This window comes from Mobula hypostoma (genome assembly GCF_963921235.1).
Source record: "Mobula hypostoma chromosome 5 unlocalized genomic scaffold, sMobHyp1.1 SUPER_5_unloc_2, whole genome shotgun sequence".
NCBI lineage: Eukaryota > Metazoa > Chordata > Chondrichthyes > Myliobatiformes > Myliobatidae > Mobula > Mobula hypostoma.
Genome location: NW_026948114.1, coordinates 3,532 through 75,620, shown reverse-complemented (window position 1 = coordinate 75,620; position 72,089 = coordinate 3,532). Strand labels below are relative to the sequence as shown.

The window sequence follows — 72,089 nt, the reverse complement described above, 5'->3', positions numbered from 1 at the left end:
CGTACTGAGGGAGACTATGGGGTGTGGGAGTACGTACTGAGGGACAGTGTGGGGTACGGGAGTACGTACTGAGGGACAGTGCGGGGTACAGGGGTACGTACTGAGGGACAGTGTGGGGTGCGGGAGGACGTACTGAGGGATAGTGTGGGGTGTGGGAGTTCGTACTGAGGGACAATGTGGGGTGTGGGAGTACGTACTGAGGGAGTGTGTGGTGTGGGAGTACGTAATGAGGGAGACTATGGGGTGTGGGAATACGTACTGAGGGACAGTGTGGGGTGTGGGAGTACGTAATGAGGGAGACTATGGTGTGTGGGAGTACGTACTGAGGGACACTGGGTACGGGAGTACTTACTGCGGTACAGTGTGGTGTGTGGGAATACGTACTGAGGGAGACTATGGGGTGTGGGAATACGTACTGAGGGACACGGTGGGTACGGGAGTACCTACTGAGGGAGACTATGGGGTGCAGGAGTACATACTGAGGGACACTGTGGGGTGCGGGAGAACGTGCTGAGGGACAGTGTCGGGTGTGGGAGTACGTACCGAGGGAGAATATGGGGTGCGGGAGTTCATACTGCGGGACAGTGTGAGGTGCGGGAGTACGTACTGAGGGACAGTGTGGGGTGCAGGATTACGTACTGAGGGACAGTGTGGGGTGCGGTCGTACGAACTGAGGGACAGTGTGGGGTGTGGGAGTACGTACTGAGGGAGACTATGGAGAGTGGGAGTACGTACTGAAGGACACTATGGGGTGTGGGAGTACGTACTGAGGGAGACTATGGGGTGTGGGAGTACGTACTGAGGGACAGTGTGGGGTACCGGAGTACGTACTGAGGGACAGTGTGGGGTACGGGGGTACATACTGAGGGACACTGTGGGGTGCGGGAGTACGTACTGTGGGACACTGTGGGATACGGGAGTACGTACTGAGGGACAGTGTGGGATGTGGGAGTACGTACTGAGGGACAGTGTGAGGTGCAGGAGTACGTACTGAGGGACACTATGGGTACTGGAGTACGTACTGAGGGATAGTGTGGGGTACGGGGTTACGTACTGAGGGAGACTGTGGGGTGCTGGAGTACGTACTGAAGGACACTGTGGGTACGAGAGTACGTACTGAGGGACAGTCTGGGGTACTGGGGTAAGGAGTACGTACTGAGGGACAGTGTGGGGTACGACGGTACGTAATGAGGGAGACTATGGGGTGTGGGAGTACGTACTGAGGGACAGTGTGAGGTACAGGAGTACGTACTGAGGGACAGTGTGGGGTGTGGGAGTACGTACTGAGGGACAGTGTGGGGTGCGGGAGTACGTACTGAGGGACAGTGTGGGGTGCAGGAGTACGTACTGAGGGACAGTGTGGGGTACGGGAGTACGTACTGAGGGACAGTGTGGGGTGCGGGAGTACGTACTGAGGGACAGTGTGGGGTACGGGAGTACGTACTGTGGGACAATGTGGGGTGTGGGAGTACGTACTGAGGGAGACTCTGGGGTGTGGGAGTACATACTCAGGGAGACTATGGGGTGTGGCAGTACGTACTGAGGAACAGTGTGGAGTACTGGGGTACGTACTGAGGGAGACTATGGGGAGTGGGAGTACATACTAAGGGACACTGTGGGGTGTGGGAGTACATACTAAGGGACACTGTGGGATGTGGGAGTACATACTGAGGGACACTGTGGGTTCGGGGGTACGAACTGAGGGACACTGTGGGATGCGGGATTACGTACTGAGGGACAGTTTGGGGTACGGGTATATGTACTGAGGGACAGTGTGGGGTGTGGGAGTACGTACTGAGGGATAGTGTGGGGTGTGGGATGTGGGTGTACGTACTGAGGGGCACAGTGGGGTGTGGGAGTACATACTGAGGGACACTATGGGTACGGGAGTACGTACTGAGGGACACTGTGGGTACGGGAGTACGGACTGACGGACAGTGTGGGATGTGGGAGTACGTACTGAGGGACAGTGTCGTGTGCGAGAGTACGTACTGAGGGGCAGTGTGGGGAGGGGGAGTACGTACTGAGGGAGTCTATGGGGTGTGGGAGTACGTACTGAGGGACAGTGTGGTGTGTGGGAGTACGTACTGAGGGAGACTGCGGGGTGTGGGAGTACGTACTGAGGGATAGTGTGGGGTGCGGGAGTACGTACTGAGGGAGACTATGGGGTGTGGGAGTACGTACTGAGGGAGACTATGGGGTGTGGGAGTACGTATTGAGGGACAGTGTAGGGTGCAGGAGTACGTACTGAGGGAAACTGTGGGGTGCGGGAGTACGCACTGTGGGACACTGTGGGTACGAGAGTACGTACTGAGGGACAGTGTGGGGTGTGGGAGTACGTACTGAGGGACACTGTGCGTACGGGAGTACCTACTGACGGAGACCATGGGGTGCGGGAGTACATACTGAGGGGCAGTGTGGGGTGTGGGAGTACGTACTGAGGGACACTGTGGTGTGTGGGAGTACGCACTGAGGGATACTATGGGGTGTGGGAGTACGTACTGAGGGATGTGTGGGATGTTGGAGTACGTACTGAGGGAGACTATGGGGTGTGGGAGTACATACTGAGGGAAACTGTGGGTACGGGAGTACGTACTGAGGGACAGTGTGGAGTGCGGGAGTACGTACTGAGGGACACTGTGGGTGCGGGAGTACGCACTGTGGGACACTGTGGTTACGAGAGTACGTACTGAGGGACAGTGTGGGGTGTGGGAGTACGTACTGAGAGACACTGTGGGTGCGGGAGTACCTACTGACGGAGACCATAGGGTGCGGGAGTACATACTGAGGGACAGTGTGGGGTTCGGGAGTACATACAGAGGGACAGTGTGGGGTGTTGGAGTACGTACTGAGGGAGACTATGGGGGTGGGAGTACATACTGAGGGAAACTGTGGGTACGGGAGTACGTACTGAGGGACAGTGTGGGGTGCGGGAGTACATACTGAGGGACAGTGTGGGGTGTGGGAGTACGTACTGAAGGAGACTATGGGGTGTGGGAGTACGTACTGAAGGAGACTATGGGGTGTGAGAGTACGTACTGAGGGACAGTGTGGGGTGCGGGAGTACGTACTGAGGGACACTATGGGGTGTGGGAGTTCGTACTGAGGGACAGTATGGGGTGTGGGAGTACGTACTGAGGGACAGTGTGGGGTACGGGAGTACGTACTGAGGGACAGTGCGGGGTACGGGGGTACGTACTGAGGGACAGTGTGGGGTGCGGGAGTACGTACTGAGGGATAGTGTGGGGTGCGGGAGTACGTACTGAGGGACAATGTGGGGTGTGGGAGTACGTACTGAAGGAGACTATGGGGTGTGGGAGTACGTACTGAAGGAGACTATGGGGTGTGAGAGTACGTATTGACGGACAGTGTTGGGTGCAGGAGTACGTACTGAGGGACACTGTGGGGTGCGGGAGTACGCACTGTGGGACAGTGTGGGTACGAGAGTACGTACAGAGGGACAGTGTGGGGTGTGGGAGTACCTACTGACGGAGACCATGGGGTGTGGGAGTACATACTGAGGGACAGTGTGGTGTGTGGGAGTACGTACTGAGGGACACTGTGGGGTGCGGGAGTACGTACTGAGGGACAGTGTGGGGTGCGGGAGTTCGTACTGAGGGAGAGTGTGGGGTACTGGGGTACGGGGGTACGTACTGAGGGACAGTGTGGGGTACAGGAGTACCTACTGAGGGACACTGTGGTGTGTGGGAGTACGCACTGAGGGATACTATGGGGTGTGGGAGTACGTACTGAGGGATGTGTGGGGTGTTGGAGTACGTACTGAGGGAGACTATGGGGTGTGGGAGTACATACTGAGGGAAACTGTGGGTACGGGAGTACGTACTGAGGGACAGTGTGGGGTGCGGGAGTACGTACTGAGGGACACTGTGGGGTGCGGGAGTACGCACTGTGGGACACTGTGGGTACGAGAGTACATACTGAGGGACAGTGTGGGGTGTGGGAGTACGTACTGAGAGACACTGTGGGTGCGGGAGTACCTACTGACGGAGACCATAGGGTGCGGGAGTACATACTGAGGGACAGTGTGGGGTTCGTGAGTACATACTGAGGGACAGTGTGGGGTGTTGGAGTACGTACTGAGGGAGACTATGGGGGTGGGAGTACATACTGAGGGAAACTGCGGGTACGGGAGTACGTACTGAGGGACAGTGTGGGGTGCGGGAGTACATACTGAGGGACAGTGTGGGGTGTGGGAGTACGTACTGAAGGAGACTATGGGGTGTGGGAGTACGTACTGAAGGAGACTATGGGGTGTGAGAGTACGTATTGAGGGACAGTGTGGGGTGCAGGAGTACGTACTGAGGGACACTGTGGGGTGCGGGAGTACGCACTGTGGGACAGTGTGGGTACGAGAGTACGTACAGAGGGACAGTGTGGGGTGTGGGAGTACCTACTGACGGAGACCATGGGGTGTGGGAGTACATACTGAGGGACAGTGTGGGGTGTGGGAGTACGTACTGAAGGAGACTATGGGGTGTGGGAGTACGTACTGAAGGAGACTATGGGGTGTGAGAGTACGTACTGAGGGACAGTGTGGGGTGCGGGAGTACGTACTGAGGGACACTATGGGGTGTGGGAATTCGTACTGAGGGAGACTATGGGGTGTGGGAGTACGTACTGAGGGACAGTGTGGGGTACGGGGGTACGTACTGAGGGACAGTGTGGGGTGCGGGAGTACATACTGAGGGATAGTGTGGGGTGCGGGAGTACCTACTGACGGAGACCATGGGGTGCGGGAGTACATACTGAGGGGCAGTGTGGGGTGTGGGAGTACGTACTGAGGGACACTGTGGTGTGCGGGAGTACGCACTGAGGGATACTATGGGGTGTGGGAGTTCGTACTGAGGGACAGTGTGGGGTACTGGGGTACGGGGGTACGTACTGAGGGACAGTGTGGGGTACAGGAGTACCTACTGAGGGACAGTGTCGGGGGTAGGAGTACGTACTGAGGGAACAGTGTGGTGTGTGGGAGTACGTACTGAGGGAGACTGTGGGGTGTGGGAGTACGTACTGAGGGAGACTATGGGGTGTGGGAGTACGTATTGAGGGACAGTGTGGGGTGCAGGAGTACGTACTGAGGGACACTGTGGGGTGCGGGAGTACGCACTGTGGGACAGTGTGGGTACGAGAGTACGTACTGAGGGACAGTGTGGGGTGTGGGAGTACCTACTAACGGAGACCATGGGGTGTGGGAGTACATACTGAGGGACAGTGTGGTGTGTGGGAGTACGTACTGAGAGAGACTGTGGGGTGCGGGAGTACGTACTGAGGGACAGTGTGGGGTGCGGGAGTACGTACTGAGGGACAGTGTGGGATGTGGGAGTACGTTCTGAGGGAGACTATGGGGTGTGGGAGTACATACTAAGGGACACTGTGGGGTGTGGGAGTACATACTAAGGGACACTGTGGGATGTGGGAGTACGTACTGAGGGACAGTGTGGGTTCGGGGGTACGTACTGAGGGACACTGTGGGATGCGGGATTACGTACTGAGGGACGGTGTGGGGTACGGGATTACATACTGAGGGACACTGTGGGTACGGGAGTACGGACTTACGGACAGTGTGGGATGTGGGAGCACGTACTGAGGCACAGTGTGGGGTGCGAGAGTACGTACTGAGGGGTAGTGTGGGGAGGGGGAGTACGTACTGAGGGAGACTATGGGATGTGGGAGTATGTACTGAGGGACACTGTGGTGTGTGGGAGTACGCACTGAGGGATACTATGGGGTGTGGGAGTACGTACTGAGGGACATTGTGGGTACGGGAGTACGTACTGAGGGACAGTGTGGGGTGTGGGAGTACGTACTGAGGGATAGTGTGGGGTGTGGGATGTGGGTGTACGTACTGAGGGGCACAGTGGGGTGTCGGAGTACATACTGAGGGACACTGTGGGTACGGGAGTACGTACTGAGGGACACTGTGGGTACGGGAGTACGGACTGACGGACAGTGTGGGATGTGGGAGTACGTACTGAGGGACACTGTCGGGTGCGAGAGTACGTAGTGAGGGGCAGTGTGGGGAGCGGGAGTACGTACTGAGGGACAGTGTGGGGTGCAGGAGTACGTACTGTGGGACAGTGTGGGGTACGGGAGTACGTACTGAGGGACAGTGTGGGGTGCGGGAGTACGTACTGAGGGACAGTGTGGGGTACGGGAGTACGTACTGTGGGACAATGTGGGGTGTGGGAGTACGTACTGAGGGAGACTCTGGGGTGTGGGAGTACATACTCAGGGAGACTATGGGGTGTGGCAGTACGTACTGAGGAACAGTGTGGAGTACTGGGGTACGTACTGAGGGAGACTATGGGGAGTGGGAGTACATACTAAGGGACACTGTGGGGTGTGGGAGTACATACTAAGGGACACTGTGGGATGTGGGAGTACATACTGAGGGACACTGTGGGTTCGGGGGTACGAACTGAGGGACACTGTGGGATGCGGGATTACGTACTGAGGGACAGTTTGGGGTACGGGTATATGTACTGAGGGACAGTGTGGGGTGTGGGAGTACGTACTGAGGGATAGTGTGGGGTGTGGGATGTGGGTGTACGTACTGAGGGGCACAGTGGGGTGTGGGAGTACATACTGAGGGACACTATGGGTACGGGAGTACGTACTGAGGGACACTGTGGGTACGGGAGTACGGACTGACGGACAGTGTGGGATGTGGGAGTACATACTGAGGGACACTGTCGGGTGCGAGAGTACGTAGTGAGGGGCAGTGTGGGGAGCGGGAGTACGTACTGAGGGAGACTATGGGGTGTGGGAGTACGTACTGAGGGAGACTATGGGGTGTGGGAGTATGTACTGAGGGACACTGTGGTGTGTGGGAGTACGCACTGAGGGATACTATGGGGTGTGGGAGTATGTACTGAGGGACAGTGTGGGGTGTTGGAGTACGTACTGAGGGAGACTATGGGGTGTGGGAGTACATACTGAGGGAAACTGTGGGTACGGGAGTACGTACTGAGGGACAGTGTGGGGTACGGGAGTATGTACTATGGGACAGTGTGGGGTACGGGGGTACATACTGAGGGAAAGTGTGGGGTGCGGGAGTACGTACTGAGAGACACTTTGGGGTGTGGGAGTTCGTACTGAGGGAGACTATAGGGTGTGGGAGTACTTACTGAGGGACAGTTTGGGGTACGGGAGTACGTACTGAGGGAAAGCGTGGGGTGCGGGAGTACGTGCTGAGGGACAGTGTGGGGTTCGGGGGTATGTACTGAGGGACACTGTGGGGTGTGGGAGTACATGCTGAGGGACAGTGTGGGGTGTGGGAGTACGTACTGAGGGAAAGCGTGGGGTGCGGGAGTACGTGCTGAGGGACAGTGTGGGGTTCGGGGGTATGTACTGAGGGACACTGTGGGGTGTGGGAGTACATGCTGAGGGACAGTGTGGGGTGTGGGAGTACGTACTGAGGGACACAGTGGGGTGTGGGAGTACGTACTGTGAGAGACTATGGTGTGTGGGAGTACGTACTGAGGGACACTGCGGGTACGGGAGTACGTAGTGAGGGACAGTTTGGTGTGTGGGAGTACGTACTGAGGGACAGTGTGGGGTACGGGAGTACGTACTGAGGGAGACTATGGGGTGTGGGAGTACATACTGAGGGACACTGTGGGTACGGGAGTACGTAGTGAGGGACAGTGTGGGGTGCAGTAGTACATACTGAGGGACACTGTGGGTACGGGAGTACGTACTGAGGGACAGTGTCGGGTGTGGGAGTACGTACTGAGGGACACTGTGGGTACGGGAGTACGTACTGAGGGACACTGTGGGGTGTAGGAGTAGCTACTGAGGGACAGTGTGGGGTGTGGGAGTACGTACTGAGGGACAGTGTGGGGTGTGGGAGTGTGTAGTGAGGGACAGTGTGGTGTGTGGGAGTACGTACTGAGGGAGACTATGGGGTGCAGGAGTACGTACTGAGGGACACTATGGGTACTGGAGTACGTACTGAGGGATAGTGTGGGGTACGGGGTTACGTACTGAGGGAGACTGTGGGGTGCTGGAGTACGTACTGAAGGACACTGTGGGTACGAGAGTACGTACTGAGGGACAGTCTGGGGTACTGGGGTAAGGAGTACGTACTGAGGGACAGTGTGGGGTACGACGGTACGTAATGAGGGAGACTATGGGGTGTGGGAGTACGTACTGAGGGACAGTGTGAGGTACAGGAGTACGTACTGAGGGACAGTGTGGGGTGTGGGAGTAGGTACTGAGGGACAGTGTGGGGTGCGGGAGTACGTACTGAGGGACAGTGTGGGGTGCAGGAGTACGTACTGTGGGACAGTGTGGGGTACGGGAGAACGTACTGAGGGACAGTGTGGGGTGCGGGAGTACGTACTGAGGGACAGTGTGGGGTACGGGAGTACGTACTGTGGGACAATGTGGGGTGTGGGAGTACGTACTGAGGGAGACTCTGGGGTGTGGGAGTACATACTCAGGGAGACTATGGGGTGTGGCAGTACGTACTGAGGAACAGTGTGGAGTACTGGGGTACGTACTGAGGGAGACTATGGGGAGTGGGAGTACATACTAAGGGACACTGTGGGGTGTGGGAGTACATACTAAGGGACACTGTGGGATGTGGGAGTACATACTGAGGGACACTGTGGGTTCGGGGGTACGAACTGAGGGACACTGTGGGATGCGGGATTACGTACTGAGGGACAGTTTGGGGTACGGGTATATGTACTGAGGGACAGTGTGGGGTGTGGGAGTACGTACTGAGGGATAGTGTGGGGTGTGGGATGTGGGTGTACGTACTGAGGGGCACAGTGGGGTGTGGGAGTACATACTGAGGGACACTATGGGTACGGGAGTACGTACTGAGGGACACTGTGGGTACGGGAGTACGGACTGACGGACAGTGTGGGATGTGGGAGTACGTACTGAGGGACAGTGTCGTGTGCGAGAGTACGTACTGAGGGGCAGTGTGGGGAGGGGGAGTACGTACTGAGGGAGTCTATGGGGTGTGGGAGTACGTACTGAGGGACAGTGTGGTGTGTGGGAGTACGTACTGAGGGAGACTGCGGGGTGTGGGAGTACGTACTGAGGGATAGTGTGGGGTGCGGGAGTACGTACTGAGGGAGACTATGGGGTGTGGGAGTACGTACTGAGGGAGACTATGGGGTGTGGGAGTACGTATTGAGGGACAGTGTAGGGTGCAGGAGTACGTACTGAGGGAAACTGTGGGGTGCAGGAGTACGCACTGTGGGACACTGTGGGTACGAGAGTACGTACTGAGGGACAGTGTGGGGTGTGGGAGTACGTACTGAGGGACACTGTGCGTACGGGAGTACCTACTGACGGAGACCATGGGGTGCGGGAGTACATACTGAGGGGCAGTGTGGGGTGTGGGAGTACGTACTGAGGGACACTGTGCTGTGTGGGAGTACGCACTGAGGGATACTATGGGGTGTGGGAGTACGTACTGAGGGATGTGTGGGATGTTGGAGTACGTACTGAGGGAGACTATGGGGTGTGGGAGTACATACTGAGGGAAACTGTGGGTACGGGAGTACGTACTGAGGGACAGTGTGGGGTGCGGGAGTACGTACTGAGGGACACTGTGGGTGCGGGAGTACATACTGAGGGACAATGTGGTTACGAGAGTACGTACTGAGGGACAGTGTGGGGTGTGGGAGTACGTACTGAGAGACACTGTGGGTGCGGGAGTACCTACTGACGGAGACCATAGGGTGCGGGAGTACATACTGAGGGACAGTGTGGGGTTCGGGAGTACATACAGAGGGACAGTGTGGGGTGTTGGAGTACGTACTGAGGGAGACTATGGGGTGGGAGTACATACTGAGGGAAACTGTGGGTACGGGAGTACGTACTGAGGGACAGTGTGGGGTGCGGGAGTACATACTGAGGGACAGTGTGGGGTGTGGGAGTACGTACTGAAGGAGACTATGGGGTGTGGGAGTACGTACTGAAGGAGACTATGGGGTGTGAGAGTACGTACTGAGGGACAGTGTGGGGTGCGGGAGTACGTACTGAGGGACACTATGGGGTGTGGGAATTCGTACTGAGGGAGACTATGGGGTGTGGGAGTACGTACTGAGGGACAGTGTGGGGTACGGGAGTACGTACTGAGGGACAGTGCGGGGTACAGGGGTACGTACTGAGGGACAGTGTGGGGTGCGGGAGGACGTACTGAGGGATAGTGTGGGGTGCGGGAGTACGTACTGAGGGACAATGTGGGGTGTGGGAGTACGTACTGAGGGAGTGTGTGGTGTGGGAGTACGTAATGAGGGAGACTATGGGGTGTGGGAATACGTACTGAGGGACAGTGTGGGGTGTGGGAGTACGTAATGAGGGAGACTATGGTGTGTGGGAGTACGTACTGAGGGACACTGGGTACGGGAGTACTTACTGCGGTACAGTGTGGTGTGTGGGAATACGTACTGAGGGAGACTATGGGGTGTGGGAATACGTACTGAGGGACACGGTGGGTACGGGAGTACCTACTGAGGGAGACTATGGGGTGCAGGAGTACATACTGAGGGACACTGTGGGGTGCGGGAGAACGTGCTGAGGCACAGTGTCGGGTGTGGGAGTACGTACCGAGGGAGAATATGGGGTGCGGGAGTTCATACTGCGGGACAGTGTGAGGTGCGGGAGTACGTACTGAGGGACAGTGTGGGGTGCAGGATTACGTACTGAGGGACAGTGTGGGATGCGGTAGTACGAACTGAGGGACAGTGTGGGGTGTGGGAGTACGTACTGAGGGAGACTATGGAGAGTGGGAGTACGTACTGAAGGACACTATGGGGTGTGGGAGTTCGTACTGAGGGAGACTATGGGGTGTGGGAGTACGTACTAAGGGACAGTGTGGGGTACCGGAGTATGTACTGAGGGACAGTGTGGGGTACGGGGGTACATACTGAGGGACACTGTGGGGTGCGGGAGTACGTACTGTGGGACACTGTGGGATACGGGAGTACGTACTGAGGGACAATGTGGGATGTGGGATTACGTACTGAGGGACAGTGTGAGGTGCAGGAGTACGTACTGAGGGACACTATGGGTACTGGAGTACGTACTGAGGGATAGTGTGGGGTACGGGGTTACGTACTGAGGGAGACTGTGGGGTGCTGGAGTACGTACTGAAGGACACTGTGGGTACGAGAGTACGTACTGAGGGACAGTCTGGGGTACTGGGGTAAGGAGTACGTACTGAGGGACAGTGTGGGGTACGACGGTACGTAATGAGGGAGACTATGGGGTGTGGGAGTACGTACTGAGGGACAGTGTGAGGTACAGGAGTACGTACTGAGGGACAGTGTGGGGTGTGGGAGTAGGTACTGAGGGACAGTGTGGGGTGCGGGAGTACGTACTGAGGGACAGTGTGGGGTGCGGGAGTACGTACTGTGGGACAGTGTGGGGTACGGGAGTACGTACTGAGGGACAGTGTGGGGTGCGGGAGTACGTACTGAGGGACAGTGTGGGGTACGGGAGTACGTACTGTGGGACAATGTGGGGTGTGGGAGTACGTACTGAGGGAGACTCTGGGGTGTGGGAGTACATACTCAGGGAGACTATGGGGTGTGGCAGTACGTACTGAGGAACAGTGTGGAGTACTGGGGTACGTACTGAGGGAGACTATGGGGAGTGGGAGTACATACTAAGGGACACTGTGGGGTGTGGGAGTACATACTAAGGGACACTGTGGGATGTGGGAGTACATACTGAGGGACACTGTGGGTTCGGGGGTACGAACTGAGGGACACTGTGGGATGCGGGATTACGTACTGAGGGACAGTTTGGGGTACGGGTATATGTACTGAGGGACAGTGTGGGGTGTGGGAGTACGTACTGAGGGATAGTGTGGGGTGTGGGATGTGGGTGTACGTACTGAGGGGCACAGTGGGGTGTGGGAGTACATACTGAGGGACACTATGGGTACGGGAGTACGTACTGAGGGACACTGTGGGTACGGGAGTACGGACTGACGGACAGTGTGGGATGTGGGAGTACGTACTGAGGGACAGTGTCGTGTGCGAGAGTACGTACTGAGGGGCAGTGTGGGGAGGGGGAGTACGTACTGAGGGAGTCTATGGGGTGTGGGAGTACGTACTGAGGGACAGTGTGGTGTGTGGGAGTACGTACTGAGGGAGACTGCGGGGTGTGGGAGTACGTACTGAGGGATAGTGTGGGGTGCGGGAGTACGTACTGAGGGAGACTATGGGGTGTGGGAGTACGTACTGAGGGAGACTATGGGGTGTGGGAGTACGTATTGAGGGACAGTGTAGGGTGCAGGAGTACGTACTGAGGGAAACTGTGGGGTGCGGGAGTACGCACTGTGGGACACTGTGGGTACGAGAGTACGTACTGAGGGACAGTGTGGGGTGTGGGAGTACGTACTGAGGGACACTGTGCGTACGGGAGTACCTACTGACGGAGACCATGGGGTGCGGGAGTACATACTGAGGGGCAGTGTGGGGTGTGGGAGTACGTACTGAGGGACACTGTGGTGTGTGGGAGTACGCACTGAGGGATACTATGGGGTGTGGGAGTACGTACTGAGGGATGTGTGGGATGTTGGAGTACGTACTGAGGGAGACTATGGGGTGTGGGAGTACATACTGAGGGAAACTGTGGGTACGGGAGTACGTACTGAGGGACAGTGTGGAGTGCGGGAGTACGTACTGAGGGACACTGTGGGTGCGGGAGTACGCACTGTGGGACACTGTGGTTACGAGAGTACGTACTGAGGGACAGTGTGGGGTGTGGGAGTACGTACTGAGAGACACTGTGGGTGCGGGAGTACCTACTGACGGAGACCATAGGGTGCGGGAGTACATACTGAGGGACAGTGTGGGGTTCGGGAGTACATACAGAGGGACAGTGTGGGGTGTTGGAGTACGTACTGAGGGAGACTATGGGGGTGGGAGTACATACTGAGGGAAACTGTGGGTACGGGAGTACGTACTGAGGGACAGTGTGGGGTGCGGGAGTACATACTGAGGGACAGTGTGGGGTGTGGGAGTACGTACTGAAGGAGACTATGGGGTGTGGGAGTACGTACTGAAGGAGACTATGGGGTGTGAGAGTACGTACTGAGGGACAGTGTGGGGTGCGGGAGTACGTACTGAGGGACACTATGGGGTGTGGGAATTCGTACTGAGGGAGACTATGGGGTGTGGGAGTACGTACTGAGGGACAGTGTGGGGTACGGGAGTACGTACTGAGGGACAGTGCGGGGTACGGGGGTACGTACTGAGGGACAGTGTGGGGTGCGGGAGTACGTACTGAGGGATAGTGTGGGGTGCGGGAGTACGTACTGAGGGACAATGTGGGGTGTGGGAGTACGTACTGAAGGAGACTATGGGGTGTGGGAGTACGTACTGAAGGAGACTATGGGGTGTGAGAGTACGTATTGACGGACAGTGTTGGGTGCAGGAGTACGTACTGAGGGACACTGTGGGGTGCGGGAGTACGCACTGTGGGACAGTGTGGGTACGAGAGTACGTACAGAGGGACAGTGTGGGGTGTGGGAGTACCTACTGACGGAGACCATGGGGTGTGGGAGTACATACTGAGGGACAGTGTGGTGTGTGGGAGTACGTACTGAGAGAGACTGTGGGGTGCGGGAGTACGTACTGAGGGACAGTGTGGGGTGCGGGAGTTCGTACTGAGGGAGAGTGTGGGGTACTGGGGTACGGGGGTACGTACTGAGGGACAGTGTGGGGTACAGGAGTACCTACTGAGGGACACTGTGGTGTGTGGGAGTACGCACTGAGGGATACTATGGGGTGTGGGAGTACGTACTGAGGGATGTGTGGGGTGTTGGAGTACGTACTGAGGGAGACTATGGGGTGTGGGAGTACATACTGAGGGAAACTGTGGGTACGGGAGTACGTACTGAGGGACAGTGTGGGGTGCGGGAGTACGTACTGAGGGACACTGTGGGTGCGGGAGTACGCACTGTGGGACACTGTGGGTACGAGAGTACATACTGAGGGACAGTGTGGGGTGTGGGAGTACGTACTGAGAGACACTGTGGGTGCGGGAGTACCTACTGACGGAGACCATAGGGTGCGGGAGTACATACTGAGGGACAGTGTGGGGTTCGTGAGTACATACTGAGGGACAGTGTGGGGTGTTGGAGTACGTACTGAGGGAGACTATGGGGGTGGGAGTACATACTGAGGGAAACTGCGGGTACGGGAGTACGTACTGAGGGACAGTGTGGGGTGCGGGAGTACATACTGAGGGACAGTGTGGGGTGTGGGAGTACGTACTGAAGGAGACTATGGGGTGTGGGAGTACGTACTGAAGGAGACTATGGGGTGTGAGAGTACGTATTGAGGGACAGTGTGGGGTGCAGGAGTACGTACTGAGGGACACTGTGGGGTGCGGGAGTACGCACTGTGGGACAGTGTGGGTACGAGAGTACGTACAGAGGGACAGTGTGGGGTGTGGGAGTACCTACTGACGGAGACCATGGGGTGTGGGAGTACATACTGAGGGACAGTGTGGGGTGTGGGAGTACGTACTGAAGGAGACTATGGGGTGTGGGAGTACGTACTGAAGGAGACTATGGGGTGTGAGAGTACGTACTGAGGGACAGTGTGGGGTGCGGGAGTACGTACTGAGGGACACTATGGGGTGTGGGAATTCGTACTGAGGGAGACTATGGGGTGTGGGAGTACGTACTGAGGGACAGTGTGGGGTACGGGGGTACGTACTGAGGGACAGTGTGGGGTGCGGGAGTACATACTGAGGGATAGTGTGGGGTGCGGGAGTACCTACTGACGGAGACCATGGGGTGCGGGAGTACATACTGAGGGGCAGTGTGGGGTGTGGGAGTACGTACTGAGGGACACTGTGGTGTGCGGGAGTACGCACTGAGGGATACTATGGGGTGTGGGAGTTCGTACTGAGGGACAGTGTGGGGTACTGGGGTACGGGGGTACGTACTGAGGGACAGTGTGGGGTACAGGAGTACCTACTGAGGGACAGTGTCGGGGGTAGGAGTACGTACTGAGGGAACAGTGTGGTGTGTGGGAGTACGTACTGAGGGAGACTGTGGGGTGTGGGAGTACGTACTGAGGGAGACTATGGGGTGTGGGAGTACGTATTGAGGGACAGTGTGGGGTGCAGGAGTACGTACTGAGGGACACTGTGGGGTGCGGGAGTACGCACTGTGGGACAGTGTGGGTACGAGAGTACGTACTGAGGGACAGTGTGGGGTGTGGGAGTACCTACTAACGGAGACCATGGGGTGTGGGAGTACATACTGAGGGACAGTGTGGTGTGTGGGAGTACGTACTGAGAGAGACTGTGGGGTGCGGGAGTACGTACTGAGGGACAGTGTGGGGTGCGGGAGTACGTACTGAGGGACAGTGTGGGATGTGGGAGTACGTTCTGAGGGAGACTATGGGGTGTGGGAGTACATACTAAGGGACACTGTGGGGTGTGGGAGTACATACTAAGGGACACTGTGGGATGTGGGAGTACGTACTGAGGGACAGTGTGGGTTCGGGGGTACGTACTGAGGGACACTGTGGGATGCGGGATTACGTACTGAGGGACGGTGTGGGGTACGGGATTACATACTGAGGGACACTGTGGGTACGGGAGTACGGACTTACGGACAGTGTGGGATGTGGGAGCACGTACTGAGGCACAGTGTGGGGTGCGAGAGTACGTACTGAGGGGTAGTGTGGGGAGGGGGAGTACGTACTGAGGGAGACTATGGGATGTGGGAGTATGTACTGAGGGACACTGTGGTGTGTGGGAGTACGCACTGAGGGATACTATGGGGTGTGGGAGTACGTACTGAGGGACATTGTGGGTACGGGAGTACGTACTGAGGGACAGTGTGGGGTGTGGGAGTACGTACTGAGGGATAGTGTGGGGTGTGGGATGTGGGTGTACGTACTGAGGGGCACAGTGGGGTGTCGGAGTACATACTGAGGGACACTGTGGGTACGGGAGTACGTACTGAGGGACACTGTGGGTACGGGAGTACGGACTGACGGACAGTGTGGGATGTGGGAGTACGTACTGAGGGACACTGTCGGGTGCGAGAGTACGTAGTGAGGGGCAGTGTGGGGAGCGGGAGTACGTACTGAGGGACAGTGTGGGGTGCAGGAGTACGTACTGTGGGACAGTGTGGGGTACGGGAGTACGTACTGAGGGACAGTGTGGGGTGCGGGAGTACGTACTGAGGGACAGTGTGGGGTACGGGAGTACGTACTGTGGGACAATGTGGGGTGTGGGAGTACGTACTGAGGGAGACTCTGGGGTGTGGGAGTACATACTCAGGGAGACTATGGGGTGTGGCAGTACGTACTGAGGAACAGTGTGGAGTACTGGGGTACGTACTGAGGGAGACTATGGGGAGTGGGAGTACATACTAAGGGACACTGTGGGGTGTGGGAGTACATACTAAGGGACACTGTGGGATGTGGGAGTACATACTGAGGGACACTGTGGGTTCGGGGGTACGAACTGAGGGACACTGTGGGATGCGGGATTACGTACTGAGGGACAGTTTGGGGTACGGGTATATGTACTGAGGGACAGTGTGGGGTGTGGGAGTACGTACTGAGGGATAGTGTGGGGTGTGGGATGTGGGTGTACGTACTGAGGGGCACAGTGGGGTGTGGGAGTACATACTGAGGGACACTATGGGTACGGGAGTACGTACTGAGGGACACTGTGGGTACGGGAGTACGGACTGACGGACAGTGTGGGATGTGGGAGTACATACTGAGGGACACTGTCGGGTGCGAGAGTACGTAGTGAGGGGCAGTGTGGGGAGCGGGAGTACGTACTGAGGGAGACTATGGGGTGTGGGAGTACGTACTGAGGGAGACTATGGGGTGTGGGAGTATGTACTGAGGGACACTGTGGTGTGTGGGAGTACGCACTGAGGGATACTATGGGGTGTGGGAGTATGTACTGAGGGACAGTGTGGGGTGTTGGAGTACGTACTGAGGGAGACTATGGGGTGTGGGAGTACATACTGAGGGAAACTGTGGGTACGGGAGTACGTACTGAGGGACAGTGTGGGGTACGGGAGTATGTACTATGGGACAGTGTGGGGTACGGGGGTACATACTGAGGGAAAGTGTGGGGTGCGGGAGTACGTACTGAGAGACACTTTGGGGTGTGGGAGTTCGTACTGAGGGAGACTATAGGGTGTGGGAGTACTTACTGAGGGACAGTTTGGGGTACGGGAGTACGTACTGAGGGAAAGAGTGGGGTGCGGGAGTACGTGCTGAGGGACAGTGTGGGGTTCGGGGGTATGTACTGAGGGACACTGTGGGGTGTGGGAGTACATGCTGAGGGACAGTGTGGGGTGTGGGAGTACGTACTGAGGGAAAGCGTGGGGTGCGGGAGTACGTGCTGAGGGACAGTGTGGGGTTCGGGGGTATGTACTGAGGGACACTGTGGGGTGTGGGAGTACATGCTGAGGGACAGTGTGGGGTGTGGGAGTACGTACTGAGGGACACAGTGGGGTGTGGGAGTACGTACTGTGAGAGACTATGGTGTGTGGGAGTACGTACTGAGGGACACTGCGGGTACGGGAGTACGTAGTGAGGGACAGTTTGGTGTGTGGGAGTACGTACTGAGGGACAGTGTGGGGTACGGGACTACGTACTGAGGGAGACTATGGGGTGTGGGAGTACATACTGAGGGACACTGTGGGTACGGGAGTACGTAGTGAGGGACAGTGTGGGGTGCAGTAGTACATACTGAGGGACACTGTGGGTACGGGAGTACGTACTGAGGGACAGTGTCGGGTGTGGGAGTACGTACTGAGGGACACTGTGGGTACGGGAGTACGTACTGAGGGACACTGTGGGGTGTAGGAGTAGCTACTGAGGGACAGTGTGGGGTGTGGGAGTACGTACTGAGGGACAGTGTGGGGTGTGGGAGTGTGTAGTGAGGGACAGTGTGGTGTGTGGGAGTACGTACTGAGGGAGACTATGGGGTGCAGGAGTACGTACTGAGGGACAGTGCGGGGTGTGGGTGTACGTACTCAGGGACAGTGTGATCATGGGACCATCACAGGAGGAGGAGCGAGAGGCTCGGGAAAGCACTGAGTGCTGGGAAGCAGCTAAGGAGCTGAGATGAGTGTGCTTTGAAAGCAGCGCGGAGCGGGGATCGGGCAGTGTGATCGCGGGACCGTCACAGGAAGTGGAGCAAGGGGCTCGGGAGAGCACTGAGTGTTGGGAAGCAGCTGAGGAGCTGAGGTGAGTGTGCTTTAAAAGAAGCGTGGAGGGCAACCGAAGGGTTAAACTGAGAGTTGATTAGTTGATTAGTGGGAATGAGTACTTGAGATAATTGACAGGGACAAATAAAAGGAGGGGTAACTGAAGGTTGGTGTGTGAATGGCTTCGGGTAGGAGTGGAGCTTTGAGGCTTTGGTGAGCAGAGGCTGAGGACGAGCTTGCTGTCAGTGAGGTGAGGCCCGGTAAGTTCCTTTAATTAATTTAATTAACTTAGGAGTAGGTAATAGAGGAAGCAGTTAGAGCAGTCAAGTGCTCCGTATGCAGTATGTGGGAAGTCAGAGACAGCACAATTGTCCCTGATGACTACACCTGTAAAAGGTGCATCCAGCTGCAGCTCCTGACAAACCGAGTTGGGGAACTGGAGCTGGATAAACTTCAGATCATTCATGAGGCAGAGGCAGAAATAGACAGGAGTTTCAGGGAGATGGTCACCCCTAACAGTCAGGAGGCAGGTAGCTGGGTGACTGTCAGGATAGGGAAGGGCAACAGACAAAGAGCAGAGCACCTCTGTGGCTGTTCCCATCAACAATAAGTATACTGTTTTGGATATTGTTGGTGGGGACGACCTACCAGGGACAAGTTGTAGTGGTTGCTTCTTTGGCACCGAGACTGGACCCCCAACTCAGAAAGGAAGGACAGAAAAGAGGAGAGAAGTAGTGATAGGGGATTCGATAGTTAGGGGGACAGAAAAGAGGTTCTGTGGGAGAGATCGAGAATCCCGGATGGTCTGTTGCCTCCCTGGTGCCAGGGTCTGCAATATCTCAGATCGAATTCTCGGTATTCTCAGGAGGGAGGGTAAGCAGCCAGATGTCGTGGTTCATGTAGGGACCAATGATGTGGATAGGAAGGAGGAGGAGGTCCTGCAAAGAGAGTTTACGGAGTTAGGTGCAAAGTTGAAGGACAGGACCTCCAAGGTTGCAACCGCAGGATTGCTACCTGTGCCACGTGCTAGTGAGGCTAGAAATGGGAAGATAATACAGCTAAATATGTGGCTAAGGAGATGGTGCAGGAGGGAGGGCTTCATGTTTCTGGACGATTGGGCTTTGTTCTGGGGAAGGTGGGACCTGTTCCGATGAGACAGTTTGCAGCTGAACTGGAGGGGGACTAACATCCTTGCGGGTAGATTTCCTAGTGCTGCTCCGGGGGTTTAAACTAGATTTGCAGGGGGAGGGGAACCAGAGTGTTAGAGCAGATAGTGAGGTGGAGGAGAATAAAGGTCATGCGAGGACTGCATGTATAGACAGAAATCAAAGGTTTTGTACATGATAGAAATATTCTCAGGTGCATCTATTTCAATGCAAGGAGGATTGTAGGTAAGGCAAACAAGAGGAATTCTGCAGATGCTGGAAATTCAAGCAACACACATCAAAGTTGCTGGTGAACGCAGCAGGCCAGGCAGCATCTCTAGGAAGAGGTACAGTCGACGTTTCAGGCAGAGACCCTTCGTCAAGACTAACTGAAGGAAGAGTTAGTAAGAGATTTGAAAGTGGGAGGGGGAGGTGGAGATCCAAAATGATAGGAGAAGACAGGAGGGGAAGGGATGGAGCCAAGAGCTGGACAGGTGATTGGCAAAGGGGATATGAGAGGATCATGGGACAGGAGGCCCAGGGAGAAGGAAGTGGGGGGGAACCTAGAGGATGGGCAAGGGGTATAGTCAGAGGGACAGAGGGAGAAAAAGGAAAGTGAGAGAAATAAAGTGTGTATAAAAATAATAACGGATGGGGTACGAGGGGGAGGTGGGGCATTAGAGGAAGTTAGAGAAGTCAGTGTTCACACCATCAGGTTGGAGGCTACCCAGACGGAACATAAGGTGTTGTTCCTCCAACCTGAGTGTGGCTTCATCTTTACAGTAGTGGAGGCTGTGGATAAGACATATCAGAATGGGAATGGGATGTGGAATTAAAATGTGTGGCCACTGGGAGATCCTGCTTTCTCTGGCGGACAGAGCGTAGGTGTTCAGCAAAACGATCTCCCAGTCTGCGTCGGGTCTCGCCAATATATAGAAGGCCACATCGGGAGCACCGGACGCAGTATATCACCCCAGCCGACTCACAGGTGAAGTGTCGCCTCGCCTGGTAGGACTGTCTGGGGCCCTGAATGGTGGTAAGGGAGGAAGTGTAAGGGCATGTGTAGCACTTGTTCTGCTTATAAGGATAAGTGCCAGGAGGGAGATCAGTGGGGAGGGATGGGGGGGGACTGGAGGCCTCCCTGACTTCCCACATCCTGCAAGAGAAGCGTTCCAACATCCTGCCTGCCATTCTCTCTACTCTAAACAAACAAAACAAAACTTACTGAAACCTACCCTCGCTTCTACCTGTTCATGCTGAAGCCTGTTGAGCCAAAGCCATCCCACTCTGCTCCCCCTCACTCCGCTGCCCACTGTATATGGTGTTTTTTTTTAACCTTTGGTGCTCTACGTCATGCGCCTGCGTTGTCTAGCCTATTTTCCCTGGGCAGTGTTTAAAAAAAAAAAAAAAAAAAGACTTCTCTCCGAGATTCCTTTACTCCTTCACTCTCAGCCTCTTGCTCCGATTTTTAAAAAAGGCAACAAAGAACAAATGAGGTACTTGAAGAGTATAGAAAATGTAAGAAAATACTGAAGGAGGAAATCAGGAAGGGAAAAAGAAGACATGAGGTTGCTCTGGCAGATAATGTGAAAATAAACCCGAAGGGTTTCTACAAGTATATTAAGAGTAAAAGGTTCTATGATTAATTACATCATGAGTTTGGACTTCTATTATACCTGTGTTGTCAGAAATCTTTTCTGTATATGTTTATTAACAATAAGATTATTCCAATCTCTTTGTATCAACGTTGTTATTTTGTTTATAACTTTGGAAAAATTAATAAAAAGATTTAAAAAGAAAGAAAAGAGTAAAAGGATAGTAAGGGACAAAATTGGTCCCCTAGAAGTTCAGAGTGGTTGTCTATATGTGGAGCCTCATGAGATGGGGGAGATCTTAAACAGTTTTTTTTGCATCAGTATTTACTCAGGAAACTGGCATAGTGTATATGGAAGGAAGGGAAACAAGCAGCAGTGTCATGGAACATATAGAGATTAAAAAGGAGGAGGTGCTTGCTGCCTTACAGCGAATAAAGGTAGATAAATCCCCCGGGACTGACATGCTATTTCCTCAGATCTTGAGAGAGACTAGCGTAGAAATTGCAGGGGCCCTGGCAGAAACATTTAAAATGTCCTTAGCCACAGGTGTGGTGCCGGAGGATTGGAGGGTCGCTCATCTTGTTCCATTGTTTAAAAAAGGTTCCAAAAGTAAACCAGGTAATTACAGGCCGGTGAGCCTGACATCAGTAGTAGGTAAATTATTGGAAGGTGTTCTGAGAGATCGGATATACATGTATTTGGACAGCCGAGGGCTGATTAAAGATAGTCAGCATGGCTTTGTGTACGGTAGATCCTGCTTAACAAATCTTGTAGAGTTTTTCGAGGAGGTTACCAAGAAACTAGATGAAGGAAAGGCTGTGGATGTTGTCTGGATGGACCTCAGTAAGGCCTTTGACAAGATCCCACATGGGAGGTTAGTTCAGAAAGTTCAGACACTAGGTATCCATGAAGAGGTTGTAAACTGCATTTGAAATTGGCTGTGTGGGAGAAGGCAGAGTGGTGGTGGATGATTGCTTCTCAGACTGGAGGCCTGTGACTAGTGGTGTGCCTCAGGGATCTGTGCTGGGACCATTGTTGTTTGTTGTCTATATCACTGATCTAGATGATAATGCGGAAAATTGGATCAGCAAGTTTGCTGATGACACTAAGATTGGAGGCGTTGTGGACAGCGTGGAAGGCTTTCCAAGCTTGCAGAAGGATCTGGACCAACTGGAAAAATGGGCCAGAAAATGGCAGATGGAACTTAATGCAGACAAGTGTGAGATGTTGCATTTTGGATGGACAAATCAAGGTAGGACATACACAGTAAATAGTAGGGTGCTGAGGAGTGCGAGGAACAAAGGGATCTGGGAGTTCAGATACATAATTCCCTGAAAGTGGCGTCACAGGTGGACAGGGTTGTAAGGAAGGCTTCTGGCATCCTGGCATTCATAAATCAAAGTATTGAGTATAGGAGTTGGAATGTTATGGTGAGGTTGTATAAGACATTGGTGAGGCCAAATTTGGAGTATGGTGTGTGGTTCTGGTCACCTAACTATAGGAGGGATATCAGTAAGATTGAAAGAGTGCAGAGAAGATTTACTAGGATGTTGCCGGGTCTTCAGGAGTTCAGTTACAGGGGAAGATTGAACAGGTTAGAATTTAATTCCTTGGAGGGTAGAAGAATGAGGGGGTATTTGACAGAGGTTTACAAAATTATGAGGGAAATAGACAGAGTAAATGCGAGTAGGCTCTTTCCACTTAGATTAGGAGAGATAAATGCAAGAGGACATGGCTTTAGGGTGAAGGGGAAAAGGTTTAGGGAGAACTTCTTCACTCAGAGTCGTGAGAGTGTGGAACGAGCTGCCATCTGACGTGGTAAATGCGGGCTCATTCTTCGGTTTTAAGAATAAATTGGATAGATACATGGATGGGAGAGGTCTGGAGGGTTATGGACTGGGTGCAGGTCAATGGGACTCGCGGGATAAAGTTTCGGCACAGACTAGAAGGGCCGAATGGCCTGTTTTCTGTGCTGTAGTGCTCTATGATTCTACGTACTGAGGGACACCACGGGGTGCAGGAGTACGTACTGAGGGACACCGTGGGAGTACGTACTGAGGGACACCACGGGGTGCAGGAGTACGTACTGAGGGACACCACGGGGTGCAGGAGTACGTACTGAGGGACACCGTGGGAGTACGTACTGAGGGACACCGCGGGAGTACGGGAGTACGTACTGAGGAACACCGCGGGGTGCAGGAGTACGTACTGAGGGACACCGCGGGAGTACGTACTAGGGACACCACGGGGTGCAGGAGTACGTACTGAGGGACACCACGGGGTGCGGGAGTACGTACTGAGGGACACCACGGGGTGCGGGAGTACGTACTGAGGGGGAGTGCGGGAGTACGTACTGAGGGACACCGCGGGAGTGCGGGAGTACGTACTGAGGGACACCGCGGGAGTGCGGGAGTACGTACTGAGGGACACCGCGGGAGTGCGGGAGTACGTACTGAGGGACACCGCGGGAGTGCGGGAGTACGTACTGAGGGACACCGCGGGAGTGCGGGAGTACGTACTGAGGGACACCGCGGGAGTGCGGGAGTACGTACTGAGGGACACCGCGGGAGTACGTACTGAGGGACACCGCGGGAGTGCGGGAGTACGTACTGAGGGACACCGCGGGAGTGCGGGAGTACGTACTGAGGGACACCGCGGGAGTACGTACTGAGGGACACCGCGGGAGTACGTACTGAGGGACACCGCGGGAGTGCGGGAGTACGTACTGAGGGACACCGCGGGAGTGCGGGAGTACGTACTGAGGGACACCGCGGGAGTGCGGGAGTACGTACTGAGGGACACCGCGGGGTGCGGGAGTACGTACTGAGGGACACTGTGGGTACGGGAGTACGTACTGAGGGACACCGCGGGAGTACGTACTGAGGGATACCGCGGGAGTGCGGGAGTACGTACTGAGGGACACCGCGGGAGTACGTACTGAGGGACACCGCGGGAGTGCGGGAGTACGTACTGAGGGACACCACGGGAGTGCGGGAGTACGTACTGAGGGACACCGCGGGAGTACGTACTGAGGGACACCGCGGGAGTGCGGGAGTACGTACTGAGGGACACCGCGGGAGTACGTACTGAGGGACACCGCGGGAGTGCGGGAGTACGTACTGAGGGACACCGCGGGAGTGCGGGAGTACGTACTGAGGGACACCGCGGGAGTACGTACTGAGGGACACCGCGGGAGTGCGGGAGTACGTACTGAGGGACACCGCGGGAGTGCGGGAGTACGTACTGAGGGACACCGCGGGAGTGCGGGAGTACGTACTGAGGGACACCGCGGGAGTGCGGGAGTACGTACTGAGGGACACCGCGGGATAACGTACTGAGGGATACCGCGGGAGTGCGGGAGTACGTACTGAGGGACACCGCGGGAGTACGTACTGAGGGACACCGCGGGAGTGCGGGAGTACGTACCGAGGGACACCGCGGGAGTGCGGGAGTACGTACCGAGGGACACTGTGGGTGCGGGAGTGCGGGAGTACGTACCGAGGGACACTGTGGGTGCGGGAGTGCGGGAGTACGTACCGAGGGACACCGCGGGAGTGCGGGAGTACGTACCGAGGGACACCGCGGGAGTGCGGGAGTACGTACCGAGGGACAGTGCGGGAGTACGTACCGAGGGACACCGCGGGAGTGCGGGAGTGCGGGAGTACGTACCGAGGGACACCGCGGGAGTGCGGGAGTACGTACCGAGGGACACCGCGGGAGTGCGGGAGTACGTACCGAGGGACACCGCGGGTACGGGAGTACGTACCGAGGGACACCGCGGGTACGGGAGTACGTACCGAGGGACACCATGGGAGTACGTAATGAGGGACACCATGGGAATACGTACTGAGGGACACCGCAGGGTGCGGGAGTACGTACTGAGGGACACCGCAGGAGTACGTACTGAGGGACACCACGGGGTGCGGGAGTACGTACTGAGGGACACGACGGGGTGCGGGAGTACGTACTGAGGGACACCACGGGGTGCGGGAGTACGTACTGAGGGACACGGCAGGAGTACGTACTGAGGGACACGACAGGGTGCGGGAGTACGTACTGAGGGACACCACGGCGTGCGGGAGTACGTACTGAGGGACACCACGGCGTGCGGGAGTACGTACTGAGGGACACCACGGGGTGCGGGAGTACGTACTGAGGGACACGACGGTGTGGGAGTACGTACTGAGGGACACCGCGGGAGTACGTACTGAGGGACACCACGGGGTGTGGGAGTACGTACTGAGGGACACCACGGGAGTACGTACTGAGGGACACCGCAGGGTGCGGGAGTACGTACTGAGGGACACCGCGGGAATATGTACTGAGGGACACGACAGGCTGTGGGAGTGTGGGAAAATGTACTGCTGCAGGTCAGTATTGGGTGCAGGAGTACGTGCAGATGGAAACTGCAGGTTGTCTTTTCTGTTCTGATTTTAGGTGACTGGACTTCAAGCATCCAATTCACATCCCAGTAGAGTGTCTAACATCTCTCCATGCATCATTCATCCCACATCGTTGAACAATTTCTGATAATTCACAGACTGTTCCCATTCCAGCAAATTTCTACAGATAGCATTCACTTTTTACCCTGCAAGTTACCGAAAGTTTGCATTGGTTTTCCAGGGCTGTGTGTGATGCACTTTGTGATTGGCTAGTTACTCTGATCACACAACAAGACCAGCCAGGACAATCGATTTACACCCAGGTTTATTTTCCTCTGGAATGATGGCCACAGATGGCAGTCAATGCGATAACAGATCAAGTGGTTAAAGCAGCCCATTGCTGCTCAGGAACATTGCCAGGAAAATGCAGAACCTTAGGACAGTAACAACTTAAAAGGCATAAACTCTCAGCTGCCCGAGGATCATCACAGACTGTCACCCAGCGCACATCACCAACGGCATTGGACAGTGGAGGGGAGGACGAGGTGGGGTGTGGAAGGGTGACAAGTAGTGGCGTGGAGAAGAGAGGACGTGAGGATGAGGTACGGAGTGGAGGGGACAAGGTGAGGACAAGACGGGGAGTGGCGGGGACAAGATGGACCATGAAACAGTTGAAGCCTGCGGGAACACGAGCCAAGCCTGGCAGTGGAGGCTCGGGTTAGGTATGTGGGTCAGGACAGAGGTGCTGAATGGAAGCTAAGGTTTGTCTCAAAACCCCTGACCACCTCCCCTATGTCACACCCAGTTCATCTCCACCCCCCACACACACTGACGCCAACAGGCTGGGGATGGGTCATCTGGAAACACGCACTTGTTAGCAAGAAGACCATAAACCACACACCCAACCAACACTGGTCAAAGAAATTGAATTCTAACAATAAGAATATCGAAGCAGACGGGGGTTGTGGGAGTGGGGGGGAGGTTTTCAGACACCCAGCATGAGGTCGGAGAGGGGCATCAACCATCCTGGCCACAGGATGAGGTGTGAGTGATAATCACCCATTCTACAGGGACATACTGGGTGCTGTGCAGTCAGCTTGTCCCAACCTCTGCTTGCCCTGAGGTAGGCAGACCTAGGGAGAGTGTGGCCATCCCCAGGCTTACAGAAACACTCTTCCTGTCCCTCAGTGGCCCAGCATTCTGCCTTCCACTACGCTGCCCATCAGACAGCAGAGACCCTTCCATCCCACTGCAATATGCAGAGGGACAGTGGCCACAGAGACGATGGGTCCGTTCCAGAGATTTGATCCCACACTGCCCAGTATGTCAGAAGGAGAACACACAGTCTGAGAGACTCACTCAGTCACCTCCAGCCCCACAGCCCCAGCAATAAATAGTCAATAAAAATGCACACTCAATAACAATTATCCATGGTGTCACGACCCGCCGGTCACTCACTCCTCGGCCAGGTGTCCCACTCCCCACAGGACACATCCACCCCGGGTCGGATCTGTCCCGGATTCCCTGAGACCAAGCTTCTCCCCAGCTGATTTCTCTGGGTCGCTGGTGTGAGGAAAAACTGGGCACTGCTCCTGCACCCCGAAACTCCACCGTGGCCGGAACAGCTACAGACAGACGCACATAGAATTACCCCATTAGGATGTGACAAAACAAACTGATGACAATACTCGATCAAATTCTGGTTACACCCCACTTGAAGTACTGTCACTAACATGAGAAAATCTGCAGATGTTGGAAACCCAAAGCAACACACACAAAATGCTGGAGGAACCAGGCAGGTCAGGTAGCATCTATGGAAAAGAGCAAACAGTCAACATTTCGGGCTAAGACCTTCATCAGAACTGGCAACAAAGAAGGGCTCAGTTCTAGGCACCTCATTATAGGAAGGATGTGAAAGCTTCCGAGAGGGTGTAGAGGAGATTTACCAGGATGCATATCTTATAGGATCAATTGAGTGAGCTAGGACTCTTCTCTTTGAAGAGGAGGATGAAAGGTATCTTGCTAGAGGTGTACAAGATGATGAGGCATAAATTGAGTGGACCAGAGACTTTTCCCCAAGGCAGAAATGGCTAACACCAGGGGCCATATTTTTAAGGTTATTGGCAGAAAGTATAGGGGGGGATGTCAGAGACAGCGATCATTGTGTGGAATGCACTGCCAGGCATGGTGATGGAGGTGGATACATTAGGGATATTTAACAGACTCTTGTGCACTTGGATGATAGAAAAATGGAGGATTTTGCAGGAGGGAAGGATTAGATTGACCATGGAATAGGTTAAAACATCAGCACAACATCGTGAGCTGAAGGGCCAAGTACTATGCTGTGATGTTCTTTCTTATTCACAGAGCATTGCAGTTCCAGTCCAGGTTCAAACTCCCCTTCAAAACCCAGAATATTCCACACAAGACATTGCTCAAAGCTTCAAAAAGAGATTAGACCCAAGAGATGGATTAACACAGAATGAACACGCAACATCACCACAGGCAGTATTGCATACCCTTGGGGTCAGTTACAGAGTGCAGCTCCCTCTAAACCATTCTATCACACACTCTGTGCATCAGACACAAGGCCAACACCGTCCCAACACACACTCCCGGGGTCAGACACAGAGTGAAGCTCCCTCTACATCGTCCCATCACACACTCCTGGGGTCAGACACAGAGTGAAGTTCCCTCTACTATATAGGACCCTGGTTAGACCCTACTTGGGAGTACTGTGCTCAGTTCTGGCCACCTCACTATAGGAAAGATGTGGAAGCCATAGAAAGAGTGCAGAGGAGATTTACAAGGATGTTGCCTGGATTGGGGAGCATACCTTATGAAAATAGGTTGAGTGAACTCGGCCTTTTCTCCTTGGAGCGACAGAGGATAAGAGGTGACCTGATAGAGGTGTATAAGATGATGAGAGGCATTGATCGTGTGGATAGTCAGAGGCTTTTTCCCAGGGCTGAAATGGTTGTCACAAGAGGACATAGGTTTGAGGTGATATCAGGGGTAAGTTTTTTTTACTCAGAGTGGTGAGTGCATGGAATGGGCTGCCGGCAACGATGGTGGAGGCGGATACGATAGGGTCTTTTAAGAGACTTTTGGATAGGTACATGGATCTTAGAAAAATAGAGGGCTATGGGGAAGTCTAGTAATTTCTAAGGTAGGGACATGTTCGGTACAACTTTGTGGGCCGAAGGATCTGTATTGTGCTGTAAGTTTTCTATGTTTCTATGTTATATTGTCCCATCACACACTCCCGGGGTCAGACACAGAGTGAAGTTCCCTCCACATCATCTCATCACCAGACATCCCACCCTGCAAAAACTCATTTCAGGGAGGTAGCATCATCAATTTGCGGGAGACTTCCAGGAGAGGTGGGATGTCTTGCAATAGAGTAGCTCCTTAGCAGCTAGCCAGCTAGTTTAAATAATGTTAGCTATGCTAATAAACGAATGACACCTGTTAAACCCACCTCAACATGTCTTTTACAGTCTTAACTCACCATGGGCAATAGAAAAGTCACTGTTGCAAACAGTGCAGCGAGCAACACTGTCATTATTTTGACCCCTATTAGGCAGGGGTACACTTTAGTGTAGTCAGGGGTGACGTATGTTTTATATTTTTTTGGAACACTGCCATGGCACGCTCTCGCTTGCTTGCTCTCGCGCTCTCTCTCTCTCTTGCTCGCACTTGCTTTCTCTCTTGTTCTCTCGCACGCTTTCTCTCTCTCGCGCTCTCGCTTGTTCTCTCTCTCGGGCTCTCTCTTGCTTTCTCTCGCTCGCTCTCAAAAAAATTGATTTCCGTGACATTGTATATAATTTGCGGGCATCAGGGAGCCACTATTCATATGCGGGAGACTCCCGGAACTTCCGGGAGAGGTGGGATGTCTGCATCACACACTCCCAGGGTCAGACACAGAGTGTAGGTCCCTCCACTATAGACTGCTCCCAAGCCGTGATGGCTGACCTGATGGACATTACCGGTTCTTGGGCCTCCGTATTGGAGCTGTATGTCTCCGTTGTGTTGCTAGAACACTCGACCGGCTGCCATTCCTGATCTATCAGGCTCTCGTCTGTGTCCAATGCCGAGCCTTGAGATCTGCTGCTGCCCCACTTTGGACCCTTCAGTCTGAACACAGGAAACCCATGTCACCACATGCCTGAACCCAAGCTGTCTGTGATTCCCATTGTGGATGGTTCACCCTCTTCCCCATGCCCACCATGTACCTGAACAGGAGCTGCCTGTGATCCCCATCCCACACAGTTCACCCTCTTCCCCATGCCCACCATGTACCTGAACAGGAGCTGTCTGTGATCCCCATCCCACACAGTTCACCCTCTTCCCCATGCCCACCATGTACCTGAACAGGAGCTGTCTGTGATCCCCATCCCACACAGTTCACCCTCTTCCCCATGCCCACCATGTACCTGAACAGGAGCTGTCTGTGATCCCCATCCCACACAGTTCGCCCTCTTCCCCATGCCCACCATGTACCTGAACAGGAGCTGCCTGTGATCCCCATCCCACACAGTTCACCCTCTTCCCCATGCCCACCATGTACCTGAACAGGAGCTGCCTGTGATCCCCATCCCACACAGTTCACCCTCTTCCCCATGCCCACCATGTACCTGAACAGGAGCTGCCTGTGATCCCCATCCCACACAGTTCACCCTCTTCCCCATGCCCACCATGTACCTGAACAGGAGCTGTCTGTGATCCCCATCCCACACAGTTCACCCTCTTCCCCATGCCCACCATGTACCTGAACAGGAGCTGCCTGTGATCCCCATCCCACACAGTTCGCCCTCTTCCCCATGCCCACCATGTACCTGAACAGGAGCTGCCTGTGATCCCCATCCCACACAGTTCGCCCTCTTCCCCATGCCCACCATGTACCTGAACAGGAGCTGTCTGTGATCCCCATCCCACACAGTTCGCCCTCTTCCCCATGCCCACCATGTACCTGAACAGGAGCTGTCTGTGATCCCCATCCCACACAGTTCGCCCTCTTCCCCATGCCCACCATGTACCTGAACAGGAGCTGCCTGTGATCCCCATCCCACACAGTTCACCTTCTCCACAGTGCCCTGGGCTGACAAGCACCTCAGTTGCAGGGATCACAACATGCAAAGCCCCATGGTAACGGGAGCCTGAACACAGATTGGCTCTAAATGAGGGGATGGGAAGCTTCCCCCACCCTTCCCTGTGTGAAAGGAGGCACCCAGGGGCCAAATCCCACACTCACAGTGCGTTCACCCAGGTTTCAGATACCACCCATACCCCACCCACCCCCAGATCTGCAGTTCATCACCTTCCCCGGGGGGAAGGTCAGGGAAGCAGGAGAGGAAGTGGGGGAGAGGGAAGGGGAAGGAGGGAAGGGGGGAGATAATGAGAGGGCGGGGACAGGGAGAGCAGAGAGAGGGAGAAAGAGTGAGAGAGTTTGGGAGGGAGAGAGCGAGGAAGAGAGTGAGAGTTTGTGAGGGAGGGAGAGAGACTGGTGGAGAGACAGATTTGGGAGGGAGAGAGAACAGACAATGAGCGATAGCTTGGGAGATAGAGGGGGGACAGGGACAGTTGGGAACGGTGAGGCTAGGGCAACTCTGAGGGTTTGTCACTCCCTACTGATTGATGCAGTTCTGTCTCTTCTTCAGCTCCTCGAGGTGCGCGAGGACAGCCGTGCTGGAGCTGTGTACCCGTGGCCGTCTCTGTCTCCGATTTTGGCCCTTCCTCCGGCCGTACAGTTCTCTGGGGGAGGGCAGCCTGTCCAGCCCCAGACCTGAGGGTGATGTAGGTTTCATTCTCTCCACTGCTTGACCGCTCAGCTGCAGCAGAGAGAGGAGCGAGGAGTCAGCTAGCTGCTACTGGGGCAGGGGGAGAATGTGAGAGGGTGGTGGGGAGCTGGCACTAAAGAGGGGGTGGGGAAAGATTACTGAGGGTGACAGAGGTGTGAATGGGGGACTGGGGCAGGTGAGGTAAGGGATGGGAGGAGGGTGGAGGGGGCTGGGGGAGGCGAGGGGTCAGGAGTGAGTGTCTGGAGCAGGGGAGGATGGTGCAGCTGGAAGCAGAGGGAGAAACCTGCGGGTGCGGGGTGGACGGATCAAGTGAAGCTGAGTTGCTGGAGCCCCTGGGCTGGAACCCTGCGGCCATGAGCAGGTTGATGAAGCTCATGAAATATCATTTAACAAATTACGGGAGGGAGAGAGAGGACCTTCAGTATCTTTCTCTCAGGGTGGAACTAACACCTGACAGTTAAAGAGACAGGGTTAAAGTTTAAAGGTTTTTGTATAGGGCAGTTTTTTTTGACACAGAGCGGTGGGTGCCTGCAAAGTCCAGTGGGGGAGGGGATTATACAACATGGAAGTATCTAAGAGGATGTTAGACAGGTACGTGAATACTCAGGGAATGATGGGATATGGATAATGTACAGGCAGGAGGGATTTAGTTTAATTTGACATTGTGTTCAGCATGGACATGCTGAGCTGAAGGGCCTGTTCCAGTGAGGTATGTTGTATGTTGTAAACATGGTCAGCACTGCCCCCTGGTGTCCACCTCAGAAACAGCCATCCTGACACCTCAGAACCATTCCCCATGGGGGGAGCTGGTGATCCTGTAGGTGTCTTCCGGTGAATTGTCCAACAGATCAGGCACAAGGACCGCGCAATTAAAAGTATAAAGCAACGGCTCAGCCCACCCTCCCCACACACCGAGCCCTGTTCCCTGCCAATCGCAGACCCCAGCTGAACTCCATTCCTCCCACAGCACCCACACTCCGAGTTGGGAATGAGATCCACACATCTCACCTACCAGCCAGGGGGAAGCCTCCTCGTACACCTCCATCCAACCAGCACTGCAAAACACAAGGGGATGGAAGCAGAGGCAGGTTATACCCACAGGATGAGACACTCCCAACCCAGCACAGAAACACCCTCCTATTCTTCCCATCCCAGTACAGTAACACCCTCTCACCCCTCCTACTACCCCTGTGCACCCCTGCATGGAGACACACTCACCACTCCTTCCCCCCGCCATCTCAAGGTGCAGGAACAGCACAATCCCTCCAAACATCGCAGGGCAGGGAGCAGCTGTTTCGGGTAGGTCCTTCCCATTAACCCGTCTCAACACCGACCCCATTACACCCCTAGTATTATCAGCCACTCACCCCCTCATCTTCATCTCATCTCATCTTCATCCTCATCTCCTGGCCTCATTACCCCACCTCATTGCACCTCCAAAATCAATACACCCTGGTCCTGGTCAGGGGAAGCCCATATCCTTGGGACTGTGTCCTGGAAAAGCATAGTGACCCCTTTGTCTCTCCTTGACCCTGACCCCCTCCCCATCCCTCCCTGATACCCTACCCCATCTCTCTCTGAATCTCTACCCCCACCCCCTCTGCAGGTGGGTAGACAGATGGGTTCATGGCCTTGCATCTCGGCCCTCATGCCCCCAACTCCTGAACTCACCTCCCATGCTGGGTCAGGTCCTCCACCTCCGTCCCATCACTCCAGGCCCCCATAGGGGAAGAACACCACCACACAGAGGCAGATGGGGATCTGCACCGGCTCACCGTCCTGGAACGCCTACACATGAGAGAGGGGGACGGGGAGGGGGGTGGAGAGAGGGGGACAGGGAGGGGGGAGAGAGGAGGTCACCTAAAACACTCACAAATTGTACAGACGTATCATCGTCTGGTACGGGGGTGGGGAGGTGTGCACAGCACAGGATCGAAGTAAGCTGTAGAGAGTTGTTAAATTAGTCTGCTCCATCAAAGGCACTAGCCTCCATAGAATCCAGGACATCGTCAAGGAGCAATGTTTCAAAATGATGACATCCATCATTAAGGACCCCTATCACCCAGGACATGCATCCTTCTCACTGTTAACTCCTTCAGGAAGGAGGTACAGGAGCTCGAAGACACACTCAACAATTCAGGAACAGCTTCTTCCCCTCTGCCATCAGATTTTTAAATGAACGTTCAACTCATGAACACTACCTCACTACTTTTTAATTTTTTCATATGTAGATATTTACTGCAATTCAGTTTTTTAAATCTATGATCATGTATTGTACAACATATGCTGGTCATATTAAACCTGATTCTGATTCCATTCAATGTTCTGTGAATACTTCCCAATTTTTTTTACTGTACCTTGGTACACTTGAGAATAATGTAAAGAGAAAAGCCTCAGCCACAGGCTGGCATTTCTGACAACACGGCACTCCCTCCACACTGCCTCTGACAATGAGCTGGGGCGGGGGGGCGGGTAGGAAACCTGGCTGATTCCCCACCCAACACAGCATTGGGGAGCCTAAATCGTGCTCAGTGTCTCATCCACTGGGCAGCAGTATTAACTGAAGGCCCAAATTCTTCCGCTTTCTTAGGAAGTGTACAACAACGTACGTCACAAATGGAATGAAATCATCCCCCTCTCCACAGTTCTCCTGGAGGCTCCACGGCGTCCAGAACTGCTGACTCATTGGAGCTGCAGGAAACAAAAGGGAGAGAAATTATCACAATAGAACAGACACATAAAAGGGGAGAGGTTAGGGAGGGAGGAAGGGAGAGGGAGGAGGGAAGAGGGGAAAGAAATGAAAGACAGGATTCTGAGAAGTAGATACCAAGGGGAAGAAATAGTGTAACAGAGATAGACTGCAATGGAAAGTGGGTGGAATCAGAGGGCAAAGCCCAAGAGAGGTGGGATGCTCAACAGGGTGAGGTGGAGGAAGGGGGAGAAGGCCAGGAAATGAAAGAGACAGATTGGCCGAATGAAAGGCTTTGTCACACAGACTGAGAACATGGCATGAAAGGGATGCTGTAGCATTGATGTAACTGAGTGCAGTAACAGGAAAAGGAAAGATTTGAACTGAGTGACAGAGAAGCATACAGTAATAGAGCATGAAAACAGGTCCTCCACCTAGTTCTTCCATGCCATCCACACCATCCTCCCAGTTGTCATCCAAGCCCCTTGCCATCACTAATCTATCCAAATGCTGCTCAAATGTTGCATTTGTACTAACTCAAACACTTCTTCTGGCAGCTTATTCCAGGTCACTACCCTTTTTGTAAAGTTACCTCTCGGGTCTCTCTTAAATCTCTCCCCTCTTGTCTTGTATCTGTGCATGAACTTTCCAACCCCAAGAAAAAGACTACGACTGTTCACCTTATCCATACCCTTTCATGATTTCGTTAAGTTCTAGGACTTTTTATCTCATGTTATTGATAGTTATTGCTTTTTTATTTATTATTATTTATTTTTGTATTTGCACAGTTAGTTGTCTTTTGCTCAGTGGTTGAACACCCAAGTTCGTGCGGTCTTTTATTGACTCATATGATTATTATTCTATTTTAGATTTAATGAGTATGCCTGCAAGGAAATGAATCTCCGGATTGTACAGTGACATATACTGTATGTACTGTGATAATAAATGTACTTTGAACTTTGAAGTCACCCTCCATTCTCCTGCACTCCAGGGAATAAAGATCCAGTGTGGCCAACCTCTCCCTATATCTCAGGCTCTCTAGTTCAGGCAGCATCTGTTCTGCATCTTCTTCGGCTTGACAATGTCTTTCCAATAACAGGGGACCAAAACTGTACAAAATACTCCAAGTGCAGTCTCACTGACAACTATAACTGTAACATAATGTCTCTATTCCTTGATGTCCCGACTAATGAAGGCCAGCATACGAAATGCCCTCTTCACCATCCTGTCTACTTGAACAACTGCTTGTGGGGAACAGAGAACTTGTACTCCCAGGCCCTTCTGATCCACAACACTCGTTCAATGTACAGGTCCAACCCTGGTTTGACAGTCCAAGGTCATCACCTCATACTTTTCTCAGTTGAAATCCATTTGTCGTTCCTCAGCCATCTCCCTAACTGATCAAGATCTATTTGCAATTCATTGTAACCTGCTTCACTCTCAACAAGAACCCCTAATTTAGTATCAAAATATATTTAGTGGGTCAAGCTGAGCTCCTGGGAATCTTGTTATCAGGCATGGAGTGGGGTGACATGGGGACAGGGCATAGGCTGGCATGGTGCCTTTACAGTGCCAGCCCCAAGACTGGGGTTCAATTCCCCCTGCTGTCCGTAAGGAGTTTGTACAATCTCCCCGTGATCAGGTAGGTTTTCTCTGGGTGCTCTGGTTTCCTCCCACATGGGTTAGGGTGAGTGAGCTGTGGGCATGTTATGTTGGTGCTGAAAGTGTGGCAGCACTGTGACTATGTCAAAGGTTGATGCAGACGACACATTTCACTGCACGGTTCGATGTAAATATGGCAAGTGAAAGTAATCTTCCTTCAATCTTAACTCGAGACAAAACAAAGCTTGGCGACTGAGTAAGCAGTGAGGCCGAGGTGTGCGGAAAGGTCTGAGGCCCTGACTCTCCTCAGTCCCCGAGAAGGGCATTAATCACAACAGCCAGACATCAGCCAGGCCCTACCACACATCTCCAGCAATTGCCTTCAGCAAATACAGTCAGGGGTCACACCAGCTGACCAAACTAGTCCATTGACCATGACCAATTTGCGGATGACACCAAGATTGAGGAGAAAGGTGGACAGGGAGGAAAGCTGAAAAATGGCAATGAAGACAAGTGTGAGATGTTGCCCTTGGTAGGACCAGCCAGGGTAGGCCTTACATCGTGACCAGTAGGGCACTGAGGAGTGTGGCAAACAAAGGGATCCAGGACTACAGGTCCATAAGTTATTGAAAGTTGTGTACACAGTTATATAGAGCAGTAAGGAAAGGTTTTGGCACATTGGCCTTCATAAATCAAAGTATTGAGAACAGGTGATAGGATGTTATACTACTACTACTACGACTACTACTGCAACTACTACATCAACTCAGGTCTCGGAGGCTGGCATCAGGTAAACGGTATACTGAAGTTGTACAAGATGTTGATGAGGCCTAATTTAGAATATTGTGTGCAGTTTTAGTCACCTAACTACAGGAAATATATCTATAAGATTGAAAGAGAACAGAGAAAATTACAAGGACGTTGCCAGGTCTTTTTTGAGGACCTGAGTTATAGGGAAAGTTCAAATAGGTTAGGACTTTATTTGCTCAAGCATAGGAAAACGCATAGGCATTTGGCATTGACCTCCCACATCATGACGACCCTGGAGAGACTTGTTCTGGAGCTGCTCCGACCTATGGTCAGGCCACATTTAGATCCCCTCCAGTTCGCCTACCAGCCCCGACTAGGAGTTGAGGATGCCATCGTCTTCCTGCTGAACCGTATCTATGTCCACCTGGACAAGCCAGCGAGCACTGTGGGGGTCATGTTTTTTGACTTCTCCAGTGCGTTCAACACCATTCGCCCTGCTCTGCTGGGGGAGAAGCTGACAGCGATGCAGGTGGATGCTTCCCTGGTATCATGGATTCTTGATTACCTGACTGGCAGACCACAGTACGTGTGCTTGCAACACTGTGTGTCCGACAGAGTGATCAGCAGCACTGGGGCTCCACAGGGGACTGTCTTGTCTCCCTTTCTCTTCACCATTTACACCTCGGACTTCAACTACTGCACAGAGTCTTGTCATCTTCAGAAGTTTTCGGATGACTCTGCCATAGTTGGATGCATCAGCAAGGGAGGCTGAGTACAGGGCTACGGTAGGAAACTTTGACACATGGTGTGAGCAGAATTATCTGCAGCTTAATGTGAAAAAGACTAAGGAGCTGGTGGTAGACCTGAGGAGAGCTAAGGTACCGGTGACCCCTGTTTCCATCCAGGGGGTCAGTGTGGACATGGTGGAGGATTACAAATACCTGGGGATACGAATTGACAATAAACTGGACTGGTCAAAGAACACTGAGGCTGTCTGCAAGAAGGGACAGAGCCGTCTCGATTTCCTGAGGAGACTGAGGTCCTTTAACATCTGCCGGACGATGCTGAGGATGTTCTACGAGTCTGTGGTGGTCAGTCTATCATGTTTGCTGTTGTGTGCTGGGGCAGCAGGCTGAGGGTGGCAGACACCAGCAGGATCAACAAACTCATTCGTAAGGCCAGTGATGTTGTGGGGATGGAACTGGACTCTCTCACAGTGGTGTCTGAAAAGAGGATGCTGTCTAAGTTGCATGCCATCTTGGACAATGTCTCCCATCCACTACATAATGTACTGATTGGGCACAGGAGTACATTCAGCCAGAGACTCATTCCACCGAGATGCAGCACTGAGCGTCATAGGAAGTCATTCCTGCCTGTGGCCATCAAACTTTACAACCCCTCCCTTGGAGGGTCAGACACCCTGAGCCAATAGACTGGTCCTGGACTTATTACATAATTTACTGGCATAATTTACATATAACTAAACTATTTATGGTTCTATTACTATTTATTATTTATGGAGCAACTGTAATGAAAACCAATTTCCCCCGAGATTAATAAAGTATGACTATGACTATGAAAGGAGAAGGAAGGGATATTTGATAGAGGCATAGAAAATTATGAGGGGTATAGATAGGGTAAGTGCAAGCGGGTTTTTTTTCCTCTGAGGTTGGTGAGGTAGAACAAGAGGTTTAAGGGAAGCATGAGTGGGAACTCCTTCACTCAGAGAGTGGTGATAGTGTGAAACAAGCTGCCAGTGGAAGTGGTGGATGTGGGTTCAACATTTAAGAGAAGTTTGTGTAAGTACCTGAATGGGAAGGCTACAATCAACGTGCAGGTCGATGGGACGAAGTGACATAATAGGGACCTGTTTCTATACTCTATGACCCTTCTGACTCCAGCCACCAGACCTTCAGTGATCACACAGGTTTCCCAACATGTGAGTCTCTGTCTCGCCCTCCCTGCAGAAGTCAACGAACCAGTGAAGGTGGGCAGACATAGGAGATGATGAGTGATGAGGCAGTACCCTGAAAGGGTCAGTGAAGCCCATCCTCCCCCACCTCCTTCAGCAACACCCTGCTCCTACTTCCCTCACTCAACACCCAAATCTCCAGTCTGCTCTCGACTCCTGAGGGTGAAAGGGCAGGAAAGACACTTACTAAGTCAGCATGGACGGTATCCTTCTCCACATCCCCTCCTCTCCTTCTCTTCCTCCCCTTCCCATCCCTCTCCACAACCCCTCCTCTCCTTCGCTTCCGACCTCTTCCCATCCTTCTCCACATCCCCTCCCCTCCCTCTTCCCATCCTTCTCCACATCCCCTCCCTCCCTCTTCCCATCCTTCTCCACATCCCCTCCCTCCCGCTTCCCATCCTTCTCCACATCCCCTCACCTCCCTCCCTCTTCCCATCCTTCTCCATATTCCCTTCTCTCCCTCCACATCTCCCTTTTCTCCTTCCCCTTCGCATCCTCTCCCGTCCTTCCATTTTTTCTCCCTTACCCTTCGCCTCATCCCAACCCGCCTCTTCTTCCTTCACCCACTACTCACCACCTTCCCTTTCCCTCACCCTTTACTCACCACACTTCCCATCACTCACTTACTCACCACACTCTCCCTCTCTCACCCCTTACTCACCACCTCCCTCCCTCACCTCTCACTCACCACACTCCCCTTCCCTCACCCCTTACACACCACGTCCCTGTCCTTCACCGCCTCACCTTACTCACCACTTTCCCCCTCCTTCACCCCTTATTCACCACACTCCTCTCACCCCTTACTCACCACCTTCCCCCTCCCTCACCCGTTACTCCCCACCTACCCCCTCCCTCACCCCTTACTCACTACCTCCCCCTCCCTCACCACTTACTCACTATCTCCCCCTCATTCAGCCCTTACTCACCACACTCCCCCTCCCTCACCCCTTACTCACACCATCCCCCTCCCTCACCCCTTACTCACTACCTCCCCCTTCCTCACCCCTTACTCACTACCTCCCCCTCACTCACCCCTTACTCACCACACTCCCCCTCCCTCACCCCTTTCTCAGCACCTCCCCCTCCCTCACCCCTTACTCACCACCTTCCCCTTCCCTCAACCCTTACTCACCACCTCTCCATCCCTCATCCCTTCCTCACTACCCCTCCCTCACCCCTTACTCACTACCTCCCCCTCACTCACCACCTCCCCTAATTCACCCCTTACTCACTACCTCCCCCTCCCTCACCCCTCACTCACCACACTCCCCCTCCCTCACCCCTTTCTCAGCACCTCCCCCTCCCTCACCCCTTACTCACCACCTTCCCCTTCCCTCAACCCTTACTCACCACCTCTCCATCCCTCATCCCTTCCTCACAACCCCTCCCTCACCCCTTACTCACTACCTCCCCCTCACTCACCACCTGTGCTCCTTCACCCCTTACTCACCACCTCCCCCTCCCTCACCCCTCACTCACCACACTCCCCCTCCCTCATCCCTCAATCACCCCTTACTCAATACCTCGCCCTCCCTCACCCCTTACACACCACCTTCCCCTCCTTCACCTCTTACTCACCACACTCCCCCTCCCTCACCCCTTATTCACCACATCCCCCTCCCTCACCCTTTACTCACTACCTCCCCTTCCCTCACCCCTTAATCACCACCTTCCTCTCACCACTCTCTCACACCTTACACACAACCTCCCCTCCCTCACCCCTCACTCACCCCTTACTCACCACCTCCCCCTCCCTCATCCCTTACTCACCACCTTCCCCCTCCCTCACCGCTTACTCACCACCTCCCCCTCCCTCACCCCTCACTCACCACACTCCCCCTCCCTCATCCCTCAATCACCCCTTACTCACCACACTCCCCCTCCCTCACCCCTTACTCACTACGTCCCCCTCCTCACCCCTTACTCACCACCTCCACTCCTTCACCCCTTACTCAGCACCTCCCGCTCCCTCACCCCTCACTCACCACACTCCCCCTCCCTCAACACTTAATCACCCCTTACTCAATACCTCGCCCTCCCTCACCCCTTACAGAATACCTTCCCCTCCTTCACCCCTTACTCACCACACTCCCCCTCCCTCACCCCTTACTCACCACCTTCCGCTCCCTCACCCCTTACTCACCACATTCTTCTTCCCTCACCCCTCACTCACCACACTTCCCATCACTCACTTACTCACCACACTCTCCCTCTCTCACCCCTTACTCACCACCTCCCTCCCTCACCTCTCACTCACCACACTCCCCTTCCCTCACCCCTTACACACCACGTCCCTGTCCCTCACCGCCTCACCTTACTCACCACTTTCCCCCTCCTTCACCCCTTATTCACCACACTCCTCTCACCCCTTACTCACCACCTTCCCCCTCCCTCACCTGTTACTCCCCACCTACCCCCTCCCTCACCCCTTACTCACAACCTCCCCCTCCCTCACCACTTACTCACTACCTCCCCCTCATTCAGCCCTTACTCACCACACTCCCCCTCCCTCACCCCTTACTCACACCTTCCCCCTCCCTCACCCCTTACTCACTACCTCCCCCTCACTCACCCCTTACTCACCACACTCCCCCTCCCTCACCCCTTTCTCATCACCTCCCCCTCCCTCACCCCTTACTCATCACCTTCCCCTTCCCTCAACCCTTACTCACCACCTCTCCATCCCTCATCCCTTCCTCACTACCCCTCCCTCACCCCTTACTCACTACCTCCCCCTCACTCACCACCTCCCCTAATTCACCCCTTACTCACTACCTCCCCCTCCCTCACCACACTCCCCCTCCCTCACCCCTTTCTCAGCACCTCCCCCTCCCTCACCCCTTACTCACCACCTTCCCCTTCCCTCAACCCTTACTCACCACCTCTCCATCCCTCATCCCTTCATCACTACTCCTCCCTCACCCCTTACTCACTACCTGCCCCTCACTCACCACCTGCGCTCCTTCACCCCTTACTCACCACCTCCCCCTCCCTCACCCCTTACTCACCACATCCCCCTCCCTCACCCTTTACTCACTACCTCCCCTTCCCTCACCCCTTAATCACCACCTTCCTCTCACCACTCTCTCACACCTTACACACAACCTCCCTCCCTCACCCCTCACTCACCACCTCCCCCTCCCTCATCCCTTACTCACCAACTTCCCCCTCACCCTTCACTCACCACCTCCCCCTCCCTCACCCCTTACTCACCACCTTCCCCCTCCCTCACCGCTTACTCACCACCTCCCCATCCCTCACCCCTCACTCACCACACTCCCCCTCCCTCATCCCTCAATCACCCCTTACTCACCACACTCCCCCTCCCTCACCCCTTACTCACTACCTCCCCCCCTCACCCCTTACTCACCACCTCCACTCCTTCACCCCTTACTCACCACCTCCCCCTCCCTCACCCCTCACTCACCACACTCCCCCTCCCTCAACCCTTAATCACCCCTTACTCAATACCTCGCCCTCGCTCACCCCTTAGAGAATACCTTCCCCTCCTTCACCCCTTACTCACCACACTCCCCCTCCCTCACCCCTTACTCACCACCTTCCGCTCCCTCACCCCTTACTCACTACCTCCCCTTCCCTCACCCCTTACTCACCACCTTCTTCTTCCCTCACCCCTCACTCACCACCTCCCCCTCCCTCACCCCTTACTCACTACCTCCCCTTCCCTCACCCCTTACTCACCACCTTCTTCTTCGCTCACCCCTTACTCACCACACTCCCCCTCCCTCACCCCTTACTCACCACCTTCCGCTCCCTCACCCCTTACTCACTACCTCCCCTTCCCTCACCCCTTACTCACGACCTTCCCCTCCCTCACCCCTCACTCACCACCTTCCCCTCCCTCACCCCATACTCACCACATCCCCCTCCCTCATTCCTTACTCCCCACCTTCCCCTCACCCCTTACTCACAACACTCCCACTCCCTCAACCCTTACTCACCACCTTCCCCTCACCCCTTCCTCACTATCTCCCCCTTCCTCACCCCTTACTCATTACCTTCCCCTCACTCACTACCTCGCCCTCACTCACCACCTCCCCTTCACTCACCCCTAACTCACCACCTCCCCTCCCTCACCCTTTACACACCACCTCCCCTCCCTCACCCTTTACACACCACCTCCCCTCCCTCACCCCACACTCACCACCTTCCCCTCCCTCACCCCTCACTCACGACCTTCACCCTCCCTCACCCCTTACTCACATCCTTTCTCTCACCCCTTACTCACTGCGTCCCCTCACTCACCACACTCCCCTCCCTCACCCCTCAATACACCCCTTACTCACCACACTCCCCCTCACTCACCACCTTCCCCCTTCCTCACACCTTACTCACCACCTTCCCCCTCCCTCACCCCTTACTCACTAACTCCCCCTCCCTCACCCCTCACTCACCACCTCTCCCTCCCTCACACCTTACTCACCACCTTCCCCCTCCATCACCCCTTACTCACCACCTTCCCCCTCCCTCACCCCTTACTCACTAACTCCTCCTCCCTCACCCCTCATCCCTCACTCACCACCTCCCCCTCCCTCACCACCTTCCCCCTCCCTCACACCTCACTCATGACCTTCCTCTCACCCCTTTCTCACTACATCCCCTCACTCACCACGTCACCACCCTCACCCCTCACTCACCTCTTACTCACCCCCTCCCTCACTCCTTACTCACCACCTCCCCTCCCTCACCACTTACTCACCACCTTCCCCTCCCTCACCCCTTACTCACCACCTCCCCCTCCCTCACCCCTTACTCACCACCTTCCCCTCGCTCACCCCTTACTCACCACCTCCCCTCCCTCACCCCTTACTCACCACTTCCCCTCCTTCACCCGTTACTCACCACATTCCCCCTCCCTCAACCCTCACTCACCACACTCCCCGTACCTCACCCCTCACTCACCACCTACCCCCTCCCTCACCCCTTACTCACCTCCTCCCACTCCCTCACCCCTTAATCATAATCTTCCCCTCACCCCTTACTCACCACACTCCCCCTCCCTCACCCCTTACTCACTACCTCCACCTCACTCACCACCTCCCCTCTATCAACCTTACTCACCAACTGCCCCCCTCACCCCTTACTCACCACCTCCCCTCCCTCACCCCTTACTCACCTACTCCCCCTCCCTCACCCCTTACTCACCACACTCCCCCTCCCTCATCCATCAATCACCCCTTACTCAATACCTCGCCCTCCCTCACCCCTTACACACCACCTTCCGCTCTTTCACCCCTTAAACACCACCTTCCTCTCACCCCTCTCTCACATCGTACACACCACCTCCCCTCCCTCACCCCTCACTCACCCCTTACTCACCACCTCCCCCTCCCTCACCCCTTACTCACCACCTCCCCCTCCCTCACCCCTTACTCACCACCTTCCCCCTCCCTCACCCCTTACTCACCACCTCCCCCTCCCTCACCCCTTACTCATAATCTTCCCCTCACCCCTTACTCGCCACACTCCCCCTCCCTCACCCCTTACTCACTACCTCCACCTCACTCACCACCTCCCCTCAATCACACCTTACTCACCAACTCCCCTCGCTCACCCCTTACTCACCAACTCCCCCTCCCTCACCCCTTACTCACCACCTTCCCCTCCTTCACCCCTTACTCACCACCTTCCGCTCTCTCACCCCTTACTCACCACATTCCCCCGCCCTCACCCCTTACTCACCACACTCCCCCTCCCTCACCCCTTACTCACCACCTTCCCCTCCCTCACCCCTTACTCACCACCTCCCCTTCCCTCACCCCTTACTCACCACCTCTGCTCCTTCACTCCTTACTCACTACCTCCCCCTCCCTCACCCCTCACTCACCACATTCCCCTCCCTCACCCCTTACTCACCACCTCCCCTCCCTCACCACTTACTCACCACCTTCCCCTCCCTCACCCCTTACTCACCACCTCCCCCTCCCTCACCCCTTACTCACCACACTCCCCCTCCCTCATCCATTAATCACCCCTTACTCAATACCTCGCCCTCCCTCACCCTTTACACACCACATTCCGCTCCTTCACCCCTTAATCACCACCTTCCTCTCACCCCTCTCTCACATCGTACACACCACCTCCCCTCCCTCACCCCTCACTCACCCCTTACTCACCACCTACCCCTTTCTCACCACTTATTCACAACCTCCCCCTCCCTCACCCCTTACTCACCACCTTCCCCCTCCCTCACCACTTACTCACCACCTCCCCCTCCCTCACCCCTTACTCATAATCTTCCCCTCACCCCTTACTCACGACACTCCCCCTCCCTCACCCCTTACTCACTACCTCCACCTCACTCACCACCTCCCCTCCCTCACCCCTTACTCACCACCTTCCCCCTCCCTCACCCCTTACTCACCACCTCCCCCTCCCTCACCCCTTACTCATAATCTTCCCCTCACCCCTTACTCACGACACTCCCCCTCCCTCACCCCTTACTCACTACCTCCACCTCACTCACCACCTCCCCTCTATCACACCTTACTCACCAACTCCCCTCCCTCACCCCTTACTCACCACCTCCCCTCCCTCACCCCTTACTCACCAACTCTCCCTCCCTCACCCCTTACTCACCACACTCCCCCTCCCTCATCCATCAATCACCCCTTACTCAATACCTCGCCCTCCCTCACCCCTTACACACCACCTTCCCCTCCTTCACCCCTTAATCACCACCTTCCTCTCACCCCTCTCTCACATCGTACACACCACCTCCCCTCCCTCACCCCTCACTCACCACCTACCCCTCGCTCACCCCTTACTCACCACCTCCCCCTCCCTCACCCCTTACTCACCACCTTCCCCCTCCCTCACCCCTTACTCACCACCTCCCCCTCCCTCACCCCTTACTCATAATCTTCCCCTCCCTCACCCCTTACTCACCACACTCCCCCTCCCTCACCCCTTACTCACTACCTCCACCTCACTCACCACCTCCCCTCTATCACACCTTACTCACCAACTCCCCTCCCTCACCCCTTACTCACCAACTCCCCCTCCCTCACCCCTTACTCACCACCTTCCCCTCCTTCACCCCTTACTCACCACCTTCCGCTCTCTCACCCCTTACTCACCACATTCCCCCGCCGTCACCCTTCACTCACCACACTCCCCCTCCCTCACCCCTTACTCACCACCTCCCCCTCCCTCACCCCTTACTCACCACCTTCCCCTCCCTCACCCCTTACTCACCACCTCCCCCTCCCTCACCCCTTACTCACCACCTCCCCTCCCTCACCCCTTACTCACTACCTCCCCCTCCCTCACCCCTTACTCACCACCTTCCCCCTCCCTCACCCCTTACTCACCACATCCCCTCCCTCATCCCTTACTCACCACCTTCCCCTCCCTCACCCCTTCTTCACTATCTCCCCCTTCCTAACCCCTTACTCACTACCTCCCCCTCACCCACCACCTCCCCTCTCTCACCCCTTACTCACCACACTCCCCCTCCCTCAATCCTCACTCACTCCTTACTCAGTACCTCCCCCTCCCTCTCCCCTTACTCAGTACCTCCCCCTCCCTCACCCCTTACTCACGACCTTCCCTTCCCTCACCCCTCACTCACCACCTCCCACTCCCTCACACTTTACTCACTACCTCCCCCTCATTCACCACCTCCGCTCCCTCACCCCTTACTCACTACCTCTCCCTCAGTCACCAACTCCCCTCCCTCACCCCTTACTCACCACCTCCCCCTCCTTCACCCCTTACTCACCACTTCCCCCTCCCTCACCCCATACTCACCACACTCCGCCTCACTCACCCTCCCTCACACTTCACTCACAACCTACCCTCCCTCACTCCTTACTCACCACCTTCCACTCACCCTCACTCACCCCTTACTCACCACCTCCCCCTCCCTCACCGCTCACTCACCACTTCCCACTCCCTCACACCTTACTCACTACCTCCCCCCACTCACCAACTCCCCTCCCTCACCCCTTACTCACTACCTCCCCCTCCCTCACTCCTTACTAATCACCTGCCCCTCCCTCACCCCTGTCTCACCACCTTCCACTCCCTTACCCCTCACACACCACCTCCCCCTCCATCACTCTTTACTCACTACCTCCCCTTCCCTCACCCCTTAATCACCACCTTCCTCTCACCCCTCTCTCACACCTTACACACCACCACCCCTCCCTCACCCCTTACTCACCACCTCCGCTCCTTCACTCCTTACTCACTACCTCCCCCTCCCTCACCCCTCACTCACCAACTTCCCCTCCCTCACCCCTTACTCACCACATCCCCCTCCCTCACCCCTTACTCACCACCTTCCCCTCGCTCACCCCTCACTCACCAACTTCCCCTCCCTCACCCCTTACTCACCACATCCCCCTCCCTCACCCCTTACTCACCACCTTCCCTTCGCTCACCCCTTACTCACTCACCACCTTCCGCCCTCCCTCACCCCTTACTCACCACCTCCCCCTCCCTCACCCCTTAATCATAATCTTCCCCTCACCCCTTACTCACCACCTTCCTCTCACCACTCTGTCACACCTTACACACAACCTCCCCTCCCTCACCCCTCACTCACCCCTTACTCACCACCTCCCCCTCCCTCACCCCTTACTCACCTTCCCCCTCACCCTTCACTCACCACCTCCCCCTCCCTCACCCCTTACTCACCACCTTCCCCCTCCCTCACTGCTTACTCACCACCTTCCCCCTCCCTCACCCCTTACTCACAACCTTCCCCCTCCTTCACCCCTTACTCACCACCTCCCCCTCCCTCACCCCTTACTCACCAATTCCCCTCCTTCACCCGTTACTCACCACCTTCCCCCTCCCTCAACCCTCACTCACCACACTCCCCCTCCCTCACCCCTCACTCACAACCTTCCCCCTCCTTCACCCCTTTCACTCACCACACTCCCCCTCCCTCACCCCTCACTCACCACCTCCCCCTCCCTCACCCCTTAATCACCACCTTCCTCTCACCCCTCTCTCACATCGCACACACCACCTCCCCTCCCTCACCCCTCACTCACCCCATACTCACCACCTACCCCTCCCTCACCCCTTACTCATAATCTTCCCCTCACCCTTTACTCACCACACTCCCCCTCCCTCACCCCTCACTCACCCCTTACTCACCACCTACCCCTCCCTCACCCCTTACTCATAATCTTCCCCTCACCCTTTACTTACCACACTCCCCCTCCCTCACCCCTTACTCACTACCTCCACCTCACTCACCACCTCCCCTCTATCACACCTTACTCACCAACTCCCCTCCCTCACCCCTTACTCACCACCTCCCCTCCCTCACCCCTTACTCACCAACTCCCCCTCCCTCACCCCTTACTCACCATATTCCCCCTCCCTCATCCATCAATCACCCCTTACTCAATACCTCGCCCTCCCTCACCCCTTACACACCACCTTCCCCTCCTTCACCCCTTACTCACCACATTCCCCGGCCGTCACCCTTCACTCACCACACTCCCCCTCCCTCACCCCTTACTCACCACCTTCCGCTCCCTCACCCCTTACTCACCACCTCCCCCTCCCTCACCCCTTACTCACCACACTCCCCCTCCCTCATCCCTTAATCACCCCTTACTCAATACCTCGCCCTCCCTCACCCCTTACGGAATACCTTCCCCTCCTTCACCCCTTACTCACCACACTCCCCCTCCCTCACCCCTTACTCACCACCTTCCGCTCCCTCACCCCTTACTCACTACCTCCCCTTAACTTACCCCTTACTCACCACCTTCTTCTTCCCTCACCCCTTACTCACTACCTTCCCCTCCCTCACCCCTCACTCACCACCTTTCCCTCCCTCACCCCATACTCACCACATCCCCCTCCCTCATTCCTTACTCACCACCTTCCCCTCACCCCTTACTCACAACACTCCCACTCCCTCAACCCTTACTCACCACCTCCCCATCCCTCACCCCTTCCTCACTATCTCCCCCTTCACTCACCCCTAACTCACCATCTCCCCTCCCTCACCCCTCAATCACCCCTACTCACCACACATCACCTTACTCACCACTTTCCGCCTCCCTCACCCCTTACTCACTAACTCCCCCTCCCTCACCCCTCACTCACCACCTCCCCCTCCCTCACCTCTTACTCACCACCTTCCCCATCCCTCACACCTCACTCACAACCTTCCTCTCACCCCTTTCTCACTACCTCCCCTCACTCACTCCTTACTCACCCCCTCCCTCACTCCTTACTCACCACCTCCCCTCCCTCACCACTTACTCACCACCTTCCCCTCCCTCACCCCTTAATCACCACCTCCCCTTCCCTCATCCCTTACTCACCACCTTCCCCTCGCTCACCCCTTACTCACCACCTCCCCCTCTCTCACCCCTTACTCACCACTTCCCCTCCTTCACCCGTTCCTAACCACACTCCCCCTCCCTCACCACCTCCCCCTCCCTCACCCCTTACCACCTTCCCCCTCCCTCACCCCTTACTCACCACATTCCTCTCACCCCTTACTCACCACCTCCTCCTCCCTCACCCCTCACTCTCCACACTCCCCCTCCCTCACCCCTCACTCACCACCTCCCCCTCCCTCACCCCTTAATCACCACCTTCCTCTCACCCCTCTCTCACATCGTACACACCACCTCCCCTCCCTCAACCCTCACTCACTCCTTACTCACCACCTACCCCTCCCTCACCCCTTACTCATAAACTTCCCCTCACCCCTTACTCACCACACTCCCCCTCCCTCACCCCTTACTCACTACCTCCCCCTCCCTCACTCCTTACTAATCACCTGCCCCTCCCTCACCCGTCTCACCACCTTCCACTCCCTTACCCCTCACACACCACCTCCCCCTCCATCACTCTTTACTCACTACCTCCCCTTCCCTCACCGCTTAATCACCACCTCCCCCTCCCTCACCCCTTACTCACCACCTTGCCCCTCCCTCACCCCTTACTCACAACCTCCCCCTCCCTCACCCCTCACTCACCACCTTCCGCTCCCTTACCCCTCACTCACCACCTCCCCCTCATCCTTCACTCACCACCTCCCCCTCATTCACCCCTTACTCACCACCTTCCCCCTCCCTCACCCCTTACTCACCACTTGCCCCTCCCTCATCCCTTACTCACCAACCTCCCCTCCCTCATCCCTTACTCACCACCTTCCCCTTCCCTCAACCCTTACTCACCACCTCCCCCTCCCTCACCCCTTACTCACCAACTTCCGCTCCCTCACCCCGCACTCACCAACTCCCCATCCCTCACCCCTTACTCACTACCTCCCCTTCCCTCATCCCTTACTCACCACCTTCCCCTTCCCTCAACCCTTACTCACCACACTCCCCCTCCCTCATCCCTCAATCACCCCTTACTCAATACCTCCCCCTCCCTCACCCCTTACTCACCACCTTCCCCTTCTTCACACCTTACTCACCACATTCCCCCGCCCTCACCCTTTACTCACCACACTCCCCCTCCCTCACCCCTTTCTCACCACCTCCCCCTCCCTCACCCCTTACTCACCAACTTCCGCTCCCTCACCCCGCACTCACCACTTCCCCATCCCTCACCCCTTACTCACTACCTCCCCTTCCCTCATCCCTTAATCACCACCTTCCCCTTCCCTCAACCCTTACTCACCACACTCCTCCTCCCTCACCCCTCACTCACCCCTTACTCAGTACCTCCCCGTCCCTCACCCCTTACTCACCACACTACCCCTCCCTCACCCCACTACCCCTCCCTCACCCCTTACTCACCACCGCCCCCTCCCTCACCCTTTACTCACTACACTCCCCCTCCCACACTCATGACACTCCCCCTCCCTCACACCTCACTCACAACCTCCGCTCCCTCACCCCTCACTCACCCCTTACTCACCACCTTCCACTCACCATCACTCACCCCTTACTCACCACCTTCCCCCTCACCCATAACTCACCACCTCCCCCTCCCTCACCACCTCCCACTCCCTCACACCTTACTCACTACTTCCCCCTCAGTCGCCACCTCCCCTCTCTCACCCCTTACTCACCAACTCCCCTCCCTCACCCCTTACTCACCACACTCCCCCTCCCTCACTCCTCACACGCTTTACTCACTACCTCCCCCTCCCTCACTCCTTACTCACCACCTCCTCCTCCCTCACCCCTCACTCACTACCTCCTCCTCCCTCACCCCTTACTCACCACCTTCCGCTCCCTCACCACTTACTCACCACCTCCCCCTCCCTCACCCCTTACTCACCACCTTCCGCTCCCTCACCCCTCACTCACCACCTCCCCCTCCCTCACCCCTCACTCACCACCTTCCCCTCCCTCACCCCTTACTCACCAACTCCACCTCTCTCACTCCTTACTCACCACCACCCCCTCCCTCACCCCTTACTCACCACCTTCCCATCACCCTTTACTCACCACACTCCCCCTCCCTCCCCCTTACTCACCACCTTCCCCCTCCCTCACCCATTAATCACTACCTCCCCCTCACCCCTTACTCACCACCTTACCCCCTCTCACCCATTACTCACTACCTCCCCCACCCTCACCCCTTACTCACCACCTCCTCTCTCTCACCCCTTGCTCACCACCTCCCCTCCCTCAACCATCACTCACCACCTCCCCTCCCTCACCCCTTACTCACCACCTTCCCCTCCCTCACCCCTTACTCACCACCTCCTCCTCCCTCACCCCTCACTCACTACCTCCTCCTCCCTCACCCCTTACTCAGCACCTCCCCCTCCCTCACCCCTTACTCACCACCACCCCCTCCCTCACCCCTGATGACCAACCCCTCCCTCACCCCTTACTCACCACCTCCCCATCCCTCACCCCTTACTCACCACCTTCCCCCTCCATCACCCCTTACTCACCACCTTCCCCTCCCTCACCCCTTACTCACCACCTCCTCTTCCCTCACCCCTCACTCACTACCTCCCCCTCCCTCACCCCTTATTCACCACCTTCCCCCTCCCTCACCCCTTACTCACCACCTTCCCCCTCCATCACCCCTTACTCACCACCTTCCCCTCCCTCACCCCTTACTCACCACCTCCTCTTCCCTCACCCCTCACTCACTACCTCCTCCTCCCTCACCCCTTACTCAGCACCTCCCCCTCCCTCACCCCTTACTTACCACCTTCCTCCTCTGTCACCCCTTACTCACCACCTTCCCCCTCCATCACCCCTTACTCACCACCTTCCCCTCCCTCACCCCTTACTCACCACCTCCTCTTCCCTCACCCCTCACTCACTACCTCCTCCTCCCTCACCCCTTACTCAGCACCTCCCCCTCCCTCACCCCTTACTTACCACCTTCCCCCTCTGTCACCCCTTACTCACCACCTTCCCCTCCCTCACCCCTTACTCACCACCTCCTCTTCCCTCACCCCTCACTCACTACCTCCTCCTCCCTCACCCTTTACTCAGCACCTCCCCCTCCCTCACCCCTTACTCACCACCACCCCCTCCCTCACCCCTTATGACCACCCCCTCCCTCACCCCTTACTCACTACCTCCCCCTCCCTCACCCCTTACTCACCACCTTCCCCCTCCCTCACCCCTTACTCACCACCTTCCTCTCACCCCTTACTCACCACCTTCCCCTTCCATTCAACTCTTACTCACAACCTCTCCATCCCTCATCCCTTCCTCACTACCCCTCCCTCACCCCTTACTCACTACCTGCCCCTCACTCACCACCTCCCTTCCTTCACCCCTTACTCACCACCTCCCCTCCTTCACCCCTTACTCACCACCTCCCCCTCCCTCATCCCTTACTCAGTACCTCCCCCTCCCTCACACCTTCCCACCTTCCCCTCCTTCACCCCTTACTCACCACCTCCTCCTCCTTCACCCCTTACTCACCACCTCTTCCTCCCTCACCCCTTACTCACCACCTTCCCCCTCCCTCAACCCTCACTCACCACACTCCCCCTCCCTGACCACCACCCCCTCCCTCACCCCTCACTCACCACCTCCCCCTCCCTCACCCCTTACCACCTTCCCCCTCCCTCACCCCTTACTCACCACCTTCCTCTCACCCCTCCCTCACCCCTCACTCACCCCTTACTCACCACCTTCCCCCTCCCTCAACCCTCACTCACCACACTCCCCCTCCCTGACCACCACCCCCTCCCTCACCCCTCACTCACCACCTCCCCCTCCCTCACCCCTTACCACCTTCCCCCTCCCTCACCCCTTACTCACCACCTTCCTCTCACCCCTCCCTCACCCCTCACTCACCCCTTACTCACCACCTTCCCCTCCCTCACACCTTACTTACCACCTCCCCCTCACTCACCTCTCACTCACCACCTTCCCCTCGCTCACTACCTCCCCCTCCCTCACCCCTTACTCACCACCGCTCCCTCCCTCACCCCTTACTCACAACACTCCCCCTCCCTCACACCTCACTCACAACCTCCCCTCCCTCACCCCTTACTCACCACCTTCCACTCACCCTCACTCACCCCTTACTCACCACCTTCCCCCTCACTCATAACTCACCAACTCCCCCTCCCTCACCCCTCACTCACCACCTCCCACTCCCTCATACCTTACTCACTACCTCCCCTCCCTCACCCCTTAGTCACCAACTCGCCTCCCTCAGCCCTTATTCACCACACTCCCCCTCCCTCACCCCTTTCTCAGCACCTCTCCCTCCCTCACCCCTTACTCACCAACTTCCCCTTCCCTCAACCCTTACTCACCACCTCTCCATCCCTCATCCCTTCGTCACTACCCCTCCCTCACCCCTTACTCACTACCTCCCCCTCACTCACCACCTCCCTCCTTCACCCCTTACTCACCACACTCCCCCTCCCTCAGCCCTTACTCACTACTTCCCCCTCCCTCACCCCTCACTCACCACCTGCGCTCCTTCACCCCTTACTCACCACCACCCCCTCCCTCACCCCTCACTCACCACACTCCCCCTCCTTCATCCCTCAATCACCCCTCACTCAATACCTCGCCCTCCCTCACCCCTTACACACCACCTTCCCCTCCTTCACCCCTTACTCACCACACTCCCCCTCCCTCACCCCTTACTCACCAACTCCCCCTCCCTCACCCTTTACTCACAACCTCCCCTTTCCTCACCCCTTCCTCACCACCTTCCCCCTCACCCATAACTCACCACCTCCCCCTCCCTCACCCGTCACTCACCACCTCCCACTCCCTCATACCTTACTCACTACCTCCCCTCCCTCACCCCTCACTCACCCCTTAGTCACCAACTCCCCTCCCTCAGCCCTTATTCACCACACTCCCCCTCCCTGACACTCCCCCTCCCTCACACCTCACTCACAACCTACCCTCCCTCACCCCTCATTCACCACCTTCCACACCCTCACTCACCCCTTACTCACCACCTACCCCTCCCTCACCCCTCACTCACCACCTCCCCCTCCCTCACCCCTCATTCACCACCTCCCACTCCCTCACACCTTACTCACTACCTCATCCTCAGTCACCACCTCCCCTCTCTCACCCCTTACTCACCAACGCCCCTCCCTCACCCCTTAATCACCACACTCCCCCTTCCTCACTCCTCACACATGCCTTACTCACTACCTCACCCTCCCTCACTCTTTTACACACCACCTTCCGCTCCCTTACCCCTCACTCACCACACTTTCCCCTCCCTCACCACACTCCCCCTCACTCATCCCCTCCCCCTCCTTCACCCCTTAATCACCACCTTCCTCTCACCCCTCTCTCATACCTTACACACCACCTCCGCTCCCTCACCCCTCACTCACCCCTTACGCACCACACTCCCCCTCCCTCACCCCTTTCTCACCACCTCCCCCTCCCTCACCCCTTACTCACCACCTTCCGCTCCCTCACCCCTCACTCACCACCTCCTCCTCCCTCACCCCTCACTCACCACCTTCCCCTCCCTCACTCCTTACTCACCACCTCCCCCTCCCTCACCCCTTAATCACCACATTCCCCCTCCCTCACTCCTCACTCATGACTTACTCACTACCTCACCCTCCCTCACTCCTTACTCACTACCTTCCCCTCCCTCACCCCTTACTCACCACCTCCACCTCCCTCATAACTCAATCACCCCTTACTCAATACCTCCTCCTCCCTTACCCCTCACTCACCACACTTTCCCCTCCCTCACCACACTCCCCCTCACTCATCCCCTCCCCCTCCTTCACCCCTTAATCACCACCTTCCTCTCACCCCTCTCTCATACCTTACACACCACCTCCGCTCCCTCACCCCTCACTCACCCCTTACGCACCACACTCCCCCTCCCTCACCCCTTTCTCACCACCTACCCCTCCCTCACCCCTTACTCACCACCTTCCGCTCCCTCACCCCTCACTCACCACCTCCTCCTCCCTCACCCCTTACTCACCACCTTCCCCTCCCTCACTCCTTACTCACCACCTCCCCCTCCCTCACCCCTTCCTCACCACACTCCCCCTCACTCATCCCCTCCCCCTCCTTCACCCCTTAATCACCACCTTCCTCTCACCCATCTCTCATACCTTACACACCACCTCCGCTCCCTCACCCCTCACTCACCCATTACTCACCACCTCCCCCTCCCTCACCCCTTACTCACCACCTTCCTCTCACCCCTTACTCACCACCTTCCCCCTCTCTCACCCCTTACTCACCACCTTCCCCCTCCCTCACCCCTTACTCACCACACTCCCCCTCCCTCACCCCTAACTCATCACAATCCCCCTCCCTCACCACCTCCCCCTCCCTCACCGCTTACTCACCAACTCCCCCTCCTTCACTTTTACTTACCACACTCCCCCTCCCTCACCCCTTACTCACCACACTCCCCCTCCCTCACCCCTAACTCATCACAATCCCCCTCCCTCACCCCTTACTCACCACCTCCCCCTCCCTCACCCCTTACTCACCACCTCCCCCTCCCTCACCCCTTACTCACCACCTTCCCCCTCCTTCACCCCTTAATCACTAACTCCACCTCACTCAAAACCTCCCCTCTATCACACCTTACTCACCAACTCCGCACCTTCACCCCTTACTCACCAACTCCCCCTCCCTCACCCCTTACGCACCACACTCCCCCTCCCTCACCCCTTAATCACCACATTCCCCCTCCCTCACTCCTCACTCATGACTTACTCACCACCTCCCCCTCCCTCACCCCTTACTCACCACCTTCCGCTCCCTCACCCCTCACTCACAACCTCCTCCTCCCTCACCCCTTACTCACCACCTTCCCCTCCCTCACCCCTTACTCACCACCTCCCCCTCCCTCACCCCTTAATCACCACATTCCCCCTCCCTCACTCCTCACTCATGACTTACTCACTACCTCCCCCTCCCTCACTCCTTACTCACTACCTTCCCCTCCCTCACCCCTTACTCACCACCTCCCCCTCCCTCCCCCTTAATCACCACATTCCCCCTCCCTCACTCCTCACTCATGCCTTACTCACCAGCTCCCCCTCCCTCACTCCTTACTCACCTTCCCCCTCCCTCACCCCTTACTCACTACCTCCACCTCACTCACCACCTCCCCTCTATCACACCTTACTCACCAACTCCCCTTCCCTCACCCCTTACTCACCACACTCCCCCTCCCTCATCCCTCAATCACCCCTTACTCAATACCTCCCCCTCCCTCACCCCTTACTCACCACACTCCCCCTCCCTCATCCCTCAATCACCCCTTACTCAATACCTCCCCCTCCCTCACCCCTTACTCACCACCTTCCCCTCCTTCACACCTTACTCACCACATTCCCCCGCCCTCACCCTTTACTCACCACCTCCCCCTCCCTCACCCCTTACTCACCACATTCCGCTCCCTCACCCCGCACTCACCACCTCCCCGTCCCTCACCCCTTACTCACTACCTACCCTTCCCTCATCCCTTACTCACCACCTTCCCCTTCCCTCAACCCTTACTCACCACACTCCCCTTCCCTCACCCCTCACTCACCCCTTACTCAGTACCTCCCCGTCCATCACCCCTTACTCACCACACTACCCCTCCCTCACCCCACTACCCCTCCCTCACCCCTTAGTCACCACCTCCCCCTCCCTCACCCTTTACTCACTACACTCCCCCTCCCTCACTCATCACACTCCCCCTCCCTCACACCTCACTCACAACCTCCCCTCCCTCACCCCTCACTCACAACCTCCCCTCCCTCACCCCTCACTCACCCCTTACTCAGCACCTTCCACTCACCCTCACTCACCCCTTACTCACCACCTTCCCCCTCACCCATAACTCACCACCTCCCCCTCCCTCACCACCTCCCCCTCCCTCACCGCCTCCCCCTCACTCACCCCTTACTCACCACCTTCCGCTCCCTCACCCCTCACTCACCACCTCCCCCCCTCACCCCTCACTCACCACCTTCCCCTCCCTCACCCCTTACTCACCACCTTCCCATCACCCTTTACTCACCACACTCCCCCTCCCTCCCCCCTTACTCACCACCTTCCCCTCCCTCACCCCTTACTCACCACACTCCCCCTCCCTCACCCCTAACTCATCACATTCCCCCTCCCTCACCACCTCCCCCTCCCTCACCCCTTACTCACCAACTCCCCCTCCTTCACTTTTACTTACCACCTCCCCCTCCCTCAACCCTTACTCACCACACTCCCCCTCCCACACACCTGACTCACCTCTTACTCACCACCTTCCACTCACCCTCACTCACCCCCTACTCACCACCTCCCCCTCCCTCACCCTTAATCACCACACTCCCCCTCCCTCATCCCTCACTCACCCCTTACTCACCACCTCCCACTCCCTCACCATTAATCACCACACTCCCCCTCCCTCATCCCTCACTCACGCCTTACTCACTACCTCCGCCTCCCTCACTCTTTACTCACCACCTTCAGCTCCCTAAGCCCTCACTCAACACACTTTCCCCTCCCTCACCCCTTCCTCACCACACTCCCCCTCCCTTACCCCTCACTCATCCCCCCACCTCTTAATCACCACCTTCCTCTCACCCCTCTCTCATACCTTACACACCACCTCCCCTCCCTCACCCCTTACTCACCACCTTCCCCCTCCTTCACCCCTTACTCACCACCTCCCCCTCCCTCACCCCTTAATCACCACACTCCCCCTCCCTCATCCCTCACTCACGCTTTACTCACCACCTCCCCCTCCCTCACCCTCACTGATCACACTCCCCCTCCCTCACACCTCTCACAACCTACCCTCCCTCACCCCTGACTCACCACCTTCCACTCACCCTCACTCACCCCTTACTCACCACCTTCCACTCACTCTCACTCACCCCTTACTCACCACCTTCCTCCTCACCCACAACTCACCACCTCCCCCTCCCTCACCACCTCTCCCTCACTCACACCTTACTCGCTACCTCCCCCTCACTCACCACCTCCCCTCTGTCACCCCTTACTCACCAACTCCCCTCCATCACCCCTTAATCACCACACTCCCCCTCCCTCACTCCTCACTCACGCCTTACTCACCACACTCCCCGTCCCTCTCCCCTTACTCACCATCTCCACCTCCCTCACCCCTTACTTACCACCTGCCCTCATTCACCATTTAAACACCACCTCCCCCTCACCCCTCACTCACCACCTTCCCCTCCCTCACCCCTTACTCACCACCTTCCTCTCACCCCTCTCCCACCCCTTACTGACCACCTCCCCCTCCCTCACCCCTTACTCACCACATTCCTCCTCCTTCACCCCTTACTCACCACCTTCCTCCTCCCTCACACCTCACTCACCACCTTCCTCTCACCCCTTTCTCACTACCTCCCCTCACTCACCACCTCCCCTCCCTCACCCCTCACTCACCCCTTACTCACCCAATCCTTCACTCCGTACTCACCACCTCCCCTGCCTCACCCCTTACTCACAAACTCCCCCTCCCTCACCCCTTACTCACCACCTTCCCCTCGCTCACCCCTTACTCACTACCTCCCCTTCCCTCACCCCTTAATCACCACCTTCCTCTCACCTCTCTCTCACACCTTACACACCACCTCCCCTCCCTCACCCGTCACTCACCCCTTACTCACCACCTCCCCCTCCCTCACCCCTTACTCACCACCTTCCCCCTCACCCTTCACTCACCAGCTCCCCCTCCCTCACCCCTTACTCACCACCTTGCCCCTCCCTCACCCCTTACTCACCACCTCCCCCTCCCTCACCCCTCACTCACCACACTCCCCCTCCCTCATCCCTCAATCACCCCTTACTCACCACACTCCCCCTCCCTCACCCCTTTCTCACCACCTCCCCTCCCTCACCCCTTACTCACCACCTTCCCCTCCCTCACCCCTTATCACCACCTTCCCCTTCCATTCAACTCTTACTCACAACCTCTCCATCCCTCATCCCTACCTCACTACCCCTCCCTCACCCCTTACTCACTACCTGCCCCTCACTCACCACCTCCCTTCCTTCACCCCTTACTCACCACCTCCCCTCCTTCACCCCTTACTCACCACCTCCCCCTCCCTCATCCCTTACTCAGTACCTCCCCCTCCCTCACACCTTCCCACCTTCCCCTCCTTCACCCCTTACTCACCACCTCCTCCTCCTTCACCCCTTACTCACCACCTTCCCCCTCCCTCAACCCTCACTCACCACACTCCCCCTCCCTCACCACCACCCCCTCCCTCACCCCTCACTCACCTCCCCCTCCCTCACCCCTTACCACCTTCCCCCTCCCTCACCCCTTACTCACCACCTTCCTCTCACCCCTCCCTCACCCCTCACTGACCCCTTATTCACCACCTTCCCCTCCCTCACACCTTACTCACCACCTCCCCCTCACTCACCTCTCACTCACCACCATCCCCTCGCTCACTACCTCCCCCTCGCTCACCCCTTACTCACCACCGCCCCCTCCCTCACCCCTTACTCACCACACTCCCCCTCCCTCACACCTCACTCACAACCTCCCCTCCCTCACCCCTCACTCACCACTTACTCACCACCTTCCACTCACCCTCACTCACCCCTTACTCACCACCTTCCCCCTCACTCATAACTCACCAACTCCCACTCCCTCACCACATCCCACTCCCTCATACCTTACTCACTACCTCCCCTCCCTCACCCCTTAGTCACCAACTCCCCTCCCTCAGCCCTTATTCACCACACTCCCCCTCCCTCACCCCTTTCTCAGCACCTCTCCCTCCCTCACCCCTTACTCACCACATTCCCCTTCCCTCAACCCTTACTCACCACCTCTCCATCCCTCATCCCTTCCTCACTACCCCTCCCTCACCCCTTACTCACTACCTCTCCCTCACTCACCACCTCCCTCCTTCACCCCTTACTCACTACTTCGCCCTCCCTTACCCCTCACTCACCACCTGCGCTCCTTCACCCCTTACTCACCACCACCCCCTCCCTCACCACACTCCCCCTCCCTCATCCCTCAATCACTCCTTACTCAATACCTCGCCCTCCCTCACCCCTTACACACCACCTTCCCCTCCTTCACCCCTTACTCACCACACTCCCCCTCCCTCACCCCTTACTCACCACCTCCCCCTCCCTCACTCTTTACTCACAACCTCCCCTTACCCCTTCCTCACCACCTTACCCCTCACCCATAACTCACCACCTCACCCTCCCTCACCACCTCCCACTCCCTCATACCTTACTCACTACCTCCCCTCCCTCACCCCTTAGTCACCGACTCCCCTCCCTCACCCCTCATTCACCACCTCCCACACCCTCACACCTTACTCACTACCTCATCCTCAGTCACCACCTCCCCTCTCTCACCCCTTACTAACCAACTCCCCTCCCTCACCCCTTAATCACCACACTCCCTCTTCCTCACTCCTCACTCATGCCTTACTCACTACCTCACCCTCCCTCACTCTTTTACACACCACCTTCCGCTCCCTTACCCCTCACTCACCACACTTTCCCCTCCCTCACCCCTTCCTCACCACACTCCCCCTCACTCATCCCCTCCCCCTCCTTCACCCCTTAATCACCACCTTCCTCTCACCCCTCTCTCATACCTTACACACCACCTCCCCTCCCTCACCCCTTACTCACCACCTTCCTCTCACCCCTTACTCACCACCTTCCCCCTCTCTCACCCCTTACCACCTTCCTCTCACCGCTTACTCACCACCTCCACCTCCCTCACCCCTCACTCACCACACTCCCCCTCCCTCACCCCTTACTCACCACACTCCCCCTCCCTCACCCCTAACTCATCACAATCCCCCTCCCTCACCACCTCCCCCCCTCACCCCTTACTCACCAACTCCCCCTCCTTCACTTTTACTTACCACCTCCCCCTCCCTCAACCCTTACTCATCACACTCCCCCTCCCTTACCCCTCACTCATCCCCCCACTCCTTAATCACCACCTTCCTCTCACCCCTCACTCATACCTTACACACCACCTCCCCTCCCTCACCCCTTACTCACCACCTCCCCCTCCCTCACCCCTTACTCACCACCTTCCCCCTCACCCTTCACTCACCACCTCCCCCTCCCTCACCCCTTACTCACCACACTCCTCCTCCCTCACCCCTTACTCACCACCTTCCCCCTCCTACACCCCGCACTCACCACCTCCCCCTCCCTCACCCCTTTCTCACCACCTCCCCCTCCCTCACCCCTTACTCACCACCTTCTGCTCCCTCACCCCGCACTCACCACCTCCCTGTCCCTCACCCCTTACTCATTACCTCCCCTTCCCTCATCCCTTACTCACCACCTTCCCCTTCCCTCAACACTTACTCACCACACTCCCCTTCCCTCACCCCTCCCTCACTCCTTACTCACTACCTTCCCCTCCTTCACCCCTTACTCACCACCTCCCCCTCCCTCACCCCTTAATCACCACATTCCCCCTCCCTCACTCCTCACTCATGCCTTACTCACCACCTCCCCCTCCCTCACTCCTTACTTACCACCTTCCCCCTCCCTCACCCCTTACTCACTACCTCCACCTCACTCACCACCTCCCCTCTATCACACCTTACTCACCAACTCCGCTCCTTCACCCCTTACTCACCAACTCCCCTTCCCTCACCCCTTACTCACCACACTCCCCCTCCCTCATCCCTCAATCACCCCTTACTCAATACCTCCCCCTCCCTCACCCCTTACTCATCACCATCCCCTCCTTCACACCTTACTCACCACATTCCCCCGCCCTCACCCTTTACTCACCACACTCCCCCTCCCTCACCCCTTACGCACCAACTCCCCTTCCCTCACCCCTTACTCACCACACTCCCCCTCCCTCATCCCTCAATCACCCCTTACTCAATACCTCCCCCTCCCTCACCCCTTACTCACCACACTCCCCCTCCCTCATCCCTCAATCACCCCTTACTCAATACCTCCCCCTCCCTCACCCCTTACTCATCACCATCCCCTCCTTCACACCTTACTCACCACATTCCCCCGCCCTCACCCTTTACTCACCACACTCCCCCTCCCTCACCCCTAACGCACCACACTCCCCCTCCCTCACCCCTTTCTCACCACCTCCCACTCCCTCACCCCTTACTCACCACCTTCCGCTCCCTCACCCCTCACTCACCACCTCCTCCTCCCTCACCCCTTACTCACCACCTTCCCCTCCCTCACCCCTTACTCACCACCTCCCCCTCCCTCACCCCTTAATCACCACATTCCCACTCCCTCACTCCTCACTCATGACTTACTCACTACCTCGCCCTCCCTCACTCCTTACTCACTACCTTCCCCTCCCTCACCCCTTACTCACCACCTCCCCCTCCCTCACCTCTTAATCACCACATTCCCCCTCCCTCACTCCTCACTCATGCCTTACTCACCAACTCCCCCTCCCTCACTCCTTACTCACCACCTTCCCCCTCCCTCACCCCTTACTCACTAACTCCACCTCACTCACCACCTCCCCTCTATCACACCTTACTCACCAACTCCGCTCCTTCACCCTTTACTCACCAACTCCCCTTCCCTCACCCCTTACTCACCACACTCCCCCTCCCTCATACCTCAATCACCCCTTACTCAATACCTCCTCCTCCCTCACCCCTTACTCACCACACTCCCCCTCCCTCACCCCTTTCTCACCACCTCCCCCTCCCTCACACCTTACTCACCACCTTCTGCTCCCTCACCCCGCACTCACCACCTCCCTGTCCCTCACCCCTTACTCACTACCTCCCCTTCCCTCATCCCTTACTCACCACCTTCCCCTTCCCTCAACCCTTACTCACCACACTCCCCTTCCCTCACCCCTCCCTCACTCCTTACTCACTACCTTCCCCTCCTTCACCCCTTAATCACCACATTCCCCCTCCCTCACTCCTCACTCATGCCTTACTCACCACCTCCCCCTCCCTCACTCCTTACTCACCACCTTCCCCCTCCCTCACCCCTTACTCACTACCTCCACCTCACTCACCACCTCCCCTCTATCACACCTTACTCACCAACTCCGCTCCTTCACCCCTTACTCACCAACTCCCCCTCCCTCACTCCTCACACGCGTTACTCACTACCTCCCCCTCCCTCACTCCTTACTCACCACATCCCCCTCCCTCACCCCTTACTCACCGACTCCCCCTCCCTCACCCCTTACTCACCACCTTCCGCTCCCCCACCCCTCACTCACCACCTCCCCCTCCCTCACCCCTCACTCACCACCTTCCCCTCCCTCACCCCTTACTCACCAACTCCACCTCTTTCACTCCTTACTCACCTCCTCCTACCTCACCCCTTACTCACCACCTTCCCATCACCCTTTACTCACCACACTCCCCCTCCCTCCCCCCTTACTCACCACCTTCCCCCTCCCTCACCCCTTACTCACCACTTTCCCCTCCCTCACCCCTTACTCACCACCTCCTCCTCCCTCACCCCTCACTCACTACCTCCTCCTCCCTCCCCCTTACTCACCACCTTCCCCCTCCCTCACCCATTAATAACCACCTCCCCCTCCCTCACCCCTTACTCACCACCTTACCCCCTCTCACCCATTACTCACTACCTCCCCCACCACTCACCCCTTACTCACCACCTCCTCTCTCTCACCTCTTACTCACCACCTCCCCCTCCCTCACCCCTTACTCACCACCTTCCCCCTCCCTCACCCCTTACTCACCAACTTCCTCTCACCCCTTACTCACCAACTTCCTCTCACCCCTTACTCACCACTTCCCCCTCCCTCACCCCTTACTCACCACCTTCCCCCTCCCTCACCCCTTACTCACCACCTTCCCCTCCCTCACCCCTTACTCACCTCCTCCTCCCTCACCCCTCACTCACTACCTCCTCCTCCCTCACCCCTTACTCAGTACCTCCCCCTCCCTCACCCCTTACTCACCACCTTCCCCCTCCCTCACCCCTTACTCACCACCTCCCCCTCCCTCACCCCTTAATCACCACATTCCCCCTCCCTCACTCCTCACTCATGACTTACTCACTACCTCCCCCTCCCTCACTCCTTACTCACTACCTTCCCCTCCCTCACCCCTTACTCACCACCTCCCCCTCCCTCACTCCTTACTCACCACCTTCCCCCTCCCTCACCCCTCACTCACCCCTTACTCAGTACCTCCCCGTCCCTCACCCCTTACTCACCACCTCCCCCACCCTCACCCTTTACTCACTACACTCCCCCTCCCTCACTCATCACACTCCCCCTCCGTCACACCTCACTCACAACCTCCGCTCCCTCACCCCTCACTCACCCCTTACTCACCACCTTCCACTCACCCCTTACTCACCACCTTCCCCCTCACCCATAACTCACCACCTCCCCCTCCCTCACCAGCTCCCACTCCCTCACGCCTTACTCACTACTTCCCCCTCAGTCACCACCTCCCCTCTCTCACCCCTTACTCACCATCTCCCCTCCCTCACCCCTTACTCACCACACTCCCCCTCCCTCACTCCTCACACGCGTTACTCACTACGTCCCCCTCCCTCACTCCTTACTCACCACCTCCCCCTCCCTCACCCCTTACTCACCGCCAGCCCCTCCCTCACCCCTTACTCACCACCTTCCGCTCCCTCACCCCTCACTCACCACCTCCCCCTCCCTCACCCCTCACTCACCACCTTCCCCTCCCTCACCCCTTACTCACCAACACCTCTCTCACTCCTTACTCACCTCCTCCTCCCTCACCCCTTACTCACCACCTTCCCATCACCCTTTACTCACCACACTCCCCCACCCTCCCCCCTTACTCACCACCTTCCCCCTCCCTCACCCCTTACTCACCACCTTCCCCTCCCTCACCCCTTACTCACCACCTCCTCCTCCCTCACCCCTTACTCACCACCTTCCCCTCCCTCACCCCTTACTCACCACCTCCCTCTCCCTCACCCCTTACTCACCACCTTCCCCCTCCCTCACCCCTTACTCACCACCTTCCCCTCCCTCACCCCTTACTCACCTCCTCCTCCCTCACCCCTCACTCACTCCTCCTCCTCCCTCACCCCTTACTCAGTACCTCCCCCTCCCTCACCCCTTACTCACCACCTTCCCCCTCCCTCACCCCTTACTCACCACCTCCCCCTCCCTCACCCCTTAATCACCACATTCCCCCTCCCTCACTCCTCACTCATGACTTACTCACTACCTCCCCCTCCCTCACTTCTTACTCACTACCTTCCCCTCCCTCACCCCTTACTCACCACCTCCCCCTCCCTCACCCCTTGATCAACACATTCTCCCTCCCTCACTCCTCACTCATGCCTTACTCACCACCTTCCCCCTCCCTCACTCCTTACTCACCACCTTCCCCCTCCCTCACCCCTTACTCACCACACTCCCCCTCCCTCACCCTTCACTCACCCCTTACTCAGTACCTCCCCGTTCCTCACCCCTTACTCACCACCTCCCCCTCCCTCACCCTTTACTCACTACACTCCCCCTCCCTCACTCATCACACTCCCCCTCCGTCACACCTCACTCACAACCTCCGCTCCCTCACCCCTCACTCACCCCTTACTCACCACCTTCCACTCACCCTCACTCACCCCTTACTCACCACCTTCCCCCTCACCCATAACTGACCACCTCCCCCTCCCTCACCACCTCCCACTCCCTCACACCTTACTCACTACTTCCCCCTCAGTCACCACCTCCCCTCTCTCACCCCTTACTCACCAACTCCCCTCCCTCACCCCTTACTCACCAGACTCCCCCTCCCTCACTCCTCACACGCTTTACTCACTACCTCCCCCTCCCTCACTCCTTACTCACCACCTCCCCCTCCCCCTCCCTCACCCCTTACTCACCACCTTCCGCTCCCTCACCCCTTACTCACCACCTCCCCCTCCCTCACCCCTCACTCACCACCTTCCCCTCCCTCACCCCTTACTCACCAACTCCACCTCTCTCACTCCTTACTCACCACCACCCCTCCCTCACCCCTTACTCACCACCTTCCCATCACCCTTTACTCACCACACTCCCCCTCCCTCCCCCTTACTCACCACCTTCCCCTCCCTCACCCCTTACTCACCTCCTCCTCCCTCACCCCTCACTCACTACCTCCTCCTCCCTCAGCCCTTACTCAGTACCTCCCCCTCCCTCACCCCTTACTCACCACCTTCCCCCTACTCACCCCTTCCCCCTCCCTCACCCCTTCATCACATTCCCCCTCCCTCACTCCTCACTCATGACTTACTCACTATCTCCCACTCCCTCACACCTTACTCACTACTTCCCCCTCAGTCACCACCTCCCCTCTCTCACCCCTTACTCACCAACTCCCCTCCCTCACCCCTTACTCACCACACTCCCCCTCCCTCACTCCTCACACGCTTTACTCACTACCTCCCCCTCCCTCACTCCTTACTCACCAACTCCACCTCTCTCACTCCTTACTCACCACCACCCCCTCCCTCACCCCTTACTCACCACCTTCCCATCACCCTTTACTCACCACACTCTCCCTCCCTCCCCCCTTACTCACCACACTCCCCCTCCCTCCCCCCTTACTCACCACCTTCCCCCTCCCTCACCCATTAATCACCACCTCCCCCTCCCTCACCCCTTACTCACCACCTTACCCCCTCTTACCCATTACTCACTACCTCCCCCTCCCTCACCCCTTACTCACCACCTCCTCTCTCTCACCCCTTACTCACCACCTCCCCTCCCTCAACCATCACTCACCACCTCCCCTCCCTCACCCCTTACTCACCACCTTCCCCTCCCTCACCCCTTACTCACCACCTCCTCCTCCCTCACCCCTCACTCACTACCTCCTCCTCCCTCACCCCTTACTCAGCACCTCCCCCTCCCTCACCCCTTACTCACCACCACCCCCTCCCTCACCCCTGATGATAAACCCCTCCCTCACCCCTTACTCACCACCTCCCCCTCCCTCACCCCTTACTCACCACCTCCCCCTCCCTCACCCCTTACTCACCACCTTCCCCCTCCCTCACCCCTTACTCACCACCTTCCTCTCACCCCTTACTCACCACCTTCCCCCTCCTTCACCCCTTACTCACCACCTTCCCTCCCTCACCCCTTACTCACCTCCTCCTCCCTCACCCCTCACTCACTACCACCTCCTGCCTCACCCTTACTCAGTACCTCCCCCTCCCTCACCCCTTATTCACCACCTTCCCCCTCCCTCACCCCTTACTCACCACCTTCCTCTCACCCCTTACTCACCACCTTCCCCCTCCCTCACCCCTTACTCACCACCTTCCCCCTCCGTCACCCCTTACTCACCACCTTCCCCTCCCTCACCCCTTACTCACCACCTCCTCTTCCCTCACCCCTCACTCACTACCTCCTCCTCCCTCACCCCTTACTCATCACCTCCCCCTCCCTCACCCCTTACTCACCACCACCCCCTCCCTCACCCCTTATGACCACCCCTCCCTCACCACTTACTCACCACCTCCCCCTCCCTCACCCCTTACTCACTACCTTCCCCCTCCCTCACCCCTTACTCACCACCTTCCTCTCACCCCTTACTCACCACCTTCCCCTTCCATTCAACTCTTACTCACAACCTCTCCATCCCTCATCCCTTCCTCACTACCCCTCCCTCACCCCTTACTCACTACCTGCCCCTCACTCACCACCTCCCTTCCTTCACCCCTTACTCACCACCTCCCCTCCTTCACCCCTTACTCACCACCTCCCCCTCCCTCATCCCTTACTCAGTACCTCCCCCTCCCTCACCCCTTCCCACCTTCCCCTCCTTCACCCCTTACTCACCACCTCCTTCTCCTTCACCCCTTACTCACCACCTCTTCCTCCCTCATCCCTTACTCACCACCTTCCCCCTCCCTCAACCCTCACTCACCACCTCCCCCTCCCTCACCCCTCACTCACCACCTCCCCCTCCCTCACCCCTTACCACCTGCCCCCTCCCTCACCCCTTACTCACCAACTCCCCTCCCTCACCCCTTACTCACCACACTCCCCCTCCCTCACTCCTCACACGCTTTACTCACTACCTCCCCCTCCCTCACTCCTTACTCACCAACTCCACCTCTCTCACTCCTTACTCACCACCACCCCCTCCCTCACCCCTTACTCACCACCTTCCCATCACCCTTTACTCACCACACTCTCCCTCCCTCCCCCCTTACTCACCACACTCCCCCTCCCTCCCCCCTTACTCACCACCTTCCCCCTCCCTCACCCATTAATCACCACCTCCCCCTCCCTCACCCCTTACTCACCACCTTACCCCCTCTTACCCATTACTCACTACCTCCCCCTCCCTCACCCCTTACTCACCACCTCCTCTCTCTCACCCCTTACTCACCACCTCCCCTCCCTCAACCATCACTCACCACCTCCCCTCCCTCACCCCTTACTCACCACCTTCCCCTCCCTCACCCCTTACTCACCACCTCCTCCTCCCTCACCCCTCACTCACTACCTCCTCCTCCCTCACCCCTTACTCAGCACCTCCCCCTCCCTCACCCCTTACTCACCACCACCCCCTCCCTCACCCCTGATGACCAACCCCTCCCTCACCCCTTACTCACCACCTCCCCCTCCCTCACCCCTTACTCACCACCTCCCCCTCCCTCACCCCTTACTCACCACCTTCCCCCTCCCTCACCCCTTACTCACCACCTTCCTCTCACCCCTTACTCACCACCTTCCCCCTCCTTCACCCCTTACTCACCACCTTCCCTCCCTCACCCCTTACTCACCTCCTCCTCCCTCACCCCTCACTCACTACCACCTCCTGCCTCACCCTTACTCAGTACCTCCCCCTCCCTCACCCCTTATTCACCACCTTCCCCCTCCCTCACCCCTTACTCACCACCTTCCTCTCACCCCTTACTCACCACCTTCCCCCTCCCTCACCCCTTACTCACCACCTTCCCCCTCCGTCACCCCTTACTCACCACCTTCCCCTCCCTCACCCCTTACTCACCACCTCCTCTTCCCTCACCCCTCACTCACTACCTCCTCCTCCCTCACCCCTTACTCATCACCTCCCCCTCCCTCACCCCTTACTCACCACCACCCCCTCCCTCACCCCTTATGACCACCCCTCCCTCACCACTTACTCACCACCTCCCCCTCCCTCACCCCTTACTCACTACCTTCCCCCTCCCTCACCCCTTACTCACCACCTTCCTCTCACCCCTTACTCACCACCTTCCCCTTCCATTCAACTCTTACTCACAACCTCTCCATCCCTCATCCCTTCCTCACTACCCCTCCCTCACCCCTTACTCACAACCTGCCCCTCACTCACCACCTCCCTTCCTTCACCCCTTACTCACCACCTCCCCTCCTTCACCCCTTACTCACCACCTCCCCCTCCCTCAACCCTTACTCAGTACCTCCCCCTCCCTCACCCCTTCCCACCTTCCCCTCCTTCACCCCTTACTCACCACCTCCTTCTCCTTCACCCCTTACTCACCACCTCTTCCTCCCTCACCCCTTACTCACCACCTTCCCCCTCCCTCAACCCTCACTCACAACCTCCCCCTCCCTCACCCCTCACTCACCACCTCCCCCTCCCTCACCCCTTACCACCTGCCCCCTCCCTCACCCCTTACTCACCACCTTCCTCTCACCCCTCCCTCACCCCTTACTCACCACCTTCCCCTCCCTCACACCTTACTCACCACCTCCCCCTCACTCACCTCTCACTCACCACCTTCCCCTCGCTCACTACCTCCCCCTCCCTCACCCCTTACTCACCACCGCTCCCTCCCTCACCCCTTACTCACCACACTCCCCCTCCCTCACACCTCACTCACAACCTCCCCTCCCTCACCCCTTACTCACCACCTTCCACTCACCCTCACTCACCCCTTACTCACCACCTTCCCCCTCACTCATAACTCACCAACTCCCACTCCCTCATACCTTACTCACTACCTCCCCTCCCTCACCCCTTAGTCACCAACTCCCCTCCCTCAGCCCTTATTCACCACAGTCCCCTCCCTCACCCCTTTCTCAGCACCTCTCCCTCCCTCACCCCTTACTCACCACCTTCCCCTTCCCTCAACCCTTACTCACCACCTCTCCATCCCTCATCCCTTCCTCATTACCCCTCCCTCACCCCTTACTCACTACCTCCCCCTCACTCATCACCTCCCTCCTTCACCCCTTACTCACCACACTCCCCCTCCCTCACCCCTTACTCACCAACTCCCCTCCCTCACCCCTTACTCACCACACTCCCCCTCCCTCACTCCTCACACGCGTTACTCACTACCTCCCCCTCCCTCACTCCTTACTCACCACATCCCCCTCCCTCACCCCTTACTCACCGCCTCCCCCTCCCTCACCCCTTACTCACCACCTTCCGCTCCCCCACCCCTCACTCACCACCTCCCCCTCCCTCACCCCTCACTCACCACCTTCCCCTCCCTCACCCCTTACTCACCAACTCCACCTCTTTCACTCCTTACTCACCTCCTCCTACCTCACCCCTCACTCACCACCTTCCCCTCCCTCACCCCTTACTCACCAACTCCACCTCTTTCACTCCTTACTCACCTCCTCCTACCTCACCCCTTACTCACCACCTTCCCATCACCCTTTACTCACCACACTCCCCCTCCCTCCCCCCTTACTCACCACCTTCCCCCTCCCTCACCCCTTACTCACCACCTTCCCCTCCCTCACCCCTTACTCACCACCTCCTCCTCCCTCACCCCTCACTCACCACCTTCCCCTCCCTCACCCCTTACTCACCAACTCCACCTCTTTCACTCCTTACTCACCTCCTCCTACCTCACCCCTTACTCACCACCTTCCCATCACCCTTTACTCACCACACTCCCCCTCCCTCCCCCCTTACTCACCACCTTCCCCCTCCCTCACCCCTTACTCACCACCTTCCCCTCCCTCACCCCTTACTCACCACCTCCTCCTCCCTCACCCCTCACTCACTACCTCCTCCTCCCTCCCCCCTTACTCACCACCTTCCCCCTCCCTCACCCATTAATAACCACCTCCCCCTCCCTCACCCCTTACTCACCACCTTAGCCCCTCTCACCCATTACTCACTACCTCCCCCACCACTCACCCCTTACTCACCACCTCCTCTCTCTCACCTCTTACTCACCACCTCCCCCTCCCTCACCCCTTACTCACCACCTTCCCCCTCCCTCACCCCTTACTCACCAACTTCCTCTCACCCCTTACTCACCACCTCCCCCTCCCTCACCCCTTACTCACCACCTTCCCCCTCCCTCACCCCTTTCTCACCACCTTCCCCTCCCTCACCCCTTACTCACCTCCTCCTCCCTCACCCCTCACTCACTACCTCCTCCCCCCTCACCCCTTACTCAGTACCTCCCCCTCCCTCACCCCTTACTCACCACCTTCCCCCTCCCTCACCCCTTACTCACCACCTCCCCCTCCCTCACCCCTTAATCACCACATTCCCCCTCCCTCACTCCTCACTCATGACTTACTCACTACCTCCCCCTCCCTCACTCCTTACTCACTACCTTCCCCTCCCTCACCCCTTACTCACCACCTCCCCCTCCCTCACCCCTTACTCACCACCTTCCCCCTCCCTCACTCCTTACTCACCACCTTCCCCCTCCCTCACCCCTCACTCACCCCTTACTCAGTACCTCCCCGTCCCTCACCCCTTACTCACCACCTCCCCCTCCCTCACCCTTTACTCACTACACTCCCCCTCCCTCACTCATCACACTCCCCCTCCGTCACACCTCACTCACAACCTCCGCTCCCTCACCCCTCACTCACCCCTTACTCACCACCTTCCACTCACCCCTTACTCACCACCTTCCCCCTCACCCATAACTCACCACCTCCCCCTCCCTCACCAGCTCCCACTCCCTCACGCCTTACTCACTACTTCCCCCTCAGTCACCACCTCCCCTCTCTCACCCCTTACTCACCAACTCCCCTCCCTCACCCCTTACTCACCACACTCCCCCTCCCTCACTCCTCACACGCGTTACTCACTACTTCCCCCTCCCTCACTCCTTACTCACCACCTCCCCCTCCCTCACCCCTTACTCACCGCCACCCCCTCCCTCACCCCTTACTCACCACCTTCCGCTCCCTCACCCCTCACTCACCACCTCCCCCTCCCTCACCCCTCACTCACCACCTTCCCCTCCCTCACCCCTTACTCACCAACACCTCTCTCACTCCTTACTCACCTCCTCCTCCCTCACCCCTTACTCACCACCTTCCCACCACCCTTTACTCACCACACTCCCCCTCCCTCCCCCCTTACTCACAACCTTCCCCCTCCCTCACCCCTTACTCACCACCTTCCCCTCCCTCACCCCTTACTCACCACCTCCTCCTCCCTCACCCCTTACTCACCACCTTCCCCTCCCTCACCCCTTACTCACCACCTCCCTCTCCCTCACCCCTTACTCACCACCTTCCCCCTCCCTCACCCCTTACTCACCACCTTCCCCTCCCTCACCCCTTACTCACCTCCTCCTCCCTCACCCCTCACTCACTCCTCCTCCTCCCTCACCCCTTACTCAGTACCTCCCCCTCCCACACCCCTTA

The 72,089-nt window shown here is 56.8% G+C and overlaps 1 protein-coding gene across 1 annotated transcript; it reads right to left on the bottom strand.

Annotated features, from left to right (window-relative positions):
• Positions 1-25,732: 25,732 nt before the first annotated feature.
• Positions 25,733-38,057, bottom strand: LOC134341116 (protein INCA1-like). Its single transcript, XM_063038886.1, has 7 exons — positions 37,971-38,057; positions 33,732-33,813; positions 32,794-32,910; positions 32,135-32,177; positions 30,953-31,152; positions 29,311-29,458; positions 25,733-26,946 (listed from the first exon to the last, which is right to left on the bottom strand). The coding sequence occupies exons 2-7, from the start codon at positions 33,806-33,808 to the stop codon at positions 26,776-26,778; spliced, it is 756 nt and encodes a 251-aa protein (XP_062894956.1). The 5' UTR covers positions 33,809-33,813; positions 37,971-38,057; the 3' UTR covers positions 25,733-26,775.
• Positions 38,058-72,089: the final 34,032 nt, after the last annotated feature.

Coding starts and splice junctions, on each gene's coding strand:
- LOC134341116 (XM_063038886.1), bottom strand. CDS start 33,808: ATGAGTCAGCAGTTCTGGACGCCGTGGAGCCTCCAGGAGAACTGTGGA. Junction 32,178..32,793: donor GACCTGACCCAGCATGGGAG/GTGAGTTCAGGA, acceptor TGTGTTTTGCAG/TGCTGGTTGGATGGAGGTGT. Junction 26,947..29,310: donor ATACGGAGGCCCAAGAACCG/GTAATGTCCATC, acceptor GTCTGTCTGTAG/CTGTTCCGGCCACGGTGGAG.